At 39.8% G+C, this 72,089-nt stretch overlaps 2 protein-coding genes across 6 annotated transcripts in view; one reads left to right on the forward strand and one right to left on the reverse strand.

Annotated features, from left to right (window-relative positions):
- Positions 1–421: 421 nt before the first annotated feature.
- On the reverse strand, positions 422–14,449 carry ZNF483 (zinc finger protein 483). Of its 2 annotated transcripts, none has more exons than XM_081281090.1 (6): positions 14,365–14,449; positions 11,922–12,484; positions 9,652–9,740; positions 7,271–7,397; positions 6,799–6,894; positions 422–3,770 (listed from the first exon to the last, which is right to left on the reverse strand). In XM_081281090.1, the coding sequence occupies exons 2-6, from the start codon at positions 12,331–12,333 to the stop codon at positions 2,224–2,226; spliced, it is 2,271 nt and encodes a 756-aa protein (XP_081137216.1). In that variant the 5' UTR covers positions 12,334–12,484; positions 14,365–14,449; the 3' UTR covers positions 422–2,223. The 2 variants fall into 2 exon arrangements, with proteins under 2 accessions (XP_081137216.1, XP_081137215.1); XM_081281089.1 differs by having other exon boundaries at positions 6,784–6,894.
- Positions 14,450–42,986: 28,537 nt separating this feature from the next.
- Positions 42,987–72,089, forward strand: part of ECPAS (Ecm29 proteasome adaptor and scaffold) — a 127,170-nt gene continuing 98,067 nt past the window's right edge. The window contains exons 1-2 of one of the 4 annotated variants that reach the window (XM_081282381.1): positions 42,987–43,508; positions 51,608–51,711. In XM_081282381.1, the coding sequence (XP_081138507.1) occupies positions 51,690–51,711 (22 nt within the window). In that variant the 5' untranslated portion in view covers positions 42,987–43,508; positions 51,608–51,689. Of the gene's footprint in view, positions 44,102–51,607; positions 51,712–72,089 lie in introns of all 4 variants that reach the window. The other 3 variants (XM_081282380.1, XM_081282382.1, XM_081282379.1) reach the window with 3 other exon arrangements.

The following is a 72,089-nucleotide window of genomic DNA, read 5'->3' on the forward strand; positions in this document are numbered from 1 at the left end:
GACAGAAGGTAGATCGACTAGTGCTGCCTGGGAGTAGGGGTAGGAAGGGGAGATGGAAAAAATCTAAGGGATCTGATTAAGGTGATGTTCTAAAAGCAGGTTATGGCAATGGCTGCACACTCAGTAAATTTACTAAAACTCTCTGAACTGCACACTTAAACTGTGTGTGTGGTTTTGCTTTTATTATTATTATTATTATTACATATAATTTATACCTTCAAAAGTTTAAAAACAAAGTTTGTGCTCTAGATTCCCAACTGACACCGGGATAAAACATCCTCTTATGCAAATTGGGTGGGTCTAACCATGAAACATCCTAAAACAGCTTTTAAGAGTTTTACATATTCCTCTTAATTCTTCCCATAAATTATATCTTATGAGGATAAAAAAAAAAAAAAAAACTTACACCAATGTGGATGATCCTTAGGTGACATTCCTTCCATGGCTAGAGTGCGTCTGGTCAGCTGTAACTGTGCAGATCAAGCTGTCACACAGCAGACTCTGAACTTCAGGCTTTGAGGGTGGGGGGATGAAGGAGGCACCAGAAGAAACCGAAAACCCTACATCCAGAGGTAGCATTTCAAACCAAACATGTTACATTACAGCAAACGTTCCTGAGTCTCACATCAGCATTAAGGATCTCTTTATTTCCACAAGCGCGGAGTTTTATGGTTCAAGTTCTCTTTTTACAGGAGCTGCTTCAAATTTCAACCTTAGGAACTCATTTCTGTACCACTCTTCAGTCGTGGGGATTCTCTAGAACCCAGTGACCTGACACCCAAACCTCACACACTCAGGATCTTTAGTTCCTTTTTCAGTTAGAAATTATTATTCAGACTCCTCAATGAAATTTTTAAAGAATATCCATCAATACCCGTATATTCCATTCCTTCAAGGTCTACTCTCACATACAACAGAAAATATAACTGAGCAATTATTCTTATCAATTCTACATTCTTTTCCTGAATCGTACTAGCTATCAATGGGGTTTCAGTCTATGTATTTTCCAGATGGTACCGGATCAAAATATCAAATTCCTACAGAGGAAAAGTCAGGTTATATACATGAAATAACTTGATAAATGAGAGTATGTTATCCATCTCAAGGTGGCAGCTGCTACTCAGAACCAGCTGAGTGTTCCACAGAAATAAGGGCGCAGTATGATAGTATTAACATGGAATTCCCTAATTTTAAAATAGTGATAAGTATACACACACACACACCAAAAACATGTCAAAGGGCCCACTCTGACCCAATCTGATTGTGACCTTTGCTATACAGAATGCTTACACTGTAATTACAGGAAGCTGTGCTTGCTACAAAGTTTTTAAAAAATATACACTTCTATTTTGCAAAAAATAAAAAATAAATCCATCCAGAATAGCTATTTTCAGCATGTGTCTTTTCTATCACCCTCAATCTATCTTCCTATGATGCATGGCTCAATTGGCTCAGGTACAAATTCTTATATTCTCAACCCCCTTAGCCAATACTCAAAAGAAAAAAAGACTGTGGTGATTTGTATGATTAGAACATTCCCTGAAGGCAAACTTATTTGAGCTTCCCTGATCTGTTCCTATTTATCACATTCTAGGGATTCCTGCATCAAGTATTCAAAAAGTATATCACATTACCATACGTCCAGTATCCTGCAACACAGTAGTTTTCTACTAGGCAAATGAAAACATTCTAATGGACGAAAAATGTTTAAATGATTTCCATAGCATTAGAGAATATCATAGATACAAAATGAAACTTAGAAATCAATAGCCCCATCCCTTCATTCTATGTGCAAAGAAACTAAACTTCAGAAGGGTCAAGTTATTTGTGCAAGGTTATATGGTGAGTTGGTTGGTAAATGGGGACATACCCAAGTAATCTGAATCCAGTCAAGTTCTCTTTCCATAATGCTACGTGACAGTGAAAGAAGAGCCAAAGAAAGAGAAATACACTAAAGGAAAGAACTTTTCAAATGTAATTTTGGCTTTTTAGAAGCATTTCACATCACATACCTTCTTCTCTTTCCACATAACTTTACCAACCAGCAGTTGACATCCTTGGTAAGAGGAATGAATGAAGATGCACATTCTTCTTAGCTGCCAACCCATTCAAGTTGCAGTTACTCATAAATGTTATGGTAATTTAAATTCCAGGTGTATATGTAAGGAGATGATAAGGGGACATTTTGGACTGAATTTCTCCTGCCTTACTATATTCCCGGAATTACTCTGCAGAGTGAAATAACCGATGTCTGATAAGACTTGAATTACTTTTAAATATTTTATCACATTTGTTGCATTCATATTCTCTATTGCCAGTATGAATTTTTACGTGCTCTACGAGGACTGAACTCCGACTAAAGGTTGCTCCACAAAAGTCACATTCATAGGGTTTCTCTCCAGTGTGAACTCTGTAATGTTCATTAAGAGATGAACTCTGACTGAAGGTTTTCTCACATTCGCTACATTTGTAAGGTTTCACACCAGTATGAATTCTCAGATGACGACTGAGGAGGGAATGAGTAGGAAAGGCTTTCTCACACTCGGTACATTTGTAGGGTTTTTCTCCTGAATGAAGTCTTTGATGATAAATGACAGATGTAAAATGGCTAAAAGTCATTCCACAATCCTTACACAAATACGGCTTCTCTCCAGTGTGAATTCTCTGATGTCGAGTAAGGCAAGAATTCTGTCTAAAGGATTTTCCACAGTCTTCACATGTATAGGGTTTCTCTCCAGTGTGAATTCTCTGATGTTTGGAAAGGGAAGAGCTATGACTGAAGGACTTCCCACAATCGTTACATTTATAGGGTTTTTCTCCAGTATGAGTTCGCTGATGTTGAGCAAGAGAAGAACTCTCACTAAAGGGTCTCCCACAGTCTTTACATATGAAGGGTTTTTCTCCAGTATGAATTCGCTGATGTTTAATGAGGTGAGTGCTCAGGCTGAAACATTTTCCACAATCATCACACTTGAAGGGCTTTTCTCTATTGCGACGTCGTCGTCTGAGCGATGAACTATCACCGAAAACTTCTTCACATTCACTACACATAAAGGATTTCTCTCCAGCGTGCTTTCTATGTTTGGTGAGTGAGACATTACAGCTAAAGGTTTTCCCACATTTACTACATTTATGAGTTTTTTTCCCGGTCTCAGGTCCCTCATCTTTATTTAAGGTTGTATCTTGTTGTAACTTCTTCTGACATTTTTCACACATCATCTTTTCTCTCTCAGTACGGGATAAGCTTTTGGCAAAGGACACCCCACATTTACTGCACTTGGCCTTATCTCCCAAATGCGTTTTCTGACGTTTGTGATGTTCACTAAGAGATGAAGAATGACTTAGGCTCTTCCCACCTTCTCCACCTTTCTGTGACTTCTCTGAAGAATGTTCTTTACGGTTCAGAACAAGATCGGAATGAAAACTGAAGGGTTTCTTGGATTCATTATACCTCCGCGACTTCTTCCTTAAGTAGGCTCTCACATGTTTCATCAAGTCAGAAGTTCGTTTGAAGTGCTTTGCACCAGGGCTCCTTTCTGAGTCAAAGTCTTCACCTTTACTGCCTCGCTGATGAGCTTTCTTATGTGTTCCTTTTGAATGTCGTTTGCCATGACCCTCATCAGATCTGCCATAACGCTTCCTTAATTCTGCAGTCAAGCCACAACCATCATCCTTGAAGCATCTTTCTATTATTTCCTCTGAAGTTGATCCTTCAATAAGCACATCGTGCTTTTGAACAGACGGCTCCAACTCACCCCTAGGCTCACTCTCTAAAAGAGATCACAGTAGAATATTTCTGTTTGCAATAAAGAAAGCTACTGTATTTGGGACTAAAATAGGAACACAGTAATGATAAGGAATCTGGCTTGGATAATTCTCAAATGGAGGTTTATAAAACAGGAAGCAGAAAGGCAATTCAGCAAAGCAAGATGAAAACAAGGGTTAGGACAAATACTGAGGAAGATGAAAAGGTGGTGTGACATAGTTAGAGATGCAAGTTCTTACCCTTATTTTGAATTTTTCTAACAGGCTTAAACCTATCCTCCCTACATCCAAATTTCTCTCTTTTCAAACAATGATAACACAAACATTTGCTGCCTACTTACCAAGTACCAGGTGCCATGCTGAACACTTTATCTGTATTATTTTACTTAATCTTCACAACCCCCCAGTGAAGTAGGTCCTACTCATATCCCCATTTCATGAGTTACATAAAGCATAAGCAGCTTGCCGAAGGTCACATATATTATAAGTGGTAAAGCCAAAAATTTCAGTCTGACATCAAGATTCATGCTTTTGATCCCTAAACCGTAGACTCCTCAAAGCAGACAAACAGCACTAATTTTATAGAAAATGTTGATCACATCACAGATAAGCAGTATCACATATGATAGACTCTTTAAAGGTTACAGCAACTTGGCCTTATCAACTTTAGGATGCTCTAATCAGGCATCCATTTCCTGTCCCTCATACACTACAGCACTTTCAATCCTATTCTTTTGGCCTTAAAACTTCCTACTACCTAGAAGTTGGGCTTCGTGGCGCACACCTGCAATCTCAAGAGCTAGAGGGCTGAGGCAGGAGGATTGCAAGTTCAAGCCTTGACAACCTGATGAGATCCTGTCTCAAAACAAAAATTTTAAAAAGGGCTGGAAAGGTAGGTCAATGGTACAGCACTCCCAGATTCAACCCCTCATACTAATAAAATAAAATTAAATGTATATGGTCTAAGCAGGGCATGGTGGGGCCCACCTATAATCCCAGTGAGGCTGAGGCAGGAAGATCATGAGTTGAAAGCCAGCCTCAGCAAAAGCAAGGGGCTAAGCAACTCAGTGAGACACTGTCTCTAAATAAAATAAACAATAGGGCTGGGGATTTGGCTCAGTGGTCAAGTGCCCTGAGTTCAATCCCCAGTACCAAAAAAAAAAAAAAAAAAAAAAAAAAAGTTTATGGTCTAGGAGATGAAATAGTATGAGAAAGATTACTGTTTTGGGGAGTTGGGGCTATAGCTCAGTGGCAGAGTGTTTGCCTTGCATGTGTGAGGCACTGGGTTCAATCCTCAGCACCACATAAAAATGAACAAATAAAATAAAGGTATGCTGTCCATCTACAACTACAAAAAAAAATTTTTTTAAAAAAGGATTACTGATTTTCTTAAAATAAATGAAAGTATTGATATGTATGATTTTTAAACATTTTTTTAATGAAAAATTAGTAAATTTTAGGAAGATACAGGGAATGATAAAGGAAAAAGAGCTAATCCCTTAAACACAACCAGTGGTAACATGAATGTTTCCCAAATAAAAACCTAGCACTGGAGTTGTGGCTCAGCGGTAGAGCACTTGCCTGACATGTGTGAGGCACTGGGTTTGATCCTCAGCACCACATAAAAATAAATAAAATAAAGGTATTGTGTCCATCCACAACTAAAAAAAATTTTTAAAGACCTACATGTACTATATGTTTAACATGTATATGTACATTTTTTTCCCTTGAACATACTGTCTACAGGATGAATTCCTATGTCTCCTTCAAGACTCAACTTCAAATGCTAAGTCCTTGATCCTTTAGACTAATGCTCCTTGACTTAAAATAGGGTTATGTCCTATTATAAGCTGAAAATATCATAAGGTGAACATGCACTTCATACACCTGACCTACTGAACACCACAGCTCAGCAGTACGCACTGAACCATCAGTTGTTTCCCTGCATGACTCCTTGGCTGACGGAAAGCTGAAGCTCACTATAGCTGCCCAGTGTTGCAAGAGTACTAAACCAAATATTGCTAGTCAAGGAAAAGAGAAATTTAGAATATGAAGTAGGGTTGCTACTGAGTGTGTATCATTTCTGTACCATCATAAAGTCAATGACTAATTGTAATCCCTGTGACCTGGGATCACAAGCACAAGGTCAGCCTCAGCAACTTAATGAGGCCCTAAGCAACTTAGTGAAACCCTGTCTCAAAATAAAAAATAAAAAGGGCCAGGGATGTGGCTCAATGATTAAGCATCCCTGGGTTTGAGACCAGGTAGCAAAAAAAAAAAAAAAAAAAAAAACCTCAAAAGTCACTAGACAAGCCACTGTAGGTCCAGAACTATCTACATTCACATAGCTCCTTGTATGAGCCATTATTATAGCATTTATCACATTACTAACACTTTTTTTTTTTTTTTTTTTTTTGCAGTGCTGGGGATCAAATCCAAGGCCTTGAACATGCTAGGCAAGTACTATTGTAAGCTACACTCCAGATCACATCTTTTCAGTATTATAAAGATATGCCTCTCAAAGCTCTTCCTATGAGGAGACTATCTTACAGTCCTTACCGATACCGTGATCCACCACTGTACTCACAGCAAGACCACTTGCCCACAGGCTATTCCCCAACAATTGGATAGTTAGGCCCATTTCTGTGAGACATAGGACTCCTCTTTGGCCTTCCACTCTTCAGTTCAAGATTCTTCCTCCCCAATCTTTCCCCCTTCCCCACCTCATTCATAGAGGTTAAACTTACATCATGCTGTAATAGCTCTCTGGCTTCTTCCAGCTCCCTTCCCATATGTTTTCATTGGAATTTTCCAAAATAAATCTCTTGCGTGGCAAATCATTCTTGGCATCTACATCTCAAAGGACCAAAACCAACAGTCTCTCAAACTAAAAAGAACATTCCAAAAGGGGCAGGGCTCTCTTCCACATCCTTATGTTTTAGCATATAGGCTGCCCAACATTACAAAGGCTCTTCCCAACTGACTTGGTGAGCAACTGCATTCAAGGTTCTTACCTACCTTTCACCAACTCACCAGGTCTGGAGTCTTTTGAGATTTCTTTGGCCAGCACCCTTGGCAATTCAATCCACTTTAGCTGGGAAATCACATCTAACTGGGAAACTGAAGAGCCTGCTCATAGAGAAAAGAATGGTAAATGACTGCTCATGCATACAACAAAGATGTCCCAACATTCAAACTTAAGCCTCTGGTTCTCTAGAAATGAAATAGACATCAATATTAGAATTCAAGGAGAAAATGGGGGAAGGGAGAGCACTGATAACAAAATGATGCTGCACACTTCCAGCTTAATGAAGCAAAGACCTTTTGGAGGTAATTTTGCAGAAAAGTACAGTTTTCTGATCCATTTTTAGGATTACATTTAATCCCTGAGTGCTCAGTCAAAACAAAGTTAAAATATTTACATGAGTACAGTATTTATCTTTCTATAACAGGGGACAAAAAGATACCCAGCTTAGATGCTAGATCATAAAGAGGATGTCATTACCCAGAAATTCTAGGTTCCTTAAGTTCTCCAGTAGCACTTCCTTATATAGCTCCTTCTGAGAGGGCTCCAGCTTCTTCCATTCTCCTCTGGAAAAATTCACAGTCACATCCTTGAATGTTATGGTTTCCTAAAACACCAAACATAGTCATTTTGCATTGTATTATTTCCAGCCAGACCCTAAGGATTCAGAGAAGTGGTTAGCATATAAATAAATGACTTTGACAGTATTCAAGTTTTTAAAAATTTCAAAGTAACTATGGAGTAGCTATTATGTGACTAATACAAGTGACAAAGAACAGGGTATTGCATAACCCCTGCCTCTCCCATCCAGTCTCTGTTGTCAATGCTGTATAAGAATTCTCTGTTGGTCAAGTTAATTCTAACATATTGATTCCTACGAGTAAAAGGAAAACTATGAGTGAAGGGTATGATTTACATTACCAAACCCCAAATATGCAGAATTAATATAAGCTAACTACAGGTAGTAATTAAATACATAATAATATCATTAGCAATTGTATTCCAAATTTTAACTTCCAGTTATATGCAGTAACTATTTTCTATATCCTCTTACAGAATCTGTATTCAATCTGTACTCGCACTTGTAATACCTCCACATTTATAAACAAGTAGACTGACTCTTTTAATTCACTTTATGTAGCATCCTCTGCATGACTTTTTGAGAGGCAGTATAACAGAGTGTCTGCCTATTATTGCATTAGCTTCCTGCTGATGTAATACCATGTAACCAATTACCATGGCTTTGGTTGCTTTGAACAACAGAAATGTATTCTCTCACAAAGCTGGAGCCAGAAATCAGAGCTCACTGTGTTGGTAGAACTGCACTCTCTTGAGAGGATCTGGGGGAGAACTTGTTCCTTGTTTCTTCTAGCTTTTGGTGATGTCAGCATTCCTTGGCTTGTGGCACTATCCATTGAAATCACCTCCCTCTTTATATCATCATCTCTTCCTAGTACACTCAATCTCTCTCAAACTCTATTGGGGGAACTTACAATGCATTCAGAGCCTACTCATATAATCAAGGATAGACATTTTAAAACCCTTAATTTAATCACACCTGCAAAGATCTTCCTCCAAAGGAAGAAACATTCACGAGTTGCAGGAATTGGAAAAAAGACATAGTTTTTGGAGTAATCGCTGGCCTGCCACAGCACTGTTAATTCATTCTTGTGAATAAAATCCCCCACCACCCAGTATGGTGGTCTAAGGCATGAAGATCACAAGACAGGCATGAAGATCACAAGTTCAAAGCCAGCCTCAGTAACTTAGCAAGGCCCTAAGCAACTTAGCAAGACTGTTTTAAAATAAAAAGGACTGGGGATGTGGCTCAGTGGTTAAGCCCCTCTGGGTTCAATACCCAGTACTAAAAAAAAAAAAAAAAAAAAGGTATTTTTTCCCCTAACTGGTGATTACTGCTTTATAGGAAACTTATTGATTTGTAACCAACTATTTTCCCAGATATTAAGACAAGTTTCAGTACTTTTTCAGTTGCTTTTGTTGAGGTTTTGAAAATAGACAATGTCTGCGAATACACATTCGCCTCTTTAATACCAATGCTTGCTGCATTGGCTAGAGTGTTCAGAAAACACTGGTTAATGGCAATGATGTCTTTTCTTTTGGGTAATGGGGACTGAATCCAGTGTTTTGTGCATGCTAAGCAACATCCCCAGCCTTTTTTTTTTTTTTTAATTTTGAGACAAGATCTCCCTAAGTTGCTAAGGTTGGTTTTGAACTTGTAATCCTCCTACCTTAAGACTCCTGAATTAGTTTTTGAGAATTAGTTTTTGAGACAGCATCTTGATAAGTTGTCAAGGCTAACCTTGAATTTGTGATCCTCCTGCCTCAGCTTCATGAGTAGCTGGGATTAGAGGATGTACCACTGCACTCAGCAGCAATTCCTTATCTTTTATTGATATTGTGAAGATTCCAACACTACTCAGCTGGAGATCCTCTTGATCATATAAAGGAAATACAGCTCTATTTCCACCTGACTAATTTTCTACAGGATTAACTGTTGAATGTTAGTAAATTTTTTGGTTTTGTTTTGAAATATTTATTTTTTAGTTGTAGTTAGACACAATACCTTTTTTAAATTATGTATTTATTTATTTTCATGTGGCTCAGGGCCTTGCACATGCTGGGTAAGCGCTCTACCACTGAGCCATAATCCCAGCCCCAAATGTTTTTGTTTAGTCCAACTTGTAACACAATCTGTGAACTCAAATAAAATGTGAAAAATAAACTTTAAGTTCCTTGTTTGTTTTTTTTTTTTTTTTTTTTTTTTGCATGAATTATCTTTATCACTAAAGAGTCCAGTTCAGTATTCACTTAAGAATGAAAACCAGGGAAAGGAAACTTACACATGATTCAGTATTTGAAAGAACTGCAACCATTGTATCTTCTTCTGAGTTTTCCTCTTGGTAAAGAGCAGAATCTTGAGCAACTGGATCTAAGAAGGGGGAAAAACACCTGGTCTTTCTAGTGGATTCTTCAGACTAAACATTTTTTTGTATTCCCTAGGGTGGGAGGATGATGGGGGGGATACAAGTCTGTTTCTCCTACATACAACCCAGACTCCTCTGTGATCCCAGATGTGTGTGTCTGAGAGGAGGGTCCTCCACACAAACCACACAATTCTGCCGTGCATACCCCAGTGGACATTAGCTCAGTGTCCTTTAATCCAATTCAATCTGACACCATCTACCTGGAGAGAGCACCAGATTCCACAGGTTGAGGACTCAGTCCCACAACACTGTCCCCCATTTCAGATGCTACCTTTAGCCTCTGGAAGTTCTGACCAATAGTTATAAATCAGATTTCCCACAACCACCTCCTTGTTAGAATGGCTCACAGGACTCAGGGAAATACTTTTATTTTTACCCGTTTACTACTTACGATATTACAAAGGATATAAATGAACAGCCAGAGAGAAGAGCTGCTTAGGATAAAGCACTAAGAAAAGGCTCATGGTCTCTGAAAGGAGCCAAAGGCCTGGATGTGCCCAAATTTCCATGCCCTCTTCAGGTGTACCACCCCCTAGGAATGCCCACATATTCAGCTTGCTAGAGGCTTAGAACCCAGTCCTTTTGGGTTTTTCAGGTGGCTACATCATACCAGCATGATAAAATCACCAGTTGCAGGCGGAATGGCTCAATCTTCAGCAACTCTCCAGGAGGCCCCAAGTTCCAACCCTCCCCCTCCAGAAGTTGGTTCCCATGGCAACCAGCCTCCCAGGGTGATGGCTAATTAGGGACTTTCCAAAAATCACTTCCTTGACAAACTCAGATGTGACTGAAAGGTGCTGGTTATACATAACAAAAAGACTGCATTTTACCTTGGGAGCTCTGCAGTTGTTTGGGGAACAAGTTTCAGGAATCCAGGAGAAAAGGATAAATACTTTAACAAAAGATACTTACTGTGCCAGTCACTTAGGAAATGACAAGGTTATAGGAACTGTGAGCCAGGGACTGTGGATGAAAACTCATAAATATATCTCAAAATATTACTCTTGGTTTCAATTCTTTCAGGAAAAATGGCATGAAATTTTTCCCATTCTTTAAACAAAGAATAGTGAGAGACAGGTTCTTACAGTAACCCATAAGAACCCAGGCTTTCTTCCCTATCTTAACCCCAAATCCTTTCAATTCCTAATTTCCCCAAAACTGGTTTCCTTTGTTGCACAAACCCTCAGCTTCAAAATATTTAATTTACGGGCTGGGGATGTGGCTCAAGCGGTAGCGCGCTCGCCTGGCATGCGTGCGGCCCGGGTTCGATCCTCAGCACCACATACAAAGATGTTGTGTCCGCCGAGAACTAACAAATAAAAATTTAAAAAAAAAATATTTAATTTACACAGTAATGAGTCTTTGAATAGTTTTAAATTAAAAGATGTATTAGGGTAAAGGGCATTTTCCTTTTTTCTTATTAATGTGTTTACTTTCTAGTCTGAGCACAAGGCATGGCTCCAGGGTCACCCAAAGCGGTTTGTTTACTGAGGGAAGGCATCAGCTGGTCCCAAGAACTGACTCCATCTTTGGGAAACCCAGCAGATTCCTGCAGACTGAAATGAGGAAACTAAACATTTCTTGTGAAAAGATTTTTTTTCTGGCAGCTTTACCAACTAGACAATTAGAAAAAAATTAAGAATTAGAATTATGTAATCAAAATCAAAAGAGGGTTGTAATTTAAGAAAATTGTTCTTCCTCACAGGATGCCAACAGTCAATTCTTTGCTTCCAGAAGCCTCTACACAGAAGCCCTAATTTGGAGAAGCGCCATGCTACAGTGACAGAATTTATTCCACCATGAGTTCTAGAATACATAAGGAAACAATGTTTACCACCATAGACTTAATCTGTTGTTACAAGGATAACTGATGTGTTCAAAATGGGGGTTTCCTGACTTCTCTCTGATTTGTCTGTTATTGCAACATAGTTTTTCCAAAATTAGGGCTTCTAAGGGGAGGACACTGTGGGAAGAATTGATTGCCCACATTCTCTAAGGTACAAAGGTTTCCTGATGTTAATCTCTCATCTTTGATTACATGGTTCTAATTCTTTTTGCTTCCTTTGAGGAGTTTACTTTCATAACTTGAAATCCCCCCACTTTCTTCCTCCATCTATAAATCTCACCTTCCTTTTCTTCAAGTATCTCACCATCCTTCTCTTCAAGTGTTTGGGTCAAATCTTCTATCAGGGCCACCATCTCCTCACTACTCTCAGGATGTTGTGACTTTACCCAAATCCTGATCTCCCCAGGCAAAATGGCCAGAAACTGCTCAAATACTAAGAGCTCTAAAATCTGTTCTTTTGTGTGAATGTCAGGTCTCAGCCACTGAAGGCAGAGCTCCCAGAGTTGATTCAGGGATTTCCTGGGTCCAGCCTCTTCTGAGTAACAAAACCACCTGAACTTCTGTCTGAAAGACTCTGGGTCAGCTGTGTTTCCTTTTGAGATAGCTTTTTGGTCCTCAGGAGTTTCTGCTCCTGGGACTTTGTTGTGTTCACTTGAGGCCACCGTCACAGGATCTGGGGAGATGGCTGTCATCTTGTTCAGGGTGACTACAGCTTGCACTGTGAATCACAAGCAGGAATCCAGTCCCTTTAGATTATTGAAGTATCAGCACAGTCCACCAACAGGCACTATAAGCAGCAAAACATCAAGGACTCCAGGGATCCAGTTTACAGTCTTGCAGAAACTGCCAAGAAGAAATATAAGACATGGAAAAAAATGAAATAAATTGTTGTTAATCCTGAACACATTGGTTTGGTTCAAATACATATAGTCATACATATAACCTCAGAGGCCTAGAACAGCCCTGCCCAAGTATTCTATTAAAAGGACAATTTCCTTTATAGGTCAAATGCTCAGGAGTTACTTAAGGATAATTAAAGATTTCCTCCCAGGAAGCAGCAAATTCAGACTTCATAATACTCCTCATAAACAAAATTTATCAGAAAAGGCTCCCTATTCCAAGGGGATGATGTCACAAATCTACTTAACTACTCCTGCCATCTCTCAGTAGACAGCCATACATTTCCCACCAGTTGCCCAACTCAGAAGTCTGATCTCATATTTGACTACCAATTCTCTCTTCCTCCTTACTCTTCACATCCATTAATAGCCAAGTTCTGGCAACTTTATTTGCCAAGACCCTTTCCATTCTATTGCACTAAAACTGCCTAAGAACAGGTTTCTTCAATCTAGTCTCAAGGGATTTTTTCTTTTCTTTTCTTTTTTTTTTTTTTTTTGAGAATTTATTAACATTTATTTTTTAGTTCTCGGCGGACACAACATCTTTGTATGTGGTGCTGAGGATCGAACCTGGGCCAGGCAAGCGCGCTACCGCTTGAGCCACATCCCCAGCCCTCAAGGGATTTTTTCTAACACACAAAAGTTGATCCTGTCACTTCTCTGTTTGTACTTCCTTACTGGCCAGCTGTTTCAGATAAAGTTCAATGCACTGGCCAGCCGTTTCAGATATAATTTCAATGCAGAGGGGTGTGCACAACCATCAAGAAACATGCCTGGCTGACCTCATCTCTCAAGCTCTAGCTAGCAGATTGACAGTGCAGCCATAAAGAAATATCCCCCCATTCCCCAGTCTATACTCTCCTATTCTTTGCAAGATGGTTATTCCCTCTCCTTGGACTGCTGCCTCCTTCAAGGCTCCTATCAAACTTTAATTCTTTCTTTAAAAACTGACTCCTTTCACCTCCTGTCACCTCTGGTGTGAAACTCTCTTTGATCCCCAAATGCACACAGCCTGCTGCGTTGCATGCATTCATTCATTCTACAAGTGACTGAGCATCTACAATGAGCTGGGAATGAGCATTGTGAGGACTGGTCAGGCGGGGGACCCACTCTCCCAAGGGTTCAGGAAATAACAACACAACCTAAGATGAACCACTGCTGGGCAACGGAGAAGATGGGCGTCTCTTACTGCAATTATCATACAAATAATAATCTTGCGTACCCAAAACTGTACTCATCTCCGAGCACCGAACGCAGCACGCATAATGTCACTTATTCCTTTGCTAAATACTAGACGCCCACTTATCTACCACTGGCGCCCTGCAGGGCACCTGGGACTTACACATTCTCGACTCCGTCTCCCTGGAGTTACAATAGAGGCTCAGTGAAAATGTGACGCAGGCAAAGATTCTCAACCAGGGGGAAGAAAGGGAGAGACGATTTTGCCCCAAAAGGGTCATTTGGCAACACCTGAAAACATTTTTAGTGATTTGGACCGGAGAGGAAGGATGCTTTAACTGGTATCTAGGGGATAAAGCCAGGGATGCTGGCAAAACGGACACACACCCACACACACCCCCAAAGAATTATCCCGCCCAAAATACAAGACTGCATAAGTTTCGAACCCCTGGGCGCAGGGAGGGATGGAGAGAAGCGGGTGGCTCTGTCCTGCAGGGCAGCGCCCGACTCCCGCGGCAGGAGCAGCCGCCGCAGAGCACAGCCAGGTCGGCTGGCTGCTCTCAGTCCCCACCCTGCCCCCAGGTGCGCGCTCGGAGCCGGCGACTCGTCGCAGCTCCCGAACAAGGGATCCAGGACAACCAGTACCTGCACCAGCATCCGCAGCCAGCTCCAACGCCACCGCAATGAGCTTCCAGAAGCTCATCCCGCAGCGGCTGCGCGCGCAAGCCCGCGGAAGCCACTGCGCCTGCGCAGCGGTTCTGAACTACGACTCCCGGAGTGCGTCTGTTCCACTTTCCAAAAGTCCTGCTCCTTCCATAGGCTCCCACCTGCCCTGTTGCGCATGGTTAGTGGGCAGCGGGTGGGGGGCTTAGCTGCAGAATTATTGCTGCGCCAGAGGCTTGGAGGCCTAGAACCCTCTCAGGTTTTCAAATCTATGCGGCTCTGTCTCCTTGGCAACCTCAAATCTTCCCTCACCTTCCTTGGTAACCACCATTCCCTGAGATCCAATGTGAAAAAAAAAGGAAAAAAAAAAATACTGCAGGAGTGTATCACCGATGCACCTGATACATCGGTAAACTAAATTAAATGTTAATCTGACTTCTACACCTGCCATCATTGATCCAAAACAAAACACCATCATGCCTTGCCTGGATTATTGTTGTGATAGCTTATTGATTTGACATTTCTTGTCCATCCTGTCCTCACCACGGTCAGGCAGATGTTTCAAAAACATCAAACGAATGATGTTCCTCCTTTGCTTAAACCACTGCAAAAGCTTCCCATTTCACTACAAGGCCTGAGGGAATCTGGCCACTCATTACCTGTTTGACCACTTCCCCCACTTTCCTGCTCCAGACATGATGACTTCCTCCCTATCACTCTGGTCTGCTTGGCACACGTAGCCACATGGCCCGCCCTCCAACTTCTACCCACTCATCTCAGTGAGCTCTGCCACCACTGCAGTTAGTGAAATTGGAGTTCCACCCCACTCCTGTTTCCCCTTCTAACATACCATGATTTTCTTCTTAATTACTTATTGTCTATCTTCTACACCAGAATATTAATTCCACAAGGATAAGGATTTTTATCTGGTTTGTTCCATGTTTTATTTCCAGGCCTGGAACAGAACTTGGCACATAGTAGGTACTCAATAAATCATTTGTTGAATAGATGGCTGGGCATTTGCATGAACAAATTTCAGAAGGATTGCTTGGAGGGTTCTCATAACTAGATGATTCTTGGAGGGACAGAGTTGGGAAAGAAAGTATTCCAGATTGAGAGAGCAGAGCAAATCTTCAAGGCACACTTTAAAGCATCAGAGCAGGCTGAACTAAATGAGCTACTGTGTTTATCTCACAGACAGCAAGGTGATGGAGGAAATAGGGTTGCCCTTCAGTCAAGAAGAGGATGACTGGTTGCAACCCGACTCTGGTTCATTGAGATGCTTTTGCTTCCCTGACCTGAGGAGGCCTCCTAGCAGCTGCCCTGCTGAGGTACTTTCAGCCCCAGTACTGTGATGTACAGCCCTCAAGAGTTCCCCCCACTCATTTTTTCCCCCTGCAGACATGAATCTCATTATGGAGAGTACAAAGCTTTTATATATATATATATATATATATATATATAAAGATAGAGTGAGTGAGAGAGAAATTTTTTTAATATTTATTTTTTAGTTTTCGGTGGACACAACATCTTTCTTTGTATGTGGTGCTAAGGATCGAACCCAGGCCGCATGCAAGCCAGGCGAGCGTGATACCACTTGAGCCACATCCCCAGCCCAGTACAAAGCTTTATAAAGGGATAAAAATTGAATTTCATGGAGTATGATTTTGTGTATGAACCATATTTTAAAATATTGAGTTTTCAGAAAGAAAGGTAGTAAATTCTGGTACATTCTGTGTAGACAGTAATTCTATTGGTAATGTATTGTTAGGCAGTCATGATAACAAAAAGCTGTCTTTTGATAAATTGATTCATCTATAAATTACAACATGACTGATACCCTATCTGAATTGTTCTTAAATGAAGATCAGTTTATTTAAATTTTTAAATGAAATATAGAAAGTGTGTGCTGTGGAAATTTTATGGCTAAGTTTATGGAGAAAATACCATCAGTTGACCAGGTATAATAAAGAGATATGCAGAGTTAGGAAGAAAGACAACACAAAACTGCAGGAAGTAGAAACAAAGTATAGATAATATTTAGCAAATGTAGAAGAGTTAACAGTTGGTGATCTCTGTGTCCCCATGGATCATCTCCATTCCCAGCATGTCAAGCCACCATCACAACAAAAGAATTTGAAATCATCATTGTGATCCGATTAACAAAAACCAGCACTTGCAAGCTGCTCAGGCTGAACTGGAACACTAGATCATGAGCACATAAACGTTCTCATTCAAGCTGCGTGTGTCTGCATGCTGACTTGAAATACTAAACCTCAGCATTTCTAGAGAATTTTCCAAAAATGGACACTTGGGAAAATATCTCCTGTGTTCTGACATAGCATCATCCTTTGGTTCCCAGTTACTTAGCTTCCCACCACAGGCAAAGCATGCTACCCTATCTCCAAGTCCTATGCAGTAAAAGCCAGCTCTCACCAATTCCAATGGCAACAAAAATGTTGACAGGCACGCATTATAAGTAAGAAATCTGGCTTCTTCAGTACTCATTGGGTAACTGTAGGGGTTAGTCATCAAAGGAGAGAAGTCTTCAACAGCTCTAGAATTAAGAAGATTTAGTGAAAGGCTGGAATAAGAATCATGGAATGATCCACTATGTTCCAAACTAGGAGATAATGAATGTTCAAAACTGTTTCTCATTGGAGAGGTATTCTTAGAGGTGGATTGCAGACTAGCTGAAACCAGATTCTGAATAAAGCTATAGCTAGAATATAGCTGTTTACACTTTTCAATAGGATTGTCTCCTTGTTTCCAGTTATCCAGTGTCAGGCCACAATAGAAGCATCTGACTTTGTCATTCACACCAGTTTAATAAAAACCAGCAGGAGCAAGACTCCCTTCTGAAACAGGAACACTAATGGGGAAAATTGAATATATAGACATTCTGTAGAGCCACATGAAAAGTCATACTTCATTTGTCCAATTTGACAGGATTGTGCTATCTTCCATTTTACTCCTTTTTTTTTAATGCAAGGGATCTTGGATAACTCTTTGGAGGCAGTTTTGTGCATGAGTAGGTAGCAATACTTTTTGATGGCTAAAACTTTTGTTACTGAATGCTGAAGTATAACACCAAAGAAGCACGCCGCAAGTGTAGAGTGGAAAATAGAAGGCTTTATTAAAGGATAGCAGAAAAGACTTCTCCCCAGAGGAAGAAGGGGACCCAAAAGGCGGAATCTGTGGAAGGGCGAGGTCTTCCATTTTTTATAGCTAAGGTCTACTTTTAGTCTTCCCATATTCATGTCCTTTGTCTCCCTTTATCCTGCGGTGATAGAATCCAGGTGGGAAGGCCAAAAGGTGGGAGATAGTGGGCTGAAGGAGTAATCTGGGCAGGAAGGGCCTGGGGTAGTTTTTGATTAGCACCTACCTGTTTGCTGGGAGCTACTTCATTAACAGTTCCTTAAGATGGGTTCTTTTCCCCAGGTGCTGCTCTGGTTTCCTGGACTCCATTCTTGGTAATGGTCTCCATTTTATCTAACTACACTAACTACCTATCTTTAAATCTGGCTTCACTTTCACATAAAATTTCTCTTGTCACTTTTTAATCACAAAAAGAAATCAAAGATTCCTTAATTTAGTTGAACCACCACACCCTCTTTACTAGATTTGAGTTTAAACTCAGGTGGGATGAATATCTCTTTTAAATTACCAAGATACCTTTGAATACTTTGGGATTATATTAACACTTTTAAGTAACACATGCTATTTGCTCACAGTTTGGTATAATAACTGACTTAAAGGTCTGAAAAAAGTTTATGTACTTCTAAAAGTTTCAAAACTTCTTTATTTTTCAAAGAAGTTTGTTTATTTATTTATTTATTTTTGGTACCAGGGATTGAACTCAGGGGCACTTGACCACTGACACATGACCAGCCTTATTTTGTATTTTATTTAGAGACAGAGTCTCACTGAGTTGCTTAGAGCCTCGCTTTTGCTAAGGCTGGCTTTGAACCTGCGATTCCCCTGCCTCAGCTTCCCGAGCCACTGGGAATTACAGGTGTATGCCACCATGCCCGGCTATTCTCAAAATTCAAAGCAACTATAGAATGCTGAAATTATGCCTTTAATTTGTTTTTGGTTACAAGCTATGAAGCCTAGATATCAGGACAATTACTGATTATACCACTAAAGTAAAGTTAAATGTAGGCTTTTTTCCCTTTAACAAGCACTTTACCATGACATCCAAAATAATCCCACTTTGTTCTAGCAAATAAGAGTAATTAAAATCTTCAAAGGGTTACATTATTTAAAGGTTAATTGCACCCAGCTTATCACAGCTTATTGACTTAAGTGGATTATATTAGCTTCAGCTAACAATTTTTGGGAAGTCAACACTCAAAGCTTTTTTGTGCCCTATGCCTATTATTTCAAAAAAGATAGTATTATATATTTAATCTCAGTCCATTTAGTTGTAAGAGAAGATTTGTGAAATAAATCAGTATATAAGTATGAACAGAGGAAGAATTAAAGGAGTAGTGTCAAAGCTTCTTATGGGTCATTTCAGGAGTTACTGGATTTAGTATTCTTTATGAAAGCTTTCAATACTAAATTACAATGTAGTTTAAAAGAACTGTAAATTACTAACACTGGAATTCATCAGAGTTGTTGCCAAATTCTTTGGTGCTTTTTCACTTGTTTTGTAAAGTAAGGATTTTTCTATTACTGATAAACAAATATTTTCCCTAATTTGTGAGAAACAATAAAATGTGTTAAAAGGAATGTTAAAAAGAAGAAGCAGCAGCAGCAGCAGCAGTGGCTATCCCTATCCCAAGTGTGAATGGTTATTATCTTCCCCAGGGGTGGCTGAAAGTGGAATGTCAGAAGTCAAAGACCATCAAATGAAATGTCAACTGTTTTAACTGGGAAAGACACTTGAACTAATGGTTCTCAAATGTTAGTGTATCTTAGAATCTCAAGGTGTTCTTTACTTGAAAACAGCTTTTTGGGACCCTCCAGCCCTCTGCCCTCCAATCTGTTGCAGGTGATCCTCTGGCCACACTCTGAGAAACATTATAACTTGTGGAAATATTCCATTACCTAAATGACATTCTACACAGGAACAAATTACCTGGAATGACATCTTTGGAGAACTGGTAGCCAAACTATAACTTCTGTTTAAAAGCAACTGTCATGGTAAAGAATGATGGATTGTACATCAGAAAAGAAAGAGAAAGCTGCAAATCAATTGCTTGCCTTATAAGCAGTCTGGTGGAATCTTCAATCCAGGATTAGCATACTTAGGGATAATTGTGTAGGCTGTGTGTTTAGTTTTTTAACTGTTCTAGCTTTAGTATGAAGAATAATTGGAAAGATATAACATTAAAGGTTAAAAAAAAAAAACACTGATTTTGTTAGATTATTGCAATAAACCAAGTAGGCAATGGTGATATGATATAAAGACAGTTTAAATGATAATGGAAGATATTATCATTGTCATAGTATTATCAAGAGATAGTAGTTGTTAGAGCTGCTCATGCCTGTAATCCCAGTGGATTGGGAGGCTGAAACAGGAGGATTGCAAGTTCAAAGCCAGCCTCCTCAACTTAGTGAGCCCCTGTTTCAAAATAAAATATTTTGAAAAGGGATGGAGATATGGCTCAGTGGTTAATGAGTTCAATCCCCAGTACCAAAAAATATTAATATTAGAATTTGGAGATTTATCGTAACCATTCATGAATAGGAACAAGGAAAAGCTAAAAAATAATACATTATGTGGTAGATTACATTTTGTAAAGACAGCCACACCAAGACAGGTACAGTGGCACATGCCTATAATTCCAGCAGCTCAGCAGGCTGAGGCAGGAAGATTGCAAGTTCAAAGCCAGCCTTAGCAACTTAAGGAGGCCCTAACCAACTTAGTGAGACACTGTCTCAAAAAAAAAAAATTAGAAGTGCTGGGGATGTGGCTTAGTGGTTAAGTGTCCCTGGGTTCAATCAGTGATACAAAAAAAAAAAAAAAAAAATGGCCACACCAATTTATATCTCCTACCCCATAGAGTATTCCTACAATGTAATGTTGGTTGATATCCTTTTTTGAGAGGAGGTATCAATTTCCTTCCCCTTGAAACTAGGTTGACCTTTATAACTACCTGAGTCAATAGAATGCAGTGGTGGTGGGCTGGGGCATGGTTAAGTGGCAGCGTACTTGCCTAGCATGTGTGAAGCCCTGGGTTTGATCCCTGGTCTACCACGCAGCCTGCACAATGGTTTCATTAATGAGGTTCTAGGCATAAAGTTAGTTAGAAGAGATCGAAATAAAACACACAAACTCAGTTACCTTATTTATATTGCTAGGTCCGAGACGGCTCACCTCTCTGGTTCCCACCTCTAGCCGCCCAGCAGGGCAGCGAGGATTACTCAGGGCTAGCAGGAGAGAGAGAGAGTGAACAGGCCGCTGGGGAGTAGCCTTTTATTGGGGAACAAGAGATTCAGGGGAGAATTCCATCCAATGAAGGTTGAGGGGGGGCTGCACACCCTGGCACTACAAAGAGAGAGAAAGGGAGGGAGAATTCAGTGGAGGTGGTTCAGCCTTATGTCTAAAACTGGATACATCCATGTATGAGCAGCATCCCAGAATTCCTACTTATCTTCCCTTTTAGTCACCTAAAATAGGGTACAACTATTCTGACTTGTATCAGTGGTATAATTTTTTTTTATACCCTTGAATCTAATTACAACTAGAGTCAGTGTATACTCTGTATGTACAGTTTCTTACATTCAACATGATGCCTGTTTTTTTCAGTTTTTTTAAATATCTTTTTTAGTTATACATGGACACAATATCTTTATTTTGTTTATTTATTTTTAAGTGGTGCTGAGGATCGAACCCAGTGCCTCACAGGTAGGAGGCAAGCACTCTGCCACTGAGCCACAATTCCAGCCCTGTTTTTTCAATATTTTTGAATGTTGTTGTAAATCAGTCATTTTTTTTGTTTCTGCATAGTGTTCTCCTATGACCTGTTATTTATATTAGTTTCCTGTTTTCATGGCCCTTAGTCTACCACGCGGCCTGCGCAGTGGTTTCATTAATGAGGTTCTGGCATTCAGTTAGTTAGAAGAGATCAAAATAAAACACACAGACAGTACCTTATTTTAATGCTAGGTCCGAGACGGCTCGGTCTCCCTGTTTCCCTGCCTCCAGCCGCTCAGCAGGGCAGCGAGGATTACTCTGGGCTAGCAGGAGAGAGAGAGAGCGAACACGCCGGGGATCAGCCTTTTATTTGGGGGAAACAAGAGATTCAGGGGAGAATTCCATCCAATGAAGGTTGAGGGGGGGCTGCACTCCAAGGTCAGGGTCAGTGATTGGGTCTCCAGGGTCAGTGGTTACGCACACCCCCACACGGATGGGCTCTCTCATCAGGAAAGGGTCGGGATAACTCTGACACAGCCAGAGTGCCTCAGGCCCTTAACGGGAGTCACCCAATCACGTGTCAGAATGGCTCCCCACACCTTAGCTCAGAATCTGTTCCTCCAGGTGGAGAGAAAGTACATATGCATATTAGTGTGTGTGAAGGAGAATTTCCTGCCTTCCTTCTAGAATCACTGTGCTTTAAAGAAACTGATCAGACAGGTCCTTACCATATTCCCCACCTCCTATTTTGCAAAAAAAAAATAAACAAATAAATAAAAATACAGGGAAGAGGTTTTGCCAAAGTAGTAAATTGACAGCTGACCAACTCTGTGCTTCTGCTTTTAGCAGAAGAGAGCACATCTTCCCCCATTTCTATAGGGAAGAGAGCAGGCTAGGACTCCACTCAAGAGTCCAGGGTAGGAGTTGTAAATGTCAGCGTGCCATTCTTGTTTAAATGCTAAAGTCTAATAGAAATGATGCAAATGAAAGAGAGGCACTCCTGATTGGATCCCTGGCTTCTCCCATCTCAGGCAGCTTTTGAGATATCTCCTTGGGATCTTGGGCTTCTGGAGTCTTCTGAGTCTGGAGGCTTCTGAGGAATAACATCCTGGGCTGCTTTAAGGACACCAAGTTCTTCCTCACTTGCCTGGCTTAGCTGGAACTGCAAGTATCTTCGAGCCAATTAGAGGCCATGAGTTCCTCTCTGGGAGAGCTGACCATCTTTGGAAAAGAAAAAACAAAAAGTCCTCCTGCACAGCTGTGCAGAGAGCCACAGGGGGTGTTATGCAACCAGAAAGAAAGAAGAAAAATAGCAAGGCAGCTAGGAAGGGATTGTAAGAATCCTCTAGAGAGAAAAGAGGTGAGAATATGGAACAAAGGAACTTTTGTAAAGACTCTGAGACACTAGGAGGAAGCACAAATAGAGGGATTGGCCTGGAAAAGTCAGAGGCAAGGTCCTCTGTTCATTGTCACAGAAGAAAAGAGACAAGGAAGGGTCTAGATGCAAGAAGAGATGAAACTGATACTGTCTGAAAGATCAGCTACAGAGATTTCCGCAGCAAGGAAGTAAGGGTGGGTGACGAAGCTTGATAAGAGTAGATTACATTTGAGATAGCTTCTGGGGCAATGTGAACTGATTAGAAAAAAAAAAAAGGTTTTTCCACTCTGTTAAGGGCCCATTTGAGGGTAAATGCCACCAATGTATGTCACATCTACTTATGCATTGATTGGTTTTTCCTCAAGATATACAAAGCAGTTCCAAAATAGGCAAGGAGAGGAGGATTTTTGTATTGAGCCAGGAGTTGGGGTTTTGTAGGACGAATTTGACAGGAGGACAATCGACATTTGAGACATGAGCAAAATGTGTTTAAAATGATGACTGTTGGAATCCAGTTTTAATAAGGAAGGTGAATTAAGTGTAGCTAATATAAAAGAAGAGAGTAGAGAGATCAAAGGATAAGAGAAGTTAAAACTTAATAACCATGGGGCTGGGGATGTGGCTCAAGCGGTAGCGCGCGCTCGCCTGGCATGCGTGCGGCCCGGGTTCGATCCTCAGCACCACATACCAACGGAGATGTTGTGTCCGCCGAGAACTAAAAAATAAATATTATAATTATCTCTCTCTCTCTCTCTCTCTCTCTCTCTCTCTCTAAAAAAATAAATAAATAAATAAAACTTAATAACCAATGTGGTTACAAAGTTAAACATATACTTACTGTATGACCCAGCAGTCCCACTCCTAGTGTAATTTATTCATGATATATATAAACACCCACAAAAAGACCACATGAAATATTTGTGTCTGTTTTATTAATAATTGCAAAAACTAAAAATATTCCAAATGTTAGCACTGGGAACAGACAAATTGTCTTACATTCATACAATGAAAAACTATATTTAGCTGTCTTGTATGGGGTTTTTTGTTTTTGTTTTGATACCAGGGGTTAAACACAGGAGCTCTTAACATTGAGCCATATCCCCAGCCCTTTTATTTTTTATTTTGAGACAGGGGGCTTAATTAATTTTTTTAGGGCCTCACTAAATTGTTGAGGCTGGCTTTGAATTTGCGATCCTCCTGCCTCACCCTCCCAAGTTGCTGGGATTACAGGTGTGCAAAACACCATACCTGGCTGTATTATCTTCTTTTAAAAGGGGGAGACAGTAAGACACCATGTCCCTGAATGTCCCCTTTTTGTTCCCAAAAACCTAGCCAAGCCTAGTGCAGTGGCACATGCTTGTTATCACAATTACTTGGGAGGTTGAGGCAGGTGAATAACAAGTTAGAGACCAGCTTTAGCAATTTAGCAAGATCCTGTTTCAAAATAAAAAAAAAATTAAAAAGGACTAGGGATGTAGCTCTGTGGTAGAGCATCTGTGGATTCAATCTCACAAAGATTGATACAATCTTCAATACACACAAAGAAAGGGAGGAGGAGAAAAACAACCTAACCAATTTAAGGGAACAGTGAATGTCCAGATACATATTAACATGAAGGACATTGGATTTCTCTTATGCATGCCTGGAACTAGGGCAAGTTAGTGTTATTTATAGAAAGCTACTTTCTTGCATGTTTGCAGGGACGATTGTTCCTTGGGATGCTGGTCATACAAGCAAACTAAGCAAGCTAACGCTGATGATGTCACTACTTCTGCAGCCTAACATAAAAAAAAAAAAAAAAAAAACCCTCTCTCTCTATGACAAGTGACAGAGAACGGAAGGCACTGTGGAAAGGATACATGCCATTCATCCAGCTGGCTGCCGCTGGCCAAAATGCTATGTCAATGTCAGGAGGCACTGCGTGGCAAAGCCTGGTGCAGGATGGAGGTGCTCTCTGTTCAGCCTATTGCCACTGGACCTTCTCCATAAGCATTTCTCAGTGAAGTTTAATTTCTCATAAGCCAACTCCAGGAGTTTTCTTTGGTCTCTTGGCAACCTATCCCCATGCCCTGGCACAACTGGGCTGTGGATGTGACAGGGACTGAATCTCAAAAGCAGAATGCTAAGTGAGAGAAGCCAGCCACAAAAAGGTGCTTCCCATACGATTCCATTATTATGACATTCTAAAAAGACAGAGATATAGAGACAGAAATGTTTCTATAGGAGTCACTGACTGGGAGAGGGAAATGCTTGAGGGAACTCTTTCTGGGTAATGGAGATACTTTACAGTTTGATTGTAGTGGTGGTTGTATGATCATATTTACCTGTCACATTGCATGTTGCACACATTTGTCAAATAGAATTGTACACTATGTATGTGATCACAGGTGAAGTATACCTCAATGGGAATGAAAGCATATTGCTATGGTTTCAATGTAGTTCATCCCTCAAAGGTTCAAGTGCTAGAAGCTTGGTCCCCAGTGAGGCATGAGGCAGGGTGGGAGGCAGTGGCTAGTGGAGGGTGGGGATTAGGTCACTGCAGGCACTGCCGTCAGAAGAAAGAATGCTGGTCTCATGGAATGAGTTAATTCCCAAGATTGTGGGTCATTAGAAAGTGAAGCCCCATCCCACACATGTGCCCCCATCTGAAAGTTGTCATTTCCCTTTCTGTTTCTCCACCACGTTGTGACACAGCCCAGCGAACTTCATTAGAGGCTGAACAGATGACACTGCCGGATCTTAGAATTTCAACATCCAGAATTGTGATTCAAACAAATCTCTTTTAAGTACCCAGGTATTTTATTAGAGCGATAGAAAACAAATCCACATATTTTCACACATAGACTTGTATATAACTATTCACAGCATTATTTGTAACATTTAAAGCCTGGAATTATCTCTGAAGTCTAGAAACTGGGAAATGCCTAAACGATAGTGACACATCCAAAAGGAACACTACTCAGCAAAGAAAAGGAATGCCCCATGAATACATGCCACAACATGGGCAAAAACCTCAAAGTGTGACAGAACTCCTGTGAAATTAAAAGCCCGAATCTCCCCAATGTCCTTAAAAAAATTGTATTTCTGCAAATGAGTGTCCTCCTACTGAGAATGTAAACTGAGGGAATGGCCTCAAAGCCTGGGCAGGTGCCAGCAAGTGTTGAAAAACTGGAATCATAATATATTTTCTGGGGTGAGGTTGTAGCTCAGAGGTAGAGCACTTGCCCACCACACATGAGGCACTGGGTTCAATCCTCAGCACTATATATATATATATATATATATATATATATATATATATATAAAATATAGATAATATATATAATATATAATATATAATATATAATATATATATATATATTATATATATAATATATATATATATATAATATATATATATAATATATAATATATAATATATATATATATATATATAATAAAGATATTGTATCCATCTACAAGTAAAAATATATTTTTAAAGTATATTTTCTGGCTAGCGCAGCCATTGCTAAATCTACATATGCATATTTCTTGCCTTTTTGTCTTAGAGTACCTGTCTTATAAAAGAGGACCCTGAGCCCCCCAAAGATGAGATTTGAGACAGAAAAATCATCCACTATTTGTATCAGAACTTTAAATAAATCTGTTTTTCTCTCACCAACCTCTATCTTCCAAGATTTGGTTGAGTAGCAAGTAGCAGAATTTTAGATTCCAGTAATGGAAGTAAAAAATGATGAGTATTGGAGCAGGTGCCTGTACTCCCAGCTACTTGAGAGACTGAGGCAGGAAGATCTCTAGATCCCAGGAGTTCAAAGCAAGACTGGGAAACACAGTTCGACCTCCATCTCAAAATATATATATTTTTTAATTTAAAAATATGTTCTATGGCTAGGTGTGGTGGTGCATACCTATAATCCCAGTGGCTTGGGAGACTGAGGTAGGAGTTCAAAGCCAGCCTCAGGAACTTAGTGAGGACCTAAGCAACTTAGTGAGACCTGTCTCAAATTAAAATATAAAAAGGGCTGGGGATGTTCCTCAGTGGTTAAAGGCTCCTGGGTTCAAACCCTGGTACCAAAAACAAAACAAGACAAAACAAAAATTCACAGGGTGTTGGGGCTGGGGTTGTGACTCAGCGGTAGAGCGTTCACCTAGCACGTGCAAGGCACTGGGTTCTATCCTCAGCGCCACATAAAAATAAACAAATAAAATAAAGGTATTGTGCCCAACTATAACTAAAATAAAAATTGGAAAAAAAAGGCACAGGGTATTATTCCATTTATTAAACATTTGAGAAAATATAGGCTGTGGGTGTCAATCAGTGTTAGAGTGCATGTTTAGTGTGCATGAAGACCTGGGTTCAACCCCCAGCAGCAACAAAAACAAAAAGTATCAAAAATTTATTCTGAGAAAATAGAAACTAACCTACAGTGACAAAAAGCAGACCAGTGATTTCCTGTGAAGAGAGGAGACATGAGGGTACAGAAGGAAGAAAGTTTTGGAGATGACAGATATGTTCATTATATTTTTGTGTGATGGTTTCCTGGGTGTACACACACGTGGAAACTCATCAGATTGTACTCTTTAATCATGCAGTTTATTGTGCATCAATTAAACCTAGTTAGAGCTTAAGAATTTTGTACCTCAATGAACCTGATTTTAGAATAATAATACATTATTGGAATAACTAAGTAGAAGTTAGAATGGCAGGTTGATGGGGAGGGTAAAAGGTGGGAAGGTGGAGGCCAACTCTAGGGTGAACCATTAGGAGCAGATCACAGCAATGGAGTGAAATTTAAGAGGCGTGTAGAAGAAACTTTCAAGGAAAAAAGAATCCAAAGTATGGGATGGCTCCACGCGGATATGGACATCCAAGATGCTCAGGACTTAGGATGGAGAGGAAGAATTCAGCTGAGGGGAATATCAGTGAGAAGCAGAGATGTGATTCAGCAGTTTATACTGGGGAGGGCTGCCTAGGGAAAATCATTATCGGACAAGGAAGGAAGTGAGGGCAGTGTTCAAAGAAAAACGTTAGGCAAATTAACAGAATTTATTTTAGCAAAGAACAATTTGTGAATTGGGCAGCACTCAGAACAAGAAGTTCAAAGAACTCCACAATGTGGGAGCAGTATTTATGGTCCAGAAATTGAAGTGAGTTACAGAAACAGCTTCATGGGGATCGCTCTGCATTTATCTTCTCTGGGCATGATCTGATCAGGTGGCAACCTGTGATGGGCTGGCTCTTTACTGCTGTGATTGGCTGAGACTCAGCAGTATGGTACAAAAGTATACTTAGTTAGGGTGTTGGCTTGTTTATGGACCAAGGTGGGTTGTGATTACTTAGGTAGGGACTCTAGGTAAGCGAATAACCTCAGGCAGAATTTAGTTTAACAACAGCAGGTTCTATGACACTGTGAGCTTGTTGGGGAGTTTGGAACTACTAAACAGGTTCCTGGGACCTTATTTTCGAGGGCAGTTGTAAGAGGTTGTTAAGGCCTGGAAGGAATGCACACAAGCATGGAGTGTATAGTACCTGAATAGAAATATCACAGCTCCTTTTGTGAGGAGGTCAGAGTCCTGAGGATGATGAGAGAAAGGTAGTTCTTAGCCTGGGGCAAATTCAATCTGAGTTCCCCGGCACATTCCTCTGGGAGGTAATAGCAGTAGTGTTGTTGGGCATGGGGGTGTAGCTCAGTGGGAGAGCACTTGTCTAGAACCAGCTTGTGAAAGGCCCTGAATTCCATCCCCAGCACCACAAAAAAAGAGAAGGAGAAAGAGAAGAAAAATAGTATTGTTTGCATAGATATTAGTCCCACCCAGTTCCAAAGCTGATCTGGGCAGAGGCTCAGTGCCTCTCTCTGGGTTGGCTTTGGAATGAATTCTGGACTCCCAGGAAACATTGCTGGGAGCTCTTGCTGCCCCTGCTTTCCGTGAGTGTCCTTGGCTGCCACATGGTCTAGGAATCAGTTCCCGTGCTCCAGTTAGATGCAAGTCTTCCCCTAAAGGCTTCTGGTTGAGCCCTAATCATGTGAGGTCAAGACGCAAGGGCAGGCTTCAATGAAGCCACGTGATTTTCTAAGGGGGTTGACCTTACCTAGTCACAACTGATGTCCTTGCTGGCTTAGAAATGTACACCTTTGCTTGACCTCAGCTGGGTGTGTTCCAATGTACTTTATAACCTGGCTTTTGCCTTTACTGATAATCTCTCTCTCTCTCTTTTGTATCCCTGTTCTTATTCTAAGGCACCTCCACCACTTTTATTCTTTTATGTCAGCAGACACAGATTTTTCGGATTCCTCAGAAATAAAGCATCTCCAAAATATTTTTGTATCTATAACCCTGATGCATTGCTGTGCTACTGAAGTCTACTTATGTACTAAATTGAGGTAATAGGGTAAACAAATGCCATATGGATTTCCCTATAAGTTTATCCTATTGTGACTTTTTTTTTTTTAAAAGAGAGTGAGAGAGGAGAGAGAATTTTTAATATTTTTTATTTTTTAGTTCTCAGCGGACACAACATCTTTGTTGGTATGTGGTGCTGAGGATCGAACCCCGGGCCGCACACATGCCAGGCGAGCGCGCTACCGCTTGAGCCACATCCCCAGCCCCCCCTATTGTGACTTAATTATGTCCAGGACTCTACCTCATTGACTATTTTTAATGGCTACTTATCAATATGGATCGGTCACCTAACCAAATCAATAGATTAAGAGGGAAACAAATGCAACCTACTTGTGATGGTTTGGATCTTAAACAGCCCAGAAGTCACCTACTAAAAGCTTGATCACCAGGCTGTGGCAATGTTCAGAAGTGGCACCTCCTAGGAGGAACTTAGGTCGCTGGCTGTGCCCCTGAAGGAGGTATTGGGACGCCCGCCCCATCCTCTGTCTTTAGCTTCCCAGCATCCAGGAGGCGAGCAGCCTTCTTTGGCATATGCTCCCCACCATGATGTCCTGCCTTACCACAGGCCCAAAGGCCACAGGTCCCAGTGGCCATGGACTGAAACCTCGGAAACCATGAACCTAAATAAACCTTTCCACGTTAAAGATACTTGCTCAGTTTTGTCACAGTGACAGAAAGCTGACCCATTAGTAATTAAATGATTTCATGATAATTCCTTGGAAGTAAGTCTTCTAATTGCAAGTGTTGAGTGTGTTGGTAAACAAACTTTTGATTTTTGAAATAAAATGTTCGTAATTTTGAAAATTCCGATCCTGCAGAAGAGTAAAAAGAATAGTACAAGGAATACTCAAATATCCTACACCCGATTTTGCCAGTTTATAACATTTTTTAACATTTGCTCTCTCTTACACATGCTTTCATACATTTTGTTTTTGTTTTGTTTGAATCAGTTAAAAGTAAGTTGTTGACGCAATTATATTTACCCCCTAAGCATTTCAGCTTGTATTGCCTGGGAAGTTCTTTTTCCTACATAATGAAATTGTCATTATTACAACTATGACATTTTAAATGGACATAATATTACCATACATTATAACCTCATTTAAATTTCTTCAGTTTTCCCAAAAAGGTCTTTACAGAGTTTTTTCACCATCCTCTGCTGAGCCAATATTCAGTCAAAGGTTTGGTTGTCGTACCTAACATCCCCCAATAGACAACTTTTACTTATTTATTCTTTAAAATATTTTATTTTTTAGTTGTACTTGGACCCAATATCTTTTTTTTTTAAAGAGAGAGTGAGAGAGGAGAGAGAGAGAGAAAGAGAGAGAGAGAGAGAGAGAGAGAGAGAGAAAATTTTTAATATTTATTTTTTCGTTCTTGGCGGACACAACATCTTTGTTGGTATGTGGTGCTGAGGATAGAACCTGGGACACACGCATGCCAGGCGAGCGCGCTACCGCTTGAGCCACATCCTGAGCCCCCCAATATCTTTGTATTATTTATCTATTTAGTTTTATGTGGTGCTGAGAATTAAACCAGGGTCTCCCAAGTGCTAGAAGAACACTCTACTGCTGAGCCCCAAACCCAGTCCGACTTTTTTTTTTAACTTTTATGACACTGACATTTTACTTATTTATTCCTCATTAATTTGTTCATTTAGCAGTATGGGGATTAGACTCAGGAGTGTTCTACCATTGATCTACATCAGCTCTTTTTATATTTTGAGACAGGGTCTTGCTAAGTTAAGAAGGTTGTCCTCAAACTTGTGATCTTCCTGCCCTAGCCTCCTAAGTAGCTGGGATGACAGGTGTGTACCACTGTGCCCAGCTGACACTGACATTTTAAAGAGTCAACCTAATTGTCTTGTGGAATGTCCTGTAAATTGATTTGCCTGATTGTCTCCTTACGATTAGATTCAGGTTAGATATTTTGGAAAGAATACTATCCAGATGGTGTCATATACTTCCCATGGTATCATATCAGGAGACATATAATATCAGCTAATCCCATTATGGACAGATACTAAATTAGTCATTTGGCTAAGGTAATGTCTTGGCCCTTTATAAATAATAAATAATCTGGAGGTGATATTTTGAGGCTATTTGAATATCCTATTTCTCAGTTATGTTTCACCCAGTTGTAGTAGTCTTTGGTTTCTTTCTTTGAACCAATTTGGAAATTTCAAAATAGTAATTTTTCAATTTCTACCATTCCTTCTAAATGTATTATCTGGCAGTCTTCTTCGTCTTTTTTTAAATTTTTTTTAGTTGTAGATGGACACAATACCTTTATTTTATTTGCATATTTTTATGTGGAACTCAGTGCCTCATGCATGCTAGGCAAGCAGCTCTGTCCACTGAGCCACAACTCCAGCCCGTTTGACAATTTTCTGTTGAGAGAGAGAGAGAGAGAGAGAGAGAGAGAGAGAGAGAGAGAAGAAACCTTGACTTGAGTCCCCTTGTACACCCTATATCATTATGAACTCATGAATTCTTTTATCCATTTAGCATAATTTATCTCTAAAGGCAGAGGTAACATAGGTGAATTACAAATAATTCCTAATTAGAGTCCAAATCCTTTCCTCAAAATGGTACACAATCTCTGGACATCCTAGCATAACTAAGGACTAGAATAAAGAAATTCATTGGAAAGAAGGAATTAACAAATAATAATGACACACCCAGGCTCCCATTGCCTCTGAGCTCTTGAGTCCTGGTTGCCATGCTTATACTCAAGCAAGTTTTTCTCTAAAAAACAGACTGATCCAAGAAAAAGAAAAGTACCTAGAAGTACTCAGATTGAAGTACTCAAACTGTAGGTCTCCCAGTGAAATAAATAGGAAAATCAGACTCGACCACTGAGCCACATTCCCAGCCCTATTTTGTATTTCATTTACAGACAGGATGTCACTGAGTTGCTTGCTGCCTTGCTTTTGCTGAGGCTGGCTTTGATCCTCCTGCCTCAGCTTCCCGAGCTGCTAGGATTACAGGTGTGCTCCACCACAAATCCTCCTGAGTAGTTGAGATTACAGGCACAGGCATGCACTACCACCCTGCCTAACTCCAGGCTTTTTTTTTTTTTTTTTGGAACTGGAGATGGAATCTCCAGAGGGGCCTTACTATTGAGCCACCTTTCCAGCCTTTTTTAAATTTAATTTTGTTTTTTAGTTGTAGTTGGACATAATACCTTTATTTATTTATTTATTTTTTATGTAGTACTGAGGATCCAACCCAGCGCCTTGCACATGCTAGGCAAGCGCTTTACCACTGAACCCCAGCCCCAGCCCCCTTCCCAGCCCTTTTTATGTTTTGAGATAGGGTCTTGCTGAGTTGCCTAGGGCCTCACTAATCAGCTGGGACTGGCCTCGAACACAGAACCCTCCTGATTTAGCCTCCCAAGTTTCTGGGATTACAGATGTGAACCACCACACCTGGACAATGCCAGCCCTTTTAAATTTTATTTTGAGACAGGCTTATACTAGATTGCCTAGGCTTGCCTCACACTTGTAATTCTCCTGTCCCAATCTCCTAAGTATCTGGTACTATAGGTATACTCTACCATGCCTGGCCAATTGCAAGAATTTGAACACACTGATGGGGTTGAAAAACAATAAAGTTGGTTGATCTTTTCGAAAGAGACTAGAAGACAAATACATGAGGACTTAAAATGAAAGATAAAAATATTAAATACTTAATCTAGGAGGTCCATCAACTGTTTAATACAGTTTAAAAAAAATAGTAAAAGAAGTGGGCGCAGTGTTGCACGCTTGTAAACCCAGTGGCTCCAGAGATAGGATCTCAAAGTTCAAAGCCAGCCTCAGCAAAGGCAAAGCACTAAGCAACTCAGTGAGACCCTGTATCTAAATAAAATACTAAATAAGGCTAGGGACGTGGCTCAATGGTCGATTGCCCTTGAGTTCAATCCCTGATACTAAAAAAAAAAAAAATTAAAAAAAAATTATTTGTAAAAATTTGAGAACACTTTCCAGAAATTGTTCGATGCATTGAGTGCCCAGCAACATAAATGAAACTAAGCATAATGGGGTAGAGGATATCCTAAGGTGAGACGGAGGAGACAAAGAAGATGAGAAATACAAAGAAAAATATCTTTGAATGACATGTCAGTGGACTCAAAGGTAGAAAAAAAAATAACTAAACAGTATCTTCAAAATTAAGAGGGGAACATAACTCCAACTAAGAATTCTTTCCTAACCATCCTGGGTATTTTCATGTAGATTGGCAATGTTTAAGATATATAAACCCCCAACACTTACCTCCCAGTCTCTTTTTATCAGAAGCCCTTAGAACAAACAGCAGACTATTAAGAAGAGGCAAAAGTAAGTATAACACAGAGAAGCACCGAGGCCAGTGGAGAGTGGAGAGTGGACGCTTTACTAAAGGACAGCAGAAAAGACTTCGCCCCAGAGGAGGAAGGGGACCAGAAAGGTGGAATTTGTGGAAGGGCGAGGTCTTCTCTTTTTTATAGCCAAGGTCTTCTTTCAGTCCTCCCACATTCCTGTCCTTTGTTCCCTTTATTCTGCTGTGATAGAACGCAGATGGGAAGGCCAGAGGTGGGATAGGTGGGCTGCGGGAGTAACCTGGGCAGGAAGGGCTTCAGGCGGTTGATTAGCACCTCCCAGTTTGCTGCTTCATTAAGAATTCCTTAGGATGGGTACCGGGCCTTTGGGACATTAACATTTCAATGTCCCCTAGGGCTGCTCTGGTTTCCTGGACTCCAATCTAGATAATGGTCTTGTTATGCTCTCGAATTCGGGACCCCCAAAAGACCACCAGAGACCAAGATCGATGTAAGCAGCAAAGAGGTGTTTATCGCGAGCTAGTTCCGTCCTCTGCACACACACAGCAACTGGTGATGCTGAGGCAGGGTCTTGCTCTGTTGCTCAGGATATCCTTGAACTCACAATTCTCTCACCTCAGCATTCAGAGAACCTGTGGTTACTGGTAGTACCACTGTGCCCTGTGACAGGTAGTCATACTATCACTACACCACTGAGCTACATCCCCAGTCCTTTTAATTTTATTTGCTTTATACTGAGATAGGGTCTCATTAAATTGCCCAGATTGGCCTTGAACTTATGATCTTCTTGCCTCAGTCTGCCAAGGCATGGGGATTGCAATGTGCACCACCATGTCTGAGACTTAGTACAGGGATTTTAAAAGCATAGACTCAACAAGACATGAGAACTGAAGAGGGAATGATAGCAAGGGGATTTTGTGGGTAATGAGGATGATAGATGAGAGGTAAAGGACTTACCAGGTTCCATAAGACTGATTTTTATATTAGCAGAGGCAAGAAAGAAAACCCCAGAAACATAGAACTTGGTGGTACTAGGTTCTCTAGGAAGCAGAGTTGAAGGAGGTAGGTGACCCAATAATGTCTAATTCTCTTTGGAAAATGGCCAGGGATGGAGATGTAGCTCAGTGGTAGAATGCTTACCTAGTATTTAAGAGGCCCTGGGTTTAATCTCCAGAAACATACACACACACAAAAGAAAGAAAAGTCGGAAATTAAGGGAGAAATATATACTGAATGCTGGAACTCCTATAATTCTGTGAAGCAGGCATTATGATGATATATCTATTTTTTGTTGTTGTTTTTGCATTGAACTCAGGGTCTTGCACACATGGTAGGCAACTGGTCTACATTAGCCCCACTACCTATGTTTGTTGTTGTTTAAAAAAAAATGTATATATATATATATATATATATATATATATATATATATATATATGTTGTAGACGGACAGAATATCTTTATATATTTATTTATTTGTTTATTTTTATGTGGTGCTGGGGATCGAACTTAGTGCCTCACCCATGCAAAACAAGCACTCTACCACTGAGCCCCAGCCCCACTACCTATGTTTTATAAGAAGAGGAAATCAAGACACAGAGAAGTTGAGTAACTTTCCCAAGGTCACCCAGCTTAGAGGTATTTGGACCACTATTGAAATACTGGTAAAGAGGATTACAAAGCCTAATCTTGTCATTGTTCACGCTGTCTCATAAAGACCAACGTTGATTTACATGATAAAACAGACCCCCATACTCACCTTACATTTTAGAATCACATCCATATTTTAATTGGCGACAAGCAGTGGTAGCTGTAGCATAGCCAGGGCTTACAGACATGGATGCGGATGAAGGTTAAGATGGTGTTTTGGCGGCTGCCTGTGGTATTGGCTACGAAGCATCCATGCTTCCTCCTTTATGGCAGCAGCATCCTGACTGTGGTTCATGGATCCTCTCAGTGCGTTTGGGCTGCTATAACAAAATGGATTGAGTAGCTTCTCAACTAAAGAAATCTGTTCTTCACAGTTATGGAGGTGGGGAAATACAAGATTGAGGTGATGGTAGATTTGGGGTTGATGAAGGCCCACTTTCTCATAGATGAGCACCTTTGCTCTGTTCTTATGTAGTGGAAAGGGCTCTAGTGCTCTGGGGTTCTTTTAATAAGAGCACTAACTCCACTCATGAGGGTTCTGTCTTCATGGTCCAATCACCTCCCAAAAGCCCCATCTGCTAATATTGGTGATTAGTATTCGACATATGAATTGGGGGGGGGGGCACGAGCAGAGCATTCAGACCTTAGTATCCACCCCTCCTCTATGTGTAGCACAGAGAGTTGATTCCCCAGTTCTGCTGCCAGTGATCTTAACCCAGTCAGCACTGGGAGTGTGTCCACTGTGGGAAGAACACATGACTTAATGGAGTTTAATGACACGGGGCATTTTCTTGGGGCTTCTAGAACAGAAGCTGCTCTTTCATGAGAGAAGTAACAAAAAAAGAGACTTGCTTCATCTGCACAGGTGGTATGATAATATGGCATCTAGAACTGCTGCTGTCATTTTTGCCACAGCCAGGTGACAAATAGAACACATGATGAAGGGCAAAGCTTAGAAAATCAGAGATGAAAAAAAAATCTCTGAATCAGCTTTACTGTTGGACTATTGAGTCTGATGAGCCAGCAAAATCCATTTGTTTAAGTTGTTTTGACTTTTTAAAAAATATTACTAAAGTCCTAATTGATATAATATTTCTCAAGGTAGCAACCAACTTCCCCAAATATCAACTATGTTTCTTATTGTGGAAAGAAGAGTTGAAAGTAACTGTTTTTTCAACCTATTTGTTCTTCTGAAAAGAAATATTTCTTGCACATATTTGCTATGGATTGAATGATCGTGTTTTCCCACAATTAATACATTGAAATGCTTTCACCAATATAATGGTATGTGGTAGTAGGGCCTTTGGTAAGTGGTTAGGTCACAAGTTTCTGCCATCATGACTGTGATTCGTGCTTGTTATAATCTGCTTTCTGTTGTTATAACAAAATACCTAATATTGGGTAATTTATGAAGAATAGAGGTTTATTTGACTCATTGTTCCAGAGGCTGGGATGTCCAAGGGCATAGTGCTAACATCTCTTCCCCATCTAGTGAAGGTCTTCTTGCTACATCATAAAATGGCAGAGGGTACTGCATGGAAAGACAGAGCAAGTATGCTAGCTCGAGGCTTTCTTCTTCCTTTTATGTAGGCATTACAATTATTATGGAGGCTCCACTTTCATGATCTCATCTAATTCTAACTGTCTCCTGTATTAGTCCATAGTTTACTAAAACAAAATACCTGAGGCTGGAAAACTTACAAAGACAAGAGATTTGTTTTGGTTCAGGGTCACAGAGCTGTATCTGGTGACAGCCTTTTTGCTGGCAGAGTCCCAAGGAGAATAGGGCATCACATGGCAAGAGACAAGGAGTGTGTGTGTGTGTGTGTGTGTGTGTGTGTGTGTGGGAGAGAGAGAGAGAGAGAGAGGATCTTTCTCACTCTCTCCTTTCTTCTTACATAGCTACCAGTTTTCAAACATGGGGGTTCTACCCTGATGACCTTATCCAATCCTAATCATCTCCCAAAGGCCCCATTTATTTATTTATTTTTGGTGCTGGGGATTGTACCACTGACCTACATAACTCTTTTTTTATTTTGAAACAGGATCTTGCTAAGTTCCTGAGGCTGTCCTTGAACTTTCAATCTTCTTGCCTCATCCTCCCAAGTAGCTTGAATTATAGGCAAGCTTCAGCATGCCTGGGAAAAGGCCCCACTTCCAAACACTGTGCTCTGATTAAGTTTCCTCCTCTTCCTCCTCCCTCCTCCTCTTCCTCCTCCTTCTTCTTCTTCTTAAGAATGTTTTCAGTTGTTGATGGACCTTTATTTTATTCATTTACTTATATGTGGTGCTGAGAATTGAACTTGGTGCCTCACACATGTGAGGCAAGGGCTCTACCACTGAGCCACAACCCTAGCCCAAGTTTCTACCTTCTTAATACCTCACAGTGGATTGAATTTTGGCGTACGAACCCTTGAGGGATATATTCAAACCATATCTATAGTACATCCCAAGGCACTACCTCCAAATATCATTAACATGAATGTGGGGTTTAAGTTCCAAGACATGAATTTCAGGGATACATTTTTAACCTAGCAAAAGGCCTTAGAAAAGAAACTCTGAAGCACCCCCTCAGCCCTCCCACCACGTGAGGACATGGTGAGAAGTTTGCTCTTGATGAACCAGGAAGCAGCCTCCTGCTAGACACTAAATCTGTCATGTCTTGATTTTAGACTTCCTGTGTTCTAGAACTGTGATAAATAAGTTTCCATTGTTCATAAGCCACCCAGTCTATGGCATTCTGTTACAGAGGCCCAAACAAACTAAGACAATTGGCATCCTGGAGGAACTGTACAATTCCAAGATATTTTTACCGAAATAGGAGGCAAATAAGTTAAGGATGACTTAAGAATGGAGTGATAAGAAATAAGGGAGGGGGCTGGGGATGTGGCTCAAGCAGTAGCGCGCTCACCTGGCATGCGTGCGGCCCGGGTTCCATCCTCAGCACCACATACAAACAAAGATGTTGTGTCCTCCAAATACTAAAAAATAAATATTAAAAAAAAAAAATTCTCTCTCTCTCTCCCTCTCTCTTAAAAAAAAAAAAAAGAAATAAGGGAAGTATACTGGGAAATGAAATTGATGGGATCATATTGTTATATTATGTGTTGCCGGGTTATGTGTTGCTCAGGGGTCACTCTAGTTAAACTGGGCTAACTGGGCTGCACGAAATAACCACACAAGAGACACAAATGCCTTTTTCTTTGGGGTCCCTGTGATGGCTCCTCTGATCTTAAGGGTTCGCAGAAAGATAGAGAGCGAGAGCTCGCGCTGACCCCTTTTATTGAGGGAAGCTATTCAAATGAGGCAAGGGGTCAGGTTTCAGGGGGCTGAGTCTATCTTCATGATGTCCACTGTCAGCAGGTTGACTGACACCTGGGTAGGCCACACCCAAGGGCACAGTAAGAGGAGGGGACACACACAAGGCACTTCCATGGAAGATTCTATCCTAAACAGGGCAAGGGGTTATATTACAAAGGAACATGTGAGCATAGCTTCACCCATGGGGCTGTAGCAAGACACACCCATTTCTGTGACTGAGTGCCTCAGCACCCAGCTGGGGAGTGTAACTCAGTCACCCATAAGGTTGGCCTCCCACAATGTGTATGTACAAATATGTAACACTGAATCCCACTATTATAGATAATTATAATGCACTAATAAGAAATAAAATCAACATTAAAATAGAATATTTCATGTTTGAAAGATGTCAGCAAGACTAAGCTCTCTTTAAAAATCATTAAATTTAATAGGAGCAATCACTGGCAAACTTTTAGAGAAATAGTAGTGTGGGCTAGGGATGTGGCTCAAGCGGTAGTGCGCTCTCCTGGCATGCGTGCGGCCCTAGGATTAATAGGTATATGACCATGCTGAGGGCCAATAAAAATTTATGTTTAATAACTCTTAAAATTTGTAATATAAAACACGTTAGTCTGTAATAGATTGAAGCCTAAAAAAGGATTGCTGTTATTTATATATATATATATATATATATACACACACACACACACACACACACACACATATATATGTGTATATATATATATATTTTGACAAATTATATACTATTAATTATGATTACTCAATCCAAAATAATTTTTTAAATGGTCAAGGAAACATTTTTAAATATTTTAATTTATATATATGCTTTTCATGGATAAAGTGATAAGAAATTGAACAATAAAACTTTTAAGGTTAAAACTATTTTGCTTTAGGGCTATGGGTGTAGTTCAGTTGTAGAGCATATGTTCAGCATGTGTGAACCTTGGGATTGATCCTTAGCACTAGGACAACAAATCCAACCCAACTCAACCCAACCCAAACAATAACAATATCAACAATTACATCGGGTTAGTACAAATTAGGGGAAGTCAAATTGAAATACAAGTTCAAAGAGAAAATTCAATTATGTAAAATTTCTGACCATTAAGTACTTGTTCATGTATTTTTTTTAAAGAGATGATGGTGGGTGTCAAGTCAATCTTTTTCTTTTTCTTTCTTTCTTTTCTTTTTTTTTTGAATGTCAGGGATCAAACCCAGGGCTTTGATCATGTTAGGCAAGTGCTCTACCTCTGTGCTACATCCCCAGCCCAAAAGAATATCTTATTTTAGAAAATTACTACATGTAAGATAACATTTTTAAAAGTGACAAAAGGGCCTTCATTTATTTATTTTTTTAATAATTAGTTTTACAGTGCTGGGTATTAAACCCAGGGGCATTTTACTGCTGAGCTATATTCCAAGTTTTTTTTTTTTTTTTTTTTTTTTTTTTTTTTTTGGAGATAGGGTTTTGCTAATTTGTCAAGGTTTTCTTTTTCTTTCTTTCTTTTTTTTTGGTACCACCTCGTACCCAAACTCAGGGGCACTTGACCATTGAGCCACATACCCAGCCTTGTTTTGTATTTTATTTAGAGACAGGGTCTCACTTAGTTGCTCAGCACCTCACTTTTGCTGAGGCTGGCTTTGAACTTGAAATCCTGCTGCCTTAGCCTCCAGCGTCACTGGGATTACAGGCATGTGCTATCTCACCCAGCTAAAAGAGCCTTGATTGTAAAAAGATAATATTTAGAATAGAATTTGTTGTCAAAAAATTTCAAGTCATGAGGAAAATTTTAAATGCCAATCTATAAATGCAAGAATAGGTTGTATTATTTATCAAAACTCTTGGAATCAGGTGAACAAGAAATTTTGAAGTCACTGTCTAAAGAAATCAGAGGAGAAAGGATATTCAGGTATAGGGATAAATCTTTGAAAGAGGGAAGACTATACTCTTTCATTTTCTAACATGCATGATTTCATTTTATATTGGACCAGGTCAGCTTTCTGCCTCTTTTCCAATGATATTTGAGAGGAAAAATAAACTGAATTTTGCCCAAGATTGGGAATTGATTGGCAATGTCTGAAAGACAGAAACATATTGCAAAGTACTTGAAAGTGCTCTGGAAAGAATTCAATGCCATCTCTGGAGTTGAGATGAAAATTGGAACAAGTAATACTTAGGAGAGGACACATGGACCAGAAAACGAAAAGAAGAAAAACACTGAAGATGATGCGGATCTAAAATATAGTCAAGGGGCTGGGGTTGTGGCTCAGCTGTAGAGAGCGCTCGCCTAGCGTGTGCGAGGTGCTGGGTTCGATCCTCAGCACCAAATAAAGAAAATAAAGGTATTAAAAAAATAAAATATAGTCAAAATTCACAGGAATTACAGTCAAACAATACAAGGATTTTCTATCATGGTTAGAGACCATAAATAGATGTTTCTGAGTGTGATTTTAAAAATCGAAGTGTCTTGAGGTGTGCTGGGGTTTTATGTATAGTGAAATATGTCTTTAATAAATAACTGAGGGGACTGGGGATATAGCTCAGTTGGTAGAGTGCTTGCCTTGCATGCACAAAACCCTGGGTTCAATCCCTAGCACCTCAAAAAAAAAAAAAAAAAACTGACTGAAAAGAACAGAGATGAAGATCCTAAGTGTGAACTACGTGGGCAAGTTGGACCTAGTCTCTGGCTTTTTCAGTAACCAAAACAAATAACATATGAGACTTATTTATACGGAATTTTGGCTGGTCTGGAACTCTTTGGGAATGGATAATTCGGTCAATTGGGATAATTTAATTTTCTAGAAAGTTGAAGATTGATCCTTTTAGGCAGCTAAAATTGCTTATTTTTAACCACTATAGATGAAAATCTTGTTAAAATATACTCCATATTTTCTTCTTTTCTTTTTTGTAGTGCTGGGGATCTAACTCAGCATACTTTTAATTTTTTTTTTTAAGAGACAGGGTCCTGTATGTCATCCATGCTGACCTGGAACTCCTGGGTTCAAAAAATCCTTCTACCTCCACCTTCTGAGTAGCAGGGACTACAAGCATCAGGCATGTGGCTGTCTGGCTTGGTTTTTTGATGCTGATATAATAAGATATAATTTTACTTCTTTCTTTTCTTCCTTCCTTCTTGCTAGTTTGAACCCAGGATCTTGCATATACTAGGTGAGTGCTCTGCCCTGAACTATATGCCCAGTCCCTTGACATTCTAAAAATTTTGAGAAAGGGCCTAACTTGTCTATGTTGACCTTGCACTTGTGATCCTCTCACTTCAGCATCCGGAGTAGAGGGGTGCACCATTGCATCCAACTGACTTTATTATTTTCTTTTTTACTACCGGGGCCCTCAACCACGGAATCACATCCGTAGGCCTTTTTACTTATTATTTTGAAACAGGGGCTGTCTAAGTTGCTGAGGCTGGCCTTGAATTTACCATTCTCCTGCCTCAGCCTTCAGAGTCACTGGGATTACAGATGTGCACCACTGTATCTGGCAAGACCTAACTAAATAAGACTTCAAGATATTTTATTTCAGTTTCTCAGTGGCTTCTTTTCTGGTCCTCATTTGCCTCTCACCCCAATTTCTCATCTGTTTTTGCTTTTTTTCCTTGGTGTTGGGGATCAAAGCCAGCACCTCACGTGTGTGAGGCACAAGCTCTTCCATTGAGCTGCCCCCCCCCCCTTGTCTGTTTTTGAAAGTTGAATTCTAGATAGACGGTATCTTAAAGCTGTTATTCAGTGCCAAAACACTTCATATGACTATGAAGTATTTAATGGGAAAACTAAGATATAATAAGTTTGAAGTGAGAAGCAACTCTAAGAAACTTTAGAGCTTTAAACAGTAGTGATCAGAAGCATTAAAAAAGGGAATTTTTCACTGAGCCACATTCCCAATCCTTTTTAAAAAAATTGTGACAGTTTCTCACCAAATTGCTTAGGCTCTTGCTACATTGCTGAGGTTGACTTAAACTTGCAGTCCTCCTCCCTCAGTCTCCTGAGTCACTGGGATTATAGGGTTGGGTCCACGCGCAGAGTTCAGTATTGTAGTTTTAAAATTATCAGTGAAAATGTTTATGGGATATGGGGAAAACTGATATGGAATCCAGGCCCCATCAAAGTTGTAAATAGGGCTGCACATAATGTGTGCATAAACAAGTTCTTGTAGGATGCTCACTTAACTATTTTTCATAAATTTATCTTCGGTGATGGTGGGGCTGGGATGAAGGACTCTTTTCATTTTTAATTTTATGATATTCCTAATCTTTGTATTGTTTACCAAGATAATGTAAATTTTTGCCATAAAAACAACACAGGAAATGAGTATATCTTTAGTGTTGTGTAAGTATCTTGCACTTTGTTACATCTGGAATGACATTCAATTTTCAAGACATTTTTCAGGGATTTGGAGATTTCCATTTTAGGAGTAAATGCTATTCCAATTCATTTAGGATCTTGATTTCTTACTCTTATTAAAAAACAAAAAAAACCCAGTATCTGATCTTGGACCTAATTTGTTATGACAGTACCCATCACTTAAGTACAGCAATTACGCAATCCCTGAATTCGAATTCCATTTTGCAAGTGCATGGGATTACATTTTCCATTGTGCATGACCTCATGGACAAACTGAAGGAAAAAAGTTAATCGATATCAAAAATAAGTCATTCAGGTTGCCAAGAACGTATAAACAAAAATTTAATGGCTCCTATAAGCGTATACAGTTCCTCCGGAACACGTAACTTAGCGAATTTCCTTCATTCCGCAGCCCTGGTCCCTAAGGGCTTCTATAACCTACACCTCCCTGCGGCCTGCGCGGGCCGTACGCGGCGCCGGGGCTCGCCCGGGCCTGAGTCAGCGCTGGGCCTGAGAAGTTCGGCGGGAGGCGCAGGGCGGGGCTTCCTCCCGCCGACTCCGAACCCGGCTCTACTTTCCCGAGTCCACGTCTCTTCCTCTGGACAGGCGTGTTTCTTCAGGTCGGGCCCCGCCAACGTGACAGCAACAGACCTTTAAAACCCGAGCTTCGGCCCCGCCTCGAGGATCTCCCCCGGCAGGGGCAGCCCGACTCAGCTCCTCACCGACTGAAGCGCGCGGCTTCACGGGCCCGGCCAGCGGGACACCGCGCTCCTTGGCCGCCACCTCCTTGAGGCGCCCTCCGCACTACCCCAGGCATGGAGACCGGCTCGGACTCAGGTCAGAGGCCCACGCGTCCGGCCAGCGCTGGGGCCGCGGTAGGCTGTTCCGCGATGGCGGAGCGGCTAGGCCCGGTCGCCCGCCGCGTGCCGGGTCCGCGTGGGGAGCGCCGGCGGGGCGGGCGGCGGCAGGTGGGCAGGACGAGCCGCGAGCGAGCGAGCGAGGGCGGGCGGGCGCGCGAGGGGCCCAGCGGGGGGGCCGCTGGGAGGATGGCTCAGCTCTTTCTAAATATAAAACCGGCGTGAGTCGGACGAGCGCGGCGCGGAGCCGCAGAGCCGCCGCGCGGGGAGTCGGCCGCACAGGCGGAGGTGGCGGCGGCGGCTCCGCAGAAGGGCGAAGCTGCGGGAGCGCCCGAATCGCGAGCTCGCGGGGGGCGGCGAGAGCGACGCTCGCAGCGCGGAGGACGCAGACGGCGGCGGCGGGCGGGCCTCGTGGGCGCAGCACGGCCGGCGCGAGTGGCCGCAGGCGGCTCCTGGCCCCTGCCGCACCGGGAGCCGCGAGCCCCCCGCGCCCTCCCCCTTCCGCCCCTCCCTCAATCCCTCCCCGGCGCAACATGGCTGCGGCCGCCGCCTCCGCCTCCCAGGACGAGCTGAGTAAGTGCCACGGCCGAGCCTGCGGCTGCGAGCCCGAACCGGCGCCGCGCAGGCCCGGGGGCGGCGGCCGGCACCCGGCCAGAGGGCTGGGGCGCGCTCGCGGGGCGCCGGGCCGGGCCGTGCAGGCGGACGGCGGCGGTGGCGTGTGGGGGGCTGGGGCGCTCGGGCCTGGCGGGCGGGCGGGGCGCGGGACGCCGCCGCCGGCGTTTGTAGGCCTCAGGTTTGCACCGTCACGTTGCGAAATTGAAACCAGAGCCCCGGGCGGAGCCACCCCTGCCCGAGATCCGCCCCGGCCCGCGTGTCGGGGGAGCCTGGCTCCCTGCCCGTGGTGACCGGGGTGGCAGGCGGCCGGAGCCCCGGGGTGATGGGCAGCGCCGGACGGTCCAGTCTGACCCTGCCATGCCTCTCCTCCTCCCCGGTCTTGACTGTTGGGCGAGTTCTGGAAATGGAGCTTCCAGGAGGGGGAGAAGGTGCCTTTCTGTGACACACTAGAAATCAGTCGAAAGGTCACGGAGAGGCGGTGACCCTTAGTAGGAGCCGGGAGGGCAGAAGGGCCTAGAGGGTCACTCTGCTAGTCACAGGAGAAACCACGGGGTGACAGCGCTGTCAGAAAGGAGAACCAGAGCATACTCGACCCTAAGCGTTGCAGTTTTCCAGGGGACCTTGGTCCTTGCTTTCGGAGAGGGGTGGTCACCCTGAATCCCAGGTCGCCCGTCTGCTGCCCCGGTTCGCCTCAGTGCTTTGTGGGAAGTGTAGTCCCTGGGTGTTGCAGGCCTATGCTGGTCATAAATATTCAACTTTCATAGGACAAGTAGGGTAATTTTTGATTGCGTTTTTGGTGGTCGGTTAGTTAAAATGCTTTAGGTTATTTGCCCCCCTTCCCATGCTGCCCTTCAGTTTATAACAAAAACAAAGGTGTCATTTGGAGATGATGTGGGTTTTAAATGGAAGCATGGGCGAGGTGTTGCAAGCTGGTATTTGTGAAGCTTATGTTGTTAAAAGCTCCTTCTAGATTTCCATATGAAGGTAGTTATAAACTTAATTTGTGTTTCTTTGGTGCTTGGCAGTTTAAAGCTACTTTTATATACATGATCTCACTTTTACCCTCATAACAACCTTGTGAGGCAGGTAGGTGGGAATTATCCTTGTTTTAAAGAGGAGGCAGGTTTACAGAGATTAAGTTCCTTGCTGCTTTGACACAAAACTGGTGGAACAGGAGTACTGTTGGTTTTTTGAGCTGAAATTAACACTTGGTGTGGCCCTGGACAGGATGGAGAGTGTGAGGAGACAAGGTCTCATGAGGTGGTTAGAGGTTGACATGGTTTAATAGCCACAGGAGTTGGTTGCATGTGAAATCAGTCCCTAGGGAGCATCGCCAGGCTTTCTGAGATCAGTTCTCTTCTCTGATTTTATTTTTATTGTGGTAAAATACATAAAACAAAATTTAACATCTTAACCATTTTTTAAGTGTACAGTTCAGTGGTATTAAGTGCATTCATGTTGTGCAACCATCACCACCATCCATCTTCAGGACTCTTTGCATTTGCAAAACTGAATTCTGTACTCATTAAACAGCACCTCCCCATTCCCTTCTTCCCCTAACCTCTGGCAACCACCATCCTATTTTCTGTCTTTCTTTGACTACTCTAATTACCTCATCTAAATGGTATCATATAGTATTTGTCTTTTTGTGATTTTTTTTTTCAAGATTCATTCACGTTGTAGCATGTGTCCAAATTGCCATTTAAAGGTTGAATAATATTCCCTTATACGTATACACCACATTTTCTTATCCACTCATCTCTAGGAACATTTGGGGTTGTTTCCAAATTTTAGCTATTATGAATAATGCTGCTGTGAACATGGGTGTACAAATATCTCTTTGAGACCTAGCTTTCAGTTCTTCCTGGTATATGCCCAGAAGTGGAATTGTCACCATACTGGTTTGTTTTTGTTTTGTTTTGTTTTGTTTTCCTTTTTGAGGTGCTGGGGATTGAATCCAGGGCATTGTCATGCTAGGCAACCTCTTGACTCTGAGCTACATCCCCAAGTCTTGTCATACTGTTTTTCATAGTGACTACAACATTTTACAATCCTCTTAGTACTGCATAAGGATTCCAATTTCTTCACATCCTGGCCAATATTTGTTATTTTCTGTATTCTCAGTAGAACCATCATAATGGATGTGAGGTGGTCTGATTAAAAAAAAAAAATTGGGATACCACATGCTGTTCTTGTTGTGAGCATGAAATATGTTAAAATCTCAATTACCAGTAGGAATTGGAAACAAAATGAGAGGAAGAATTGGATATCGTTTTAAAGTTTCAGAGGTATTTATTCAGCATAAATTCAGTATATTCTCAGTTTGCTCCCATATATTGGGTACCTATCAAGATGCTGATAGTACTTCTGATTAAGGGATTTAATGGCTTTAGCATCTAATGAAAAAGTTAGGAACAGATAATCTAGTTCTAGCCTTTGGCCTGGTGTGGTATAACTTGCTTTTAGTCTCAAGTTTGCCTGTAATCCCAGACACTTGTGAGATCAAGGCAGTAGGATAGGAAGTTCAAGGCCAACTAGAGCAATTTTGTAAGAACCTGTTTCAAATTAAAGGGGGGAAAAGAAGAAAAAAAAAAGGGTTGGGATGTATCTCTTGGTAGAGTGCTTGGTTTAGCATGTGGGAAGCCCTGGGTTGATTCCCTAGTACTGAAATTCTAGCCTTTCCACTATTTTGTTTGGTCAGTAATTGGGCACAGAAATCTCTTTTGACTTGGTTTCTGCATTTCTTCAGGAGAGATTAAATACTTGGCAGTTGATACCTTGGACTAACTAACTTGGGACCATATATACGTATGTGTATGTAAATATGTAGATACACACATACACACACACACACACACACACACACACACACTGATTAAGAAATTTCAAGTGTTTTTATTTTCAGGATGGCTATAATAAAAGGGGATATGGCTGATAAAAGGTGCTTCTTAAAATTCCCCAGAAAAGGAGGCAATTATCTGAATATCTGCTATTATTTTTATTTATTTATTTTTGAGGTGGGACATTGATGTGTTCCCTGGCTAGTCTTCAAATCCTGGGCTCAAATGATCCCCCACCTCAACCTCTTAAGTGCTGAGACAACAGGTGTATGCCACTGCACTCAAGTTGCTATTATTTCTGACTAGTAGATGATAATAGAAGCAAACCTTTGGGTGCCAGCATTGTTTTCTTCATGTAATATTTTATTGTGAAACTCTTCAAAGAGAAAAATTGAAAGTGAATATTCATATACCTTCCATCTAGATTCTACTTTTGACAGTTGACCAGCTCTATTAGATCTGTCCATTTTTGTTCCAGTTTTTTCATTAAAATTTTTTTTGCTTTTACTTTTTTTTAATTTTGGAAAAATGCATCTAATATAAAATTCGTCATTTCTAGGTATACAATTCAGTGGCATTAGCTCCTTTCAGTTGTATCTGCCACCATACTTTTTTTTTTTTTCCGGTCCACAGCTCCTTTCAGTTATATCTTTTTTTTTTTTTTTTTTTTTAAGAGAGAGTGAGAGAGGAGAGAGAGAGAGAGAGAGAATTTTTAATATTTATTTTTTAGTTCTCGGCGGACACAACATCTTTGTTGGTATGTGGTGCTGAGGATCGAACCCGGGCCGCACGCATGCGAGGAGCGTGCTACCGCTTGAGCCACATCCCCAGCCCTCAGTTATATCTGCCACCATATTTTGTGGAGCTTCTGAGAAGAGGAATTGATTATTGGGTTTTTCTAATTAATTTAGTTGTATTAAAATTTTTTGGTAGTATCATTGAACAAATAAAAGTTGCCAAAAGGTAGGTAGGCAGGATAATCTTGGGTTGAGTCTTTTTTTTTTTTTTTTTGAGAGAGAGAGAGAGAGAGAGAGAGAGAGAGAGAGAGAGAGAGAATTATAATATTTATTTTTTAGTTCTCGGCGGACACAACATCTCCGTTGGTATGTGGTGCTGAGGATCGAACCCGGGCCGCACGCATGCCAGACGAGTGCGCTACCGCTTGAGCCACATCCCCAGCCCTTGGGTTGAGTCTTGTTAGAATTTATGACCTTGTTGCAAATCCCATGTAATCTTCACTTTAAATCAGATAATTACAATAGAAAATAGTGTAACTATTTTTTCTTGAGGGTTTACCATGTATTCTGATTGCTTTGTACCTATTTACTGATTGAACCCTCATAACAACCCTAATTCTGTTATTGACTCCTTGATGGAGCTTTCCTCATTATACTGTCAGGACTTGAACTCTGTCTTTGAGATCAAGTGAACTCTGTCACTTGAATTCTGTCATTCCAAAATTAATGTTAATTGTGCTCTACCATTATATTAATCTTTCTGCAAGGAAGAATATTACAGTTTATAATAAGATCTGGATAGATTTTTTTTAATGACTTGCTGCTATCTAGAAGGAATCTCTTATATAAAATATGGCAGTGTTTTGATGTTTGTTGAACAGAACATACTAAATTTTTGGATAAAATATGCCAAAAAGAGAATAATTAGTTCAGACTGTTAAAGGTAGTTCTGAGATCTAGTTTGTAACTTACTTAAGATCTATCTGGCCTGGTACGGTGGGTGGCACATGCCTGTAATCCCAGTGGCTCTGGAGGCTGAGATAGGAGGATCTCAAGTTCAAAGCCGGCCTCAGCAACAGCGAGGTGCTAAGCAACTCATTGAGACCTTGTCTCTAAATAAAAATACAAAGTAGGGTTGGGGATGTGGCTCAGTGGTTGAGTGCCTCCGAGTTCAATCCCTGGTTACCCCCCCCAAAAAAAAAAAAAAAAAAAGATCTTTCTATAATTTTCTTTAGTTTTGGAGTCATATTTGCAAATCAAATAAAATTCATGCAGGGCAGGTGGCTAGTTTTTCTTCTAGTGTATTCCTCTGTCAGTTCATGGAAAAGTTGACATTATAGTTACATTTCAGCACTGGTCAGAGGTTCCTGACAGAAGGAAAGAAGTATTTGAGACTTTTCACCTGGTAGCTGCTTACTGGTTTCATATTCTGGGCTTTATAATTATAAGGTATCCTTATAATCTGATCTTTGTTGGGATAAAGACAACTCATGAAAGAGCAACAGCCTGTAATCTTAAAGCATATACTATTAAATTTGACCATTTGACATAGCCAGGGGAAACTTGAGTCTCACAAATTGGTCAGATAATCAACATGTAAAATATCTTCTGAGAGAGCCTCTACTAATGCCAGGAATCCCAGTGACTCTTTTTAGAGGATGAGATTTAGGAACTGTGTGTGTAGCTGAATGTGATTCTGTGGGCCTACTCAAAAAGCTCCAAAGAGATGATCCCTTTAATGATAGCCATACATGCTACTGAGCTGATCCGTGTGGAAAGCCACCTTTACATTTTGTTTACTTAACCAAACAGTAGGTTAAGATGGAAAATGAAAATGGTATTTTTATTTTTTAATCAATTTTCATTCCATTTTTTTTTTTACTTCTACCCTGTTCTATTTTGAATTATGCTTTCAGTAAACTGTGGTATTTAAAAAAGGTCAGTGTCAATAAGAATTGTTGGCACCGGGACTCTGACCTTGTTCAGTAGAGGTTAAAATTGTAGACACTGCCAATGTGCTCAGATGGTTTGATCCAGTTGCTGATCTTTCCTTTACGCCCTGGCCATCTCTCTGCCCTCATGCTTGCCATCTTTTGTAGCATTTTTTTACCTGCACATTTTCCAATTTAGTAAGCAGACTTTTAAAATTGAGTAAATAATTTATGATCCTGTCTCAGAGGGCTTATGTTAGAGACATTTCTATGTCAGCATAAATAGCTAATATGAAGCATGATATAAAAAAATGCCCAACATAGATCCTTGGAAACTTCAAGGAATGCTTATAACATTCCAGGGTAAAGCAACAATGGCTTGAACTGAGACATGGAGGTGGGAAAGGATTGTGTGTTTTCAGAAAAAGCTAAGTAAGTCTGATAGGAAGGGAATGGGGATATTACCACTATGAGAAGAAGTAAGAAAGGAGATAAACATCAAAGTCTGAGATGAGGCCCATGCTGCTTTTTTGATTTGGGATCTTGAGCAAATTACCTTACCTTCCTGGGTCTCAGTTTCTTTCTCATAAAATTGGGATAACAAGAAACACACATAGTGTTATTAGGATTAGTGTAAACAATTAAGCTCTCTATAAATTACTTTTAATATTTTTGGTGTTGGGGGGCAATAGCAGATGATGCTGGGGAAGATAGTTTGGGACTAAGGTGTTGTATGAATTCTAGCACAACAAGTTTAGACTTTGTTCCGCAGATAGTAGAGAACTATCAAAGGCGCATAAGTAGGGGTATAAAATGTGTAGATTTGCTTTATAAGGTTAACAGCTGCGAGTGGGGTAACACTGATCATAAGGATTCAGAGACCAAGAGCCACAGGACTGATTAGGAGGGCATGGCAGTGGCCAAAGAAAAGAAATTTACTATGGGCCAGAGTAGATGAGGTTATTACAGAGAGGAATGAGTTAGAGATGAATCCAGGAGTCTAAATTAAGAGACTGTACAATGGAAGAATAGAGGAAAGTATAACTTTTAGGCAGATTTAGGGAATTGGAAATAAAAGTGAGAACAGATTTGTGTTCAACAAATATTTGTTGAATAAATGAAATATTGTGGCACTCATGTTGAGTTGTTTAGGGAGACTGTTTGAGACTAAAGCCTCTGGAATCGGAGTCAGAGCTGGTTTTGAATTCTGGCTCTGCTATTTTTTTGGTTAATGTGTCCTTGAACACATAATTGCTAATTTCTGGGCTTTGGTTTTCTCATCTGTAAAATGGGATAAAAACAAAACCAGTCACACAGTATTATAAGAATGGGAAGAGAGAATTCATGATAAGAACTTGGCATAGTATTTGGTCCATAGATTGCAGACGTGTGGGAACTTGGTTCTGAGGCTTGGGAGAGTGTGGAAATGATGATGGAATCATAGGATGAATCGATCAGAGAACAGCTGTTTGTGGGCCATATACATTTAGGGTGAGAAAAGCCAGGGAAGGAGATGAGGAAGGAGTGCTGGGTGGTGAGTTATAGGTTACTAAGATTATGACTATTAATCATTTATGTTTTCAGTTGTAATGTCCTAATAATGTGTACATACTAACACTTTTAAAATTTTAATGTAAGGTTTTAATATGTTTATGATATATACACACATATGATAAAATATGTTGTATTGGTATTGGAGTTTTTTTTAGTCTTCAGTGAATAATTATCATTGTATTTTTTTAAGCATTAGCATTTTCTCAGTAAATTCTGCTTATGGACATATTCTTTATTCTTTCCCAAACTTGGTAATCACATTATTTTTTACTTTTCATTCTGAATTTGCAAAACAGGGCATTAAAGATTTTAGCAAAAAATGAAAAGTGCTTATTTAAAAAAATGATAGCTATGCGTATAAATCTTTTAATTGTATTTTTTTTTTGGTGTTCTAAATAATAGATTCTTTATACAATTGCGTATGTACGAGTGGATGAACATACCATTGGTGATCCAGAGGATTTTTGTCAAGATTGGATAAACCATGTATCACATTGATTGTAGAGGTTAGTAGAATTAGTTCCTGAGGATGTGTACATTTTTTTGTAGCAGCATTTAAAAATGCATCGATTATCAGGTGGCATTTCCCCCCCAAGATCTTAGGTTTTTTCCTTGCCCTATTTTCTGGCTATCCTGAGAGAATCAGTGAAGTTCATATTAGTCTGTATATGCCTGAAGCCTCTATTCTCTCTGATAAACTTTAAAAAAAGAGCAAGAAAGAAGAAAAACATAAAATTTGAAGATGGTGCTTAGCAGTATGCACATGGGAAAGATAATGGGTGCTAGTTTACAAATAACATTATCTGCCACACAAAAGATTTCACATGCTCTAGGAACATACTCGTGGAGTTAATTGTTTTATTTATGAAAAGAGGTATTGAAGGAAGCATTATCATGGTAATTGGATATTCCTGATTCTGCTATTTTCAAAGTGCACTGTGATTAAAAAAAAAGCCACTTAGTTCTTCTTCACTCTGAGTTAGTTCAAGAATATGGTGTGACTTTTACTATTGGATGGTATAGAATGTCCTTTGAAACCCTGAAAATTCTGATTGTAATTCTCTGATATTAGGATTCAATATCCAGTGACTTCTTGGGATTTTGAAACTTCAATCCAAAAGTGCTTTTTGTTGCTATCTTCTAATTTTTAGCTACTTTTCCCTTAGTATATTCTACTACTTTTTGATAGGTATAATGTTAATTATGGTTTGTGGTGTCTTAATTCATTTATGTAGAGTTTTGAGGGATGATATATTTTATAATCAGAGTTCAACTTCAGAATAAAATTTGACTTTTTTGTGTTATTTGAGAAATGGAAAATTGGAGGGTTTGGAAGAAATTGTTCAGAAGAGCAATGAGAGTGTTGTTTATTCCTTCCTAGATCCTTGAGCTCTTACAGCTTTTGGGCCTGTGAGAGATGTTTTAAGGCCTTTATGATATACTGAAGACAAGCAGGTCATACCACAAATGCTGGGATTTAAATAGTACAGAAATCAGGAACATTCTACAGTTTACCATCCAAATGAGCATTTAAAGTAATTAACTGCTTTGGGTAGATTTTTACTATCCTACTCTTATGTACATTGCTTCCCACAAACTGGCTTTCATAAGCTAAAGTAATCCTTTTGCTCATCACCTGATTACATCTGATTTCTAATTTGTGTATCTATCTGCCACCTCCTGGCTCTGGGGGAGAGGGCCTCCTTGGAGATGAGAGCTTGTGGACCTCAAAGGGTGTGTTAGAAGTCTGGCACTTATTCATGACATTTAGGATGTGGATTACTTGTTTTATCACCCAGCCCAACCTTGCCAAGCTACCCCTAGGACTTCCTTCTCTTCCTCAGTGTGTGTATGAGGGGAGTAGAGTGGGTGAGGGTAGAAACAGGATGGAGGCTTGGTGCTAGTAGGGGGAGGGGTAGCCTTGTTGATCATTCACAGGCTAGGACTTCTGTTAGGGAAAGCAAGACTTCTCTTTTCCTTTTCCTGCTTAAAGGGCCTAAAGTGTATCTGGATGCAGGGGTGTCCTGATAGGAACATCTGCCTTTGCCTTGTGATGGTGCAGACTAGGGGACAGGAAGATGATCTGATTACCTTAATTTCTGAGAAAAGGGTTTCAGGGTTACTGGCACGGACTGCATTAGCAGAGACCTTCTGTCTAGGACTTAATTATCTGTGAAGGTTTTCTTGCTACCCATTGGGCTGCCCTGGCTTCAGGGAGGCAACTCCCATAGGAACTTGGATGGATTGTCTCTTTCCGGGAATGAATCTTCTCCCCACTTGCAACATATTATATTGGTGGTTAATGTTGGATAACTTAACATTCTCCTTTTAAGGATATTTGCATTTAATTGAGTACCTTAAAATATAGGATAGAGGTAGAAGCAAGCCTGTACTTAAAATCATAGGATTAGAGCTCAGATTTCATATTTCTAGTCTTCCCACCCCTTCCCTCCCTGCCTTCCTCCCTTCTTTCCTTTCTTCCTTCCTTCCTTCCGAGATTGAACCCAGAAATAGTGCACACAGATTTACATCCCCAGTGAAGTAGGGCCTCACTTAGATGCCGAGGTTGGCCTCAAACTTGTGATCTTCCTGCCTCAGCCTTCTGAGTCACTGGGATTACAGATGTGTATCACCGTGCTTGGATAGCCATTAATTTCTAAAGAAGCATCTTGCTGGCTTCATTTGGATTTTGTCAAGTATTAGAGTGATATTTAGTGATTTGAAATGACATTTAGAAATCAAAAGATGAAGTGGACTTTAAGGGCTAGTACCTGGTTAGATTTATAACTCATAGAATTATCTACTAGAAAACATTGAGAATTATCCACAAAGTCTAGATGCCAGGCAGAGCTCTCTTATTCTTCATAGTTTTAGTCTCAAACTCCTAATTACAGGGATCATCAAAGTTCAGGGTTGCTCATTCTCTTCCTTTATCCCCAGCCTGTCACTTCCAGTTTTCATATAATTCCGTTCCCATATTTAACGTTTGGACTCCCATTTCTGGAAATGCAGCTAACCCAAGCATTCCAAGAGTACACTCTTGAAGATGTGATGAAGTCATAGGGAGAGGCATTGTTTTAGAAGCACTTGATCTTCTATAGTTTAACTAGTTTCCCCCCCCTCCCCTCTTCCTTAACCTCTCTTCTCTTCTCTTCTCTTCTCTTCTCTTCTCTTCTCTTCTCTTCTCTTCTCTTCTCTTCTCCTTTTCACCCTTTTCCTTTCTTTTCTCTCCTTCAGATCAAACCCAGAGCTGCTCATACCAGGCAGGTGCTCTTCTACTGAGCTACATCTCCAGCCCTCTTTTTCTTTTTTTTTTTTTCCTCTCTGTAGTAACTGTTACACTCCTGCTGATTTGGAGCAGAACCATTCTGCCACATAATCAGATCTTCAGGAATCTCACTTTTTAAATTTTTACAACTTCTAAACACTTGTCGTATACTATTAAAAAGATATAGTCCAGGGCTGGAGATGTGGCTCAAGCGGTAGCACGCTTGCCTGGGTTGTGCGGGGTGCTAGGTTCGATCCTCAGCACCACATACAAATAGAATAAAGATGTTGTGTCCACCAATAACTGAAAAATAAATATTAAAAAAAACTCTCTCTCTCTCTCTCTCTCTCGCTCTTAAAAAAAAAATAAGATACAGTCCCTTTTCCAAGTGATTCTAATTTAAAAATTACCAGTAGTTCCCTCCTTTCTTGTACTACAGATGTTAGACTACAGACTTCTGCATAGCCTTTGTAGTGCAGGAGGAGTTAATACTTTAAACATTCAGCAGTTATCAACAACTATTCTCTGCAAGAAACTGAGTTAAGTGCTGGGATAAAAGAAATTAAGTCACAGTTTCTCAACTTGAGCTGGAGGAAGATGGAAACAAATGAGTAGGCAGTCAGATAGAGTCAGATTCAAATCACACCTCAAATAGTCTAGAGAAGGGAAGATTGGACAGTTACATATTATACAGCAAAAGGTAATTGCTAGAAGAGGTATTGAAAAGGGTTGTGGAAGTCTTCAGGGTCAGGATGGGAGGGGTGTGTGTGTGTGTGTGTAGCATGTGGTATTTAAGCTGGACAGATTTGGATGTGTGGTAATGGAGGGATGATCTGGAGCAGTTGGGAGAATATTTCCTTTTGAGTGACTTGCTTGGTCAAAATAATTGGGCTGGGAGAATTTATGGCATACTTATGAAGCTCTTAGGATTTGGATTTTTTTTTTTTTTGAGAGAGAGCAGTAGAGAGAGAGAGAGAGAGAGAGAGAGAGAGAGAGAATTTTTAATATTTTCGGCAGACACAACATCTTTGTATGTGGTGCTGAGGATCGAACCCGGGCCGCATGCATGCCAGGTGAGCGCGCTACTGCTTGAACCACATCCCAAACCCCTCTTTTTTTTTTTTTTATTTTTTAGTTTTTGGTGGACACAACATCTTTGTATGTGGTGCTGAGGATCGAACCCGGGCCACACGCATGCCAGGCAAGCGCGCTACCTCTTGAGCCACATCCCCAGCCCCTGGATTGTTTTTTTGAGAGTGTTTAGAGGCATAGTTGAGAAGGTTCCTTGGAGCTAGATTGACCTATGCTTGGGATGGACTCCCTCTCTGATCTGATATTCATCCTAGGCATAAGGGAGCTGCTTATTATTTTTTTTTTTAAGTGGTCTCTCATGGAAATATATCTTTGTTTTCTTGGTGAAGACCTTCCTTTTATATTTGAATGCAGTTGAAATTGGCTGCAAAAAATGGGCACTTACAAGGAATCAGAAAGTCTTATGGAACGAAGAGGGGCCTTCCAGAGGTCTTTGAACTAGGGACTAGAAGCTATTCAGATTTTCTTCTAGCTTCTCTCTGGGCTTCCATGTTATTCTTTCTTCAGTTAGCTTTCTCTGTTTTTTTTTTTTTTTTTTTTTGCTTCATGGGGTAGGCTGCAGATGCCCATGTCATATCTTCTAGCTTGCTTTCACAGATCCGCTCAGAGGAAGCTTGGCATTTCTGGTCCCAATTCTGAATGCTTGAAGAAAAGATGAATTTCATTAGTGATCCACCCCTCACACATTGGCTGTGGTCAGGGTTCAAAGTCTAATTAGATTTAGTATCTTCTCTATCTTCTCTCTTAGGCTGTGCTGTAAATTTAGTATATTAGAAGGAGGTTTGGGTTTGTAGGTGGACTGCCACTTACTAGCTTTGAAATGTTGAATATTTTTTTCTAGGCTTTATTTTCCTGAATGTAAACTAGAGCTGATATTACCTGCTTCAGTAGATAGTATTTTAGAGAACAGTATTGGGTTCTAGTGTGTAGTTTGAGGATAAAGATTTCTTTGGGTTCAACTTCTGGTTCTGTGTCTTATTAGTTTGGTGACCTTTGACAAGTCAGATCATGAAACTCAATTTTCCCTTTATAAATGCACACAGTATCTGTACCACACCAAGTTTTTCTGAGACTCAAAAGGCCATGTGACCTGGCATGCACAAGGCCCTGAGTTTGATCCCCAGCATCTAAAAGAATTTTTTTTTTTTTTTGCATAAAAGGCCATTTGATTCAAATGTACGAATCAGAAGAGGGTAAATAGTATTAGGAAGATACTTCTTTGTGAAATATTCTGTTATGTCTAGTATAATTCTATGGTTACTGGACAGATCATTTAAAAAATATCCTGTAGTTTTAGGTTATTAGTTAATTTATGATGTAATGGGCAATGGTCTAGGTATTTTCACCTTTCCTGTTAATTTCAGCTTACACTGAGACTCTGTCCTTATTTATTGTAGTTTTTATTTTTTTGCCAGGGATTGAGCCTGGGCCTCACACATGCTAGGCAAGTGATATACCAGTAAGCCACATCCCTAGGTCCTTACATACATTTTGAAATTTTCTTTTATATGCAGAAAAAGTGATACTATTTGTATAAAATTTATACAAATAGTATAAAAACTGTGAAACCTTTACATAGTTTACATAAAGTAACACATACTTTTGAAGTAAGTTAGTAATGACCTGGAATTAAACAAATAGAAAAGAATCCTCTGAAATTCCACCACAGGGAGGTGATCTGGGATAGTCCTTTCCCTGTTCCTTTTGACAGTTTTTTTTTTGCTTACTTTCTAAGGAATGTTTTTGATATTCAGGTTTTCCTGAGAAGGTGGTAACATCTAAGCAAATTGATTTGTTGCTTTTTCCATACACACACACACACACACACACACACACAAGGAATAATGATGTAAGTGAAAAAGCAGTAATTGTAATTCAAATCCAGTAGGAAAATAGCTTTTCCTCTTTAACTAAGAAGTCAAGAGTTGTATGTTTTGGAGAGTTCTGAAAAATGAGTGATTTGTGTGGGTAGTTTTTATTTCTCATGAATAATTTAACGCTTTCAGAAATACTGGTGGCTAAAGGTGTGTAGCAGGGGACCGAAGTCTTTAAGTTTTCTTTTTTTGGTGGTACTAGGGATTGAACCCAGCCCCAAATCCTTAAACTTATACTGATGATTTCTATCTTAGAGGTAGGAGGAGAGAAGATTCCTTCTTTGTCTTTTTTTTTTTTTTTTTGCTATGCAGAGTTGAACCCAGGGGCGTTTAACCACAGAGCCACATTTTCAGCCCTTTTTAAAAGTTTTTGTTGTAAGGCAGAGTCTTGCTAAGTTGGTTAGGGCCTCTCTAAGTTATTGAGGCTGACTTTGAACTTGCGATCTTCCTGCTTCAGCCTCCTGTGTTGTTGGACTCCTTCTTTAAAGAAACTAAAGACAGATGAATAATATGAATTAGAGAATTATTTAAAGGAAAGTAAATGAATATATTTACAGTCTTAACAGTTTTTTCCCTGATAAATATAATAGTTGACATGAGCTAAACTGGAAATTTTTTTTCTGTGATTTAAGATTCTCAGGGTTTTAATATTTTCCTTTGAGATCAAATGTTCCTGTTTTTGTTCATCTATATACTGCAAGGTTTCTTTCAAGTTTGAATATTTTGGAATTAAAACATTTTTTTCTTATACTTAAAACATGAATTCTTTAAAAACAATTTGTGTATTTTTTTTTCAAATAAAATAAATGTATTTTTACTGAAGAATATTTGAAGAGTACATGAAAATGTAAGGAGAAAAATACCTGACAAGAACAATTTAGAGGAGGAAAAGTTTATTTTGACCCAGATTCCAGAATTTAGTCCATGGTCAGCTAGGCTCATTGCTCTGGGCCCAAGATGAGGCAGAACATGGTGGAAGGGTGTAGTAGAAGAGTGCTGCTCCACTCATGGCAGCCACTGAAGCAGAGTGAGGGGGAAGGGGCTACAAGAAAGATGGCCCTTCCAGGGCATGCCTCCAGTGATCTGCTTCCTCCAGCCACACCCCACCTGTTTATTGTTACCACTCAGTAGATTCAAATTAGGATGGACTGATTAGGTTACAGTTCTCACAGTCCAATCAGTTTATCTCTAAGTGTTCCTGAATTAACACAGGAGCTTTTTGGGTACATTTCATATCCAAATCACAATAGATGTATATGTGTTCTTTTAAAAATAATGAAATATTTAAAGTAAGAAGAGAAATAATAAGGAACAATCTTATGAAGACTATTTTTTTTGTAGTGCTTATCGATTGAGCCCATACACCCATCATGTTAGGCAAATGCTACTGAGTCGTTGAGTCGTTATTGCAGCCCTTTCTGAGGACTTATTATTGACAGATGTAAGACTTGACCTATTATTGTCAAGTCTTTACAATTTTTTTAATTAGCTTCAGATCTTTAATTTTTCCTTGCAGTGAAAGTAATTTTCTTTTATTTTAAAAAATAACATTAAAGAGAGTTCAGACTTCCTGTACTACTTCTTGCCATCTCATTTTACTTCTCCTTTTTTCCTTTCCACTTAGAGGTTGTCATCCTGTGATGTTTATATCATATGCCATATATGTAAAATTTAGAAACTTTGCATAAGTGGGTCCATATTGTACATATCTTTCTTCACTTGATCTTAGACAAAAGGCCAAGAAGTCAGATTAAAAGCTTGAAGTCATACTTAAAGCTTTTCTAAGAAAAGTGAAAAGGGAAAATTAAAACTCAACCCACACACAAACTCAAGCACAAAGCATAAAACAGGAATATATTAAAATTAAAAATATAAAAGACTATAAAGCAAAAGAATAAGCATAAAAATCTACATGTCTTTTAACTAAAAATGTACACATTTTTCTGCAACTTGCTTTGTTTCATCTTGTATTTTTCAGAAATAGTCCAATTGGCCCATGTGAAATGAAACTCCTGTTTATTTCCACTGTTGTATGACAGTGCCACGGTTTCTTTATTTGTTCTTCAGTTGACTGATGTTTAGATTGTTTTCGTATTTTTGCTTTTACTAACCTTGTGGCTATGAACAGTTTCATTCGTGTGTCCTAACTTTATCTCTTTTTAGGAAAAAATTATTTTCCAGAACAGTGCTACACAAAGTATGGTCTGAGGAAATATTTCTTGAGATTAAGGAACTTTCATCAGAATATAAGTATTACTGTAAATTTAACATTCCTTATCCTAGTAAGAGTTTCTGAAGGAAGAAGAACTAAAGAACTCTTTACTCAGTAGTTTGTAGATGGGCTATTGATTAGTTGACCTGCAAAGTTGAAGTGCATGTGTCTCTCCAACTGTACTGAAGATGACTTTATTAGAGAAGTGATCATGGGCTGGGGATGTGGCTCAAGCGGTAGTGCGCTCCACTGGCATGCGTGCGGCCCGGGTTCGATCCTCAGCGCCACATACAAAGATGTTGTGTCCGCTGAAAACTAAAAAATAAAAAAAAAAAAAAAAAAAGGAGAAGTGATCATCAGTGTGTATTCCCCTACCTTCGGGAAAACCAGAATTCCTCTTGGTTTATTTCAAGTCTTTACCAACAGTTGATACTGTTAAATTTGGAAACTTTATTTTTTTGTTGTCAGGAATGCAAAATAGTAGGTCACTATTGTATTAATTGTGCATAGGCTGGGTATGGTGGTACACACCTGTAATTCCAGAGACCAGACAGGCTGAGACAGGAGGATGGCAAGTTTGAGGCCAGCCTCAGCAACCTAACAAGGCCCTAAGCAACTTACTGAGATACTGTTCCAACATACCAACATACACAATAAAGTGGGCTGGGGATGTGGCTCAGTGGTTAAGTGCCTCTGGGTTCAATCCCTGTACCTCCCCCCCCCAAAAAAAAAATTGCGTATATGTGACTAGTGGCATGGAACATCCTTTTGCATATTATTTGATATTTGGGTCTCTTCTCTGAATTGCCTATTTGTATTTTTTTGTCCACTTAGAAAATTGCATTATTTTTCTTCAGTTGTAGTTCTCTATATTCAATTTCTTAGTTAAAAGACATTGTAGAGGTCTGGGGTTGTGGCTCAGCGGCAGAGTGCTTGTGTGAGGCCCTGGGTTTGATCCTCAGCACCACATAAAAATAAATAAATAAAATAAAGATATTGTGTCCAGCTAAAAAATAAATATTAAAAAAGACATTGTAGATATTTATGCTTATTCTTTTGCTTTGTGTAGTCTTTTATATTTTTAATCTTAATATATTCCTGTTTCATGCTTTGTGCTTGAGTTTGTGTGTGTGTTGAGTTTTAATTTTCCCTTTTCACTTTTCTTGGAAAAGCTTTAAAGTCTTGCTTTTATACCCATGTCCTTAATTTACTTGCAAGTGATTTTTTGGGTATTTGGTATTTTTTTCCATGTCATTGAATGGTCTCTTTTTTCTCTAATTTTTTTTGTTTGTTTTAGATGTTGCTGGAGTTTGAACCTAAGTCCTCCTGCATGCTAATAAGTATGTGCTCTACTACTGAGCTACACCCCCTAGCCCCTTTGCTCTGATTCTTCATGTAATTTTTGCCAGTCTCAAGTTTCATGTATTTCTAGTTCTCTTTCCATGTTCTCTATTTTAGCCTATAGGTTTGTCCATTTCTGTATTTCCATCAGCACAGTCTTAAAATTGTATCCCAGGGCAAATTTAAGGGCTTCATTCATGCTAGGCAAGTGTCCTACCACTGTGTAGCATCCCCAACCCTTTTCAGTTTTTTTTTCTTTTTTTTTTTTTAAGATAGGTTCTTGCTGTTGCCCAGGCTGGCCTCAAACTTGTGATCTTCTTGCCTCAGTCTCTGAGTAGTAGGGATCACAGGTGTGCACTACTGAGTCTTGTTGCACAATCTTAATTAGTATAATTTTAATAAGTCTTGAAATCTAGTCAGGCCATTTACTTTTGTTAAAAATTATCAGTTATTCTTGGCTCTTTAATAGCCCCATGTTCCATTCATATTCCACATGAATTTTATAATCAGTTCTTTAGGTTTCATGAACTCTGTTGTCTATAGAGTGTGTTTGCGGGGGAGCTGCTCACTTTGCAATATTGATTTTATTTGTCAGATATTTATTTACCAGATATTTTTGGTTTTCTCTTCTGGGCGCAAAATAAAATTTAGTGCCTGGAGGCCTTTTGGTTGGAATGGAGCTGGGGCATGTGATTCGTTTAACCAGTGATTTTGGGCAGAGAGATTGGGAATATGGCACCAGCCAGCAGTGTTGGAGATGGGATTGATTCTGTCAGCTGACTACTTAGCAGAACCCTTCTTTTACCTATGGTTGATGAATAGTGTCAGCAACTAATATTGTTTCTTTTTTTTTTTTTTTTAATTTTTAATATTTATTTTTTAGTTCTCGGAGGACACAACATCTTTGTTGGTATGCGGTGCTGAGGATTGAACCCGGGCCGCACGCATGCCAGGCGAGCGTGCTACCGCTTGAGCCACATCCCCAGCCCTAATATTGTTTCTTTAAGCCGTGTGGATTTTGGCATTATCATCACAAAATGATCCAACCTATTCTGTCTGATACAGAAATTCATGGATATTATTATTCTCTATTTATTCTGGTCTTCTCTTATGAGTTACAGTTTAGATTATAATTTTCTCTATAAAGGACTTTGATATATTTTATTAATTTATTTCTAGATACTCTACAGTTTTTATTGTTGTATTGTTGTTGTAAATGAACACCATACTCCTCCACTTCCTCCTCCTTTTTCTCCTTCTTTTTTTTTTTTTTTTGGCAATACTGGTGATGGGTCTCAGGGCCTTGCACATGCTAGGCAAGCACTCAGTCTCTGAGCTACATTCCTTTGGCTGTCCTCCTGCCTCAACCTTCCAAGTAGCTGGGATTATAGTTTGAATTACATCTGGCTAAATTACTAAATTTTATTTTTAAATATTTAAATTTATTTAATTTTGTAGTGCTACGATTGAATCCAGGGGTGTTTTATTGCTGAGCTTCCTTCTTTTTTATTTTTATACATTCTTTTTATTTTTTTATTTTATTTATTTATTTTTTAAATTTTTAATATTTATTTTTTAGTTCTCGGCAGACACAACATCTTTGTTGGTATGTGGTGCTGAGGATCGAACCCGGGCCGCACGCACACCAGGCGAGCACGCTACCGCTTGAGCCACATCCCCAGCCCTACATTTAGATATTTATTTATTTTTTGGGGGCTGGGGATTGGACAAAGTGCCTGTGCATGCTAAGTACATGTTCTACCAGTGACCTACACCCCTAGCCACTCATATTTAGATTTATGATCCATCAGGATTTGATTTTCTTTTACATCTGATGACAGGGATTAAGTTTTATTTCCCCATTTTGCAATACAGTTGATCTACAACCACTTATTGAAAAGACTATCACTTACTTACTGCATTGCAATGGCAGTTCTCTTATAAATCAGACAACCTGTATTTATCTTTTAAGAATTTTTATTTTGTTTAACTTGTTTGTTTGCTATTGCACCTATGCCATACTTTTAATTATTGTAGCTTTTAGTGAGTCTTGAAATCTTGCCATCTAAACTGTTTTTCCTTTTTAGGATCATTTTGGCAAATCTTGGCACATTTTCTTTTACCTTTTTTTTTTTTCCTTTAAGATCATCTTGGCAAATTTTGGCCATTTGCATAAATTGTAGAATCAGTTTTGCCTTATTCCTGAGAGTGTGTATTGGATTGTTATTGTATAGTCCGTAGGTCAGTTTGGGGAAAACTGACATTTTTCCAACACAAGTTCAGTAACCTATATCGAAAATTGTTGATACCAGAATTATTTTGGGCTTCTTATTTTATAATATTTGCACATATAAAATGAGGTAAATTGGGGATGGGACCCAAGTCTTAACCACAAAATTCATTTATGTCTTTTGTGTACCTGTATAGCTTTTCATTCATATATGTCATTTCATTTATATATGTCAGCTTTTCATTGCTGTGACCAAAATACCTGACCAGAACAACTTGGAGGAGGAAAAATTTATTTGGGACTCATGATATCAGAGGTCTCAGTGCGTAGATGGGTGAGTCTGTTGCTCTGGGCCCAAGATAAGGCAGAACATCACTGCCCGAAGGATGCTCAGGAGGAAAGCTGCTCACTTCCTGGCAGCCAGGAAGCTGAAGGAGAGGAAAGAAAGGATGGTGCCAAAACAAGACCAAAATCCAACCTGACAAACGGGTTCTACAACTTCACTTGTAATTCCTGGTACAGCATCTAGAACACATGGCTGTGATACAAGGGACTCACCCTGTTAGCTTTCCTGGTTGCAGTTTAGATGGACTATCTTTTCACCTGGCTCTCTCTGTAGCCATTAATTTTTCTTGGCAGACAGTCCATGTTACTGGCATCTTTTTTAATTCATGGGGTCTCCATTTCAGCTTTGGCTCTACCTTTACAGCTTCATACATCACACATTCGGGGGCAGCCCACAGGGATTTTGGCCCTGCTACACTTCATTTGGTTTTGCAGGCCTTTCTTTGAAGCTTCCACAATCCCTTAATTTGAATCGTGCGTTTCTGCAGAGCCAGCACTATGTAGATGATGCCAGGGTTTTCTGTCAGCTTATGCACTGGTTGGGCTCCCTGGAGTCATGGCTATAGAGGTCTCTGGGTGCCTGGGCGATTGAGCCTTGTGAAACTTTTTCTCAGGCCCCTCTGTGGAAGCAGGACACCCCCATGATCTCTCCTCAAAGGAATTTCCCCTTTTATATCCTTGAGCCTGCATGGGTGTGGTCTTGCAAATTCCTGGGATGTCTTCAGGCCATTTTTCCTGTATAATCTCATTCACAATCGGGTCTTCCTTGGTCATGTGTTTACATGCACTTTTCTGGTCAAACTGCAAGTTTTTAAAATCCTTCAGCTCTGCTTTTGCTCTGGATACTCTCAGTAACCTGGCTAAAAACTGGTAGCAATATCCATGCTACTGACTGACTGTTGTGCTACCTTGAATTTCCTCTACCAGATTAATTAGTCTTTTACCTTTAAATGTAGCCTCACACAGATTCAGGACATGGGCAAAATGTAGACAAGTTCTTTTCCAGAATATAACACAAGTGGCCTCTCTAGTCCAGTTCCCAGTAGAGTCCTCATTTCACTTTGAAACCTCCTGAGCACAGTCTGCATTCCTTTTGGCAGTCTATTCTTCTGAGCTCCTACCAGAATTGCCCAGTAAGCTATAAACTTTTAAGGCTTTTCTAGCCTGCAATCTCCAGATTTGAATTTTTTCAAATTCCTCTTCCGTACCAGCTCTAAAGGCTTGTGAATCTCATGATCAGGCTAGTTGCAGCAGTGAACTCACTCTCAGTACCAGTTTTGTGTTAGCTTTTTGTTGCTCTAATCAAAATATAATCAGAACAACTTAGAGGAGGAAAAGTTCATTTAGGACTCACTGTTTTAGAGGTCTCCATCCATAGATGATTGCATTTATTGCTGTGGGCCCAAGGTGAGGTAGAGCATCATGGGCTAAGGGTCCAGGTGAGGAAAGCTGCTCACTTTATGGCTACCAGGAAGAAGAGAGAGTAAGGGAGAAAGAAAGAGAAAAACGGGCCATAGGGAAGATGAATCCTTTCAGGGCAGTCCTCAGTGACCTCCTCCTCCAGCCATGCCCCACTGGCCTACAGTTACCACCCAGTCAGTCCATTCAAACTAGGATGGACAACTTGGTTACAGTTCTCATAATCCAATAATTTCACCTTTTTTTTTAAAAAGAGAGAGATAATTTTTTAATATTTATTTTTTAGTTTTCGGTGGACACAACATCTTTATTTTTTTATTAGTTTTATGTGGTGCTGAGGATCGAACCCAGCGCCCAGCACCCTTACCGCTAGAGCCACATCCCCAGCCCATAATTTCACCTCTTAACATTCCTGCTTACATACTTAGTTTTTTGGGGGATACCTCATGTCCAAACTATAATATATACAATAGCCTGAGGGTAATTTTATATAATATGTTTTGTGCACCTGTGTTTTGCTGTGATTTGTCATGTTAGGTCCAGTGTGGAATTTTCTGCTTGTAACTTCAGGTCAATGCTCAAAAAAAGTTTTGGATTGTGTAGTGTTTCAGATTTCAGATTTTTGTAAAAAATCTTAGGAGTCCTTAACTAATACTGAGTTTCTGATCCATGAATATGGTATAAACTTTTTAAAAAGTTTTTCTTAATGTCTCACAGCTGTGTATTTTAGTATTTTCTGTGTAGAAGGCTTGCACATCTTTCCCTAGATTAATTTCTAGATATTTAATTTGTTTTGATATCATTGAAATAGGTGTTTTCAAATTTTATTTTTAATGATTTGTTGCTGGCATAGAGAAAAAGGAATTGATTTGTGTATTTTTAGTCTAGTAATTCATATGTATTTTTAATGTATTAAATGTATCATCTACAAATAATGAATATATTTCTTCCTTTTCAATCTTAATACATCTTATTTTTCTTACTGCTCTGAATAAAATTTTCAAGACAAATCTGAATAGAATTGTTAATAGTTAATAGAAAGTAAATGGTTTAATCTCCCACATCCTTTTTAATTTTCCACCCATTCTTCCACATTGTAGTCTACTTTTGCCCCTACCTCTTCACTGGCCCTGCCATGGTTTCATTCTTGTTTTTAAACTCAAGGGAAAGGTGTTTGTTACTTTGCCACTAAGTATGGTTGCTGTAAGTTTTTGTAAAAATTCTTTATCAGATTAAGGAAGTTCTCTTTTCTTCCTAGCCTGTTCAACACAAATAGTATATTCCCATGTATTCAGTGTAAATGCCCTTACTGTATATGTTGATAATTACATGATGGTTTGTCTTCATTTTGTTAATGTGGTTAATTACATTGGTTTTACACATTAAGCCAACTTTGCATTCTTGGGGTCATTCCCATTTTTGGCAGGATGTATTATCTTTTTTATATATCACTGTATTTGATTAACTACTTTATATTTATTGACTTTGATGATATTTTATTTACCTCTATGTTCATGTGAAATGTAATGTATTTACTTTCTTGGAATACTCTTATTTGGTGCTAGGGTTATTCTGGACTCTTAAAACAACAGAGGGAGGTGATTCCCCCTACACTAAATAATGGAATTTTCACCACTGAATTCATGAGGTCCAGATATTTTTCTTTCTGGGTAAATTTTTAGATAATGCATATAATATTTGTGGTAATTTAAAATGACTCATCTGATTTTTTTAAAATGTTTATTTTTTAGCTCTAGTTGGACACAACACCCTTATTTTATTTACTTATTTTTATGTGGTACTCAGGCTCGAACCCAGGACCTCACGCATGCTAGGGGAGTGCTCTATCTCTGAGCCCCAGCTCCAGCCCCGACCCATCTGATTTTTAAGGCAAGGTTTATAATTGCAAGTTGTATCATTGTTGTCTGTCTTTGGAAGCAATAAGTCATGTAATTTTGACTTTGTACAAAGTTATGTTTCTATCCCATGAGCTCTTGTGTCACATGGGATTTTAGCTGTCTGGCCTGGTTCACTTTTCCTTTGTGGGCAGCAAATGGGGATATTAACATACCCAGCATAGTATTCCTACTGTCAGTGAGATTCTACTAATCATTCATGTTTTGCTTCCAGCTGATAGAATGTGTTCTGAAATATTTGGTAGACTTCTAAGTTTTAAGTTTTGTAGTAGTAGTTAGCTTTACTTAAAAAAGAAGTAAAATTCAAGGAATAGTGTATAATAACCACATATAATATGTATACATTATATAAAACATTTTGTTGATACACAACTACTCAAAGTAGTCATGTAGCAGATTAAGACAAGATTAAGCATCTTGTCCTCCACAAGATGCTCATAGCAAATACGTCCTACAAGTTCAGGTGATCCCAGGGCCACCTTCACTTCTGACCAGCTGGCTATAAACTTAGAGGTCACCAGGGACTTCCTCAGGTTCATTAATTTGCTAGAGTGACTAGAATTCAGGAAAGCCCTATGGCTCTGATTACACTGTTATAGTAAAAGATTATGAGTTAAAGCCAGCCTAAAGGAGAGATAGGTAGGGCAAGGTCTGGGAGGATTCCAGATAGGAAGCTTTTGTTCCATGTAACTTTCCCAGCACATTAATGTGTGACAATATGAACATCTTTATCCTGTTCCAAACAAGAGTATTGCTGATCAGGGAAGGTCATGATTTTTGGTGTCCAGGGTTTTTAATTGACCAGACATTATTGATTGAGTCATTGGTCATGTGATGCAATTTCCAGCAACTGTCAGCCCCCCACTACCACCTGAGTTAATAAAGCTGCAATCCTCTAATCATATGGCTAGTTTTTCTGGGATAATCGGGGAGATCAAACCCCATTTTGAATTATATGTTAGTATAAATTATATGGACACCTCCCACCTCATGAGTTATCTCAGCATCAGTCATCAGGTAGGGTAGAGGGTCCCATGGTTGAGTAACAAAGGCATTCCAGTCACTGGGGAAATTGCACAGGGTTAGTTTAGCATTATCTTGCAGGTTCAGGGACAGAGTCACTCAGATTGTTTCTTACATGATAATGTAAAAATTACACATATAGTGTGATAGTTATACATAGTATTATGTAATGTTTCGCATGTATAATTCATCTTCACAGTCTCCTTGTGAAACAGTCTTGTGTTATTCTTTGTAGATGAGGTAGTTAATCTTAGGTTTAGTTTAATAAAACCAGTAAGTAATGTATCTGACAGAGTCATTAGTTGGGCTTTCACAATATTATATTAGTAATAATTATATAGTTTATAAATACTTGTCCATTTAAAACTGCTTCCATAATATATGGAAAGGAGATATTTAAAAAATTTTAATGTGTGGGCTGGGGCTGTAGCTCAGCGGTAGAGTGCTTGCCTAGCAGGCGTGAGGCCCTGGGTTCGATCCTAAGCACCACATGAAAATAAACGAATAAAATAAAGACATTCTGTCCATCTGTAACTTACAAAAACCTCCCACAAAAAAAAAAAATTTTAATGTGTTTTTAATTATGTATGTGTATGCACAAAATCTAGATACTTTTTTGACAAGTTTTTTTTTAAGTGGTTGATATGAAATAAAGGTTATTTTCATAAGTTACATTTATAATGACTATTTGGAAAACCTTTAAATGTTTGAATTTTTTAATTCAGTAGATACTTGTGTTAAATTTTGTGGGTAGGGGGAAGAAAGGGTAGGCTTTTCCTGATTTGTTTGTGTTGACTAGTGCTGCAGTAAATTGATATTCACTAACCTTAATTGTGTCCTTCACACTTTCTTCATGTGGTAGTTGTATTTTGCCAGAGGTTTTCTTCTCTTCTCTCTCTCTTTCTTTTTGTACTGGGGATTGAACCTAGGGGTGCTTAACCATGGAGCTACATACCCAGACCTTTTTTATATTTTATTTAGAGACAGGGTCTTGCTGAGTTACTCAGGGCCTACTTAAGTTCCTGAGGCTGGCTTTGAACTCACGATCCTCCTACCATAGCCTGCAAAGCTGCTGGGATTATAGGCATGCACCACCATTCCTGGCTTTCTTTTCTTCACCCTATTGCAAGCCCTTCTACTTTTGTCACACCTCTGACTTCCCTCTGCCCTCCAAATCTCAGCAGAAGATATTGCCTTCTAGTTTACAGCAGCAGGAGAAGCCATCAGAAAGAAATTCTTCTGGTACTTCGATGAAATGTATAAGTTTATTAAATAACACCAGTTAATTAAACACTGAGTTTATTAAATAACAATGGTTCTCCTTATTCCTTCCTATTATAATGGTGAGATGGTCTTCCTCCTACCTAAGGTAATTCTTCAAACCTTGTGCTTGATCCTAATTCTTTCCTTATTCTCAGGGTCCCAGTCTAGTGATTTTCTCCCCTCTTCAGTTTTCGTCTTTACAGTGGCTTCCCCCCTACCCTGTTGCCATTTAAACTTGCTCAGATCTCTGATACAATAAAGAATAACTATTTCTTCCCTCATTTTTTCATAAGTTAGATTTTGCCACCGTGTCCCCCACATTTTTTTAAATTTTCCACCCATTCCTCCACATTGTATAGTCTACTTTTGCTCCTACCCCTTCAGTGGAACTGCCATGGTTTCAAAGGTCTCAGTCCGTAGATGACTAAGTCCATTGCTCTGGGTCTAAGGTGAGGCAGCGCATCAGTGGGGAAGGGTCCTGCTGACAAGCTGCTCAGCTCATGGTGGGGTTCAGGAAGCAGGGAGAAGGAAGCAGGGGAATGGTCACAGGGAAGAGCATCCCCCAGGGACCTGCATTCTTTAGTCATGCCCCCACCTCTCTGTGGTTACACTCAGTCCATTCAAACTAGGATGGGCTGATTAGATTATCGTACTCATAATCCAATCATTTTGCCTTTCAATATTCCTGCATTAACAGCTTTTGGGGGACATCTCATATCTAAACCATAACACACAATATGATTAATTTCACTCCTCAGTACTTCCCCTTACTTTCCCTTGATTCCTTCCTAACAGTGGTATCTCTTCTATATTTATGATGATCTCTCTTTTAAAAAAAAATTTTAAGAATTTAATTTTGTCATCTTTTTTTTCTAACTTCCACATATGAGAGAAAATAATTGTTCTTCTGCATCTGAATTATTTCACTTAAGGTGATGATTTCAAGTTTCATCTATTTTCCTGCAAATGACATAATTTTATTGTTCTTCATAGCTGAATAATTCTTCATTGTGTATATATGCCACACTTCTATATCTCTTCATTGTTAACAGATTCTTAGGCTGATTTTGTAACTTGGCTGTTGTGAGACTATTGTGAATTGTGTTGCAATTATTGTGGGTATGTATTATCTTTAAAATATGCTGACTATAATTTTTTTCGGATAAACACCTTTAAAATATGCCATATGTAGTTCTTTTGGATAAATACCGAGGAGTGGTATCCATCATTCCTCTGTTCAGACTCTTCTCCCTCTGTTCTTAAATGCTGTTGTTGTTCTGGAGCAATCTGTCCTAGGCCTTCTATCACTTTCTATGTACATGTGCTTTAACCTGGACAATATCATTACTTCTTTCTTCTTCACTCTTTATACCCTTGACCTCCAATCTCTGGCATACAGTAAGGTTTCAGTATATACTTCAGTGAATTAAAGAGTGACCTAGATAGGGCAGTTAGCACTTCACAGTGAAAGGAGAGTGCTGGGCCTTGAAGGAACAGAGAATTTAGATGAGCAGAGACAAGGAGGAAGAGGAAGCTTGAATTGCACTTGGTTATTTGTCTTGTATTGAGCTTTCTCTAATGTTGTTTTTTGACCTTTGAATTTGTATATTTTACTATGTTTTCATAAAGGTTGTCTGAATGAGACAAACAGAACTCCCTGTGCAAGGCGCATTATGCTTAGTGTAACTGCTCTGTGGAAAGCAGGGTCATGGTAGACGTTTGCTCAGGCAAGGCTTATCTATCTATCTATCTATCTATCTATCTATCTATCTATCTATCTATCTATGTATCTATCTATTTATTTTATTTTATTTTTTAGTTATAGCGGACACAACACCTTCCTTCCTTCCTTCCTTTCTTTCTCCCTTCCCTCCCCTCTCCTCCCCTCCCCTCCCCTCCCCTCCCCTTCCCTTCTTTCTTTCTTTCTTTCTTTATTTATTTTGTGGTGCTGAGGATTGAACCCAAGGCCTAGCGCAAGTGCTAGGTGAATGGTCTGCCTCTGAGCCACAACCTCAGCCTCTAGGCAAGGATTTTTAGATTGAAGTTTAGAAGACTTCATTTGTCTCCCAGCAATACTCATTAAAGAAGTTTCATTTGAATTATATATACTACATATATATAATATACCAAGGTTTGTATTTGGATTGAGTCATGTTGGTGCCTTCAGCCTAAAATATACCAGAATTTCTTCCAGAAGAAAAACTATTGTTCAGCATAAAAGATGTTGTTTGTACAAACAGTTTAGGCATGGCGAGCCACTCTTACGTTCTGAGAATGCTGAGAGCCCTCCTGAAATCCAACTTTCCAGATGTCAGCCAAGGGCCAGCTTTGGCAAGCAGGCCTTTTTGTAGGTAGCAATCCCAAGCCTGCTATGTTAATTTTTTTCTTTATTGTGTATTTTTTAAAAAATAAATTTGAAGTAGAAAAACTATTCTAAACACTATGAGGATCTCAGAAGCCATGGAGTGAAGGAATGGTACATTTAACTGTACTTAAAAAACTTAGATATGGAAAAGAAAAAAAAGTGCTTTAGAGTCGGAAAGTAAACTATGAAAGAGCGCTTGTAACATATGGGAGAAAGGGGGGAGTTTTTTGTTTTTACTAATATTTAAAGGCTTATATAAATCAACAACTAAAGGACTGGAGATGTAACTTAGAGATAGAATGCTTGAGGCTCTGGATTTGATCCCTAGTACTACAAAACAAAAACAAATCAACAACTAAAAGGAATAATGAGTAATTTGTTAAAGAAGTCATTTGAAGTGACTCTGAATACTTGAAAAGGTACTTTACCTTAGTAAAAAAAAAAAAAAAAAAAAGCAAAACCAGTGTGATCTTTTACCATCTGTCATATTCAGCTAAGATTGATATAATCTTTGTAAAGGTATAGGGAAAGTGTAC

This window comes from Spermophilus citellus (genome assembly GCF_964194105.1).
Source record: "Spermophilus citellus genome assembly, chromosome: 2".
In the NCBI taxonomy this organism is placed as follows: Eukaryota; Metazoa; Chordata; class Mammalia; order Rodentia; family Sciuridae; genus Spermophilus; species Spermophilus citellus.

Coding starts and splice junctions, on each gene's coding strand:
- ZNF483 (XM_081281089.1), bottom strand. CDS start 12,333: ATGACAGCCATCTCCCCAGATCCTGTGACGGTGGCCTCAAGTGAACAC. Junction 9,741..11,921: donor GATACTTGAAGAAAAGGAAG/GTGAGATTTATA, acceptor CCCCCTTCTTAG/ATCCAGTTGCTCAAGATTCT. Junction 3,771..6,783: donor ACCTGGTGAGTTGGTGAAAG/GTAGGTAAGAAC, acceptor GATCTCTTTTAG/AGAGTGAGCCTAGGGGTGAG.